This window comes from Zingiber officinale, chromosome 8B (assembly GCF_018446385.1).
Source record: "Zingiber officinale cultivar Zhangliang chromosome 8B, Zo_v1.1, whole genome shotgun sequence".
Taxonomy (NCBI): Eukaryota; Viridiplantae; Streptophyta; class Magnoliopsida; order Zingiberales; family Zingiberaceae; genus Zingiber; species Zingiber officinale.
In genome coordinates this window covers 54049817-54121744 of record NC_056001.1, presented here as the reverse complement: position 1 = coordinate 54121744, position 71928 = coordinate 54049817, and the positions used below count along the sequence as shown (strand labels likewise).

The following is a 71928-nucleotide window of genomic DNA, read 5'->3' as shown; positions in this document are numbered from 1 at the left end:
TCCGTCGAATCTTGGAACCCTTTATATAGGGCTCCGGGGAACCCTCGTGCATGCTCCTCGAGGCGTACACGCTTCTCAAAGCTTCCCCTGAAAAGGAATGTCAGGAAAGTGTCTTTGGCACCATACCTCAATGACCCGAGCATATCTTTGACATGACAGTGGAAGCTTCCGCCGTACGATCCTCTGCCTGTCCATGCTGCCAACCATGCCATCTGTCAGTGGCACGAGTTCCCACGAGCATATTGGTTGATCCTCCTTTTGTCTATTAGTGGGTCGAGCGGGATGGCCGCTCGGCCAGTCCTTAGCCGTTCGGGTGGTCTAGCCCTTTGGCCGAGTGGAGTGGTAGCTCGGCCAACATTCCACTGTCAGAGCTCCATTGTCGTGCTGCGATCCTTTTTCACCGGTTCCAAGGTTCGATGTAAGTCCGAGCGAGCTAGCCGCTCGACGTATGTCTTGTTTTGAGCGTCAGAAGCTCGGTGCCTGACCGAGCTATGGTGATATCTGATCGGTACTTCTTTGTCCCGGTCGAGCAAGTGAGTTATCCGATCGGCCAACGACACAGGGACGTTGATCGCCTAGACTTTGACTTCCACCGTGGCCATGACCCTCTGAGGGGTGGGCCCTTATCACCGGATCACATGCCTCCCCTTCAAGTCTAGTCGAAAGAGACTGTAAGTCCGACTGACTGGACAAAAAGAAGCATAGAGACCAGTTGGCTGATCGACCATCATATTGGTAGAACTCCGATCGGTTCATCAAAGAGACCGACTCGGTCGACCCTGAGACAGACCCTTGTAGCCGATCGGCGCTCCCAGCATTTTCACTTGGGCTTTCTCCTTCAATGTCTTTGGACGCGTGCGGTCAATACTGACATCACCAAAATCTCTTCGGAATTCGTACAGATCACCCCGTTAAGGCCGAGCATGCGCCCATTAAATGTGAACCAGTGAGGGCATGCCATGTGTCGTTACCGCAATCGCCGACTGCCCTAGGTGACAGGCTTTGACGTGATGCTTGGCGGTTTGAATTCTATGGCTGGATCTGCGTCTTGGATTCCATGCCGTAGATCCGACGGCTCTGCTCGGGTGAGCCGAGGGCTTATAACGTTGCAGCGCTACCCTCTCCTTTACCTTTGCATTCTGTGATCAGTGTTCCGACGATCCCTGTGCGCTCCATTGCTTCGGTGATTCATATGCAATCAGTTGCTTCGGCGACTTCCCGACTTCCCTTCTTCTCCCGCGATAACCTTTTCGGCCCTCTGTAAGCTCTCTTCGATCTTCTTGCAGTTCTTTCGAATCCTCGCCTCTTTCCCGTGTTCATCGCGCTTTCAGCCCCATCTTTACTTCTATCGAAATCATGTTTTCCAACGATGGCCAACTCTTCTCAGTCGTTTAACCCCGCTCCTGGTCTCTGGTACAGTACCATGGAGACCAGGTTTGACGTGGGCGATGCTGAGAGCCTTAGGAATGTCTTTGATATCCCCTCTGATCATGATATAATCTTAGCCTCCCTGTCCGATCGACCGAACAACCCGCCGACCGACACTATCTACCTTTTTCAAGACCAATTTGTGGTCAGACTGCGATTCCCGATCCACCCCTTCATCATCGAAGTTTGTAACTATTTCCATGTTCCCCTCCCGCAACTCGTACCAAACTCTTTCCGTTTGCTGTGCGACATCGTAGTTTTGTTTCGGCTGCACGGCATTCCCCTGACCCCGTGAGCCTTTCATTATTTTTACTATCCTAAGCAGTCCAAGCCGAGGACTTTCCTTTTCCAGTCGCGAGTCGGGCTGGTCTTTTTTGGCAAGATGCCTACTTCCAACAAGCATTGGAAGGAGTTTTTTCTTTTTGCGTCTTCCTGAGCGACCCTGTTTCCGAACGCGCTGGCAGGTCGGTTTGCCCCCTTAGCCTGATATGAAGAAGTACAAGAGCCAGGTGGACTATCTTCATGTAGCGACCATGCTGGCCAGTCAGAGATATGACATCCATAAGCTGCTGCTAAAAGGTGTCATGTACATCTTCGGCTTGAGTCCGATCTGATCCCATCTCCTGCGCGGCTTAGGTAAGAAACTTCTTGGGCTCTTTCCTTTGAGTCTAACTGATTTCCTTTTTTCTTTTTACAGCCTGAACTATGATGCGAGCACGAGCGACCGACTATAGCAAGATGATAGATGCCGAAATCGAGGTGGTCGCTGCAAAGGAGCTGGCGACCCGCGGCTTAGCATCGGTCGGCTCCCAAGAGAGCACGGCTAGGTGAGGGCACCGCCGACCAGACGACCAGCATTGAAGTGGCTGGTGATCTGCTCCCAACCCCCGAAGCATAGCCTGTCGATCGAACCGGAGGCTCCAAGTCTTCCGATGGAGTGCCCCTCCTTAGGCGCAAGAGGCGTCGTATGGACAATTCATCCCGCTCTGCCACCTCGGCCATAGGGGTTGCCGAGTGAATCGGCACCTCTTCTCCTGCAACCCTTCCGGCCACGACGGAGGTTACTTCATCTAACTGGACCCCGTCGTTGTCCGAGCTACCACCGGAGGCCCTTGTTGCCCAGCGAGTCGCCTCTCTGCCACCGACCCGAACCCAACGGAGACCACTGCTATCCAGGATTGATCCTGTGTCTGTTGCCACTCCTTCCGGTCCGGTGGTCTCCTCCTCCTCGGACCCAAGTGGCCGACGATCGGTGACAACGACCCTCAACCTTCCAACAGAGGACTACCTTGAGCAGTGTGTCCATCTGAATATCCCCGAGCATAAGATTCTGATCAGCGGGCCACTTACCGGTATTTGGGAGGAAGCGAGGGCCCGTGCGGCGACAATGTCACCAGGGGCGCTCGGCAACAACCACCTGCAGATGTCCATCGGGGTACGTATTTCATCAACAATTCATAATTTTACCTTCGATTGGCGCTTAACATTTGTCATCTGCAGTACTGGGTGGAGAGCGTGGCCATGTGCTAGCGACTCACTTTTGTGGAGGATGAGCTGAGGAAGCTCAAGATCTCGGGTGGCTCCTCTTCCTCCAGGGGCCATCGGTCGCCGAGTTAAAGGCCGATCTGGAGAAGGCCTAGAAGCTTCTTGAGGCCGAACAGAAAAAGTCTGCCGACCAGGAAGTACGGCTGGGCCAGCTCGAGGCGCAGGTGAAGACTTATGACAAGAAGATCGAGCTGGTCATGACAAGGAAGAAACGAGCCATCGCCGATCTGGAGATCAAGAACCAGGAGGCTCGGCGGCTCTCCCAGAAGTTATCAGAGGCCGAGGACTTCCTGATTATCGAGCAGGCCTGCCGCTCGACCGAAGAAGCCTCTCTAAAGGGGAAGCTCAAGGAGGCTGAGGATGCTCTTGAGGCCTCCAGCTCGGCTCTGGTGACCTACCAAGAAGCTGAGCCGACTAGGTTCGAAGTGATGAAGCAGGCGTACCTTCGCTCGGACCAGTTTACTGACAAGGTTGTCCAGCGGATCATCCGTGTCTTCGAGCTGGTGATCGACGGGACACTCCAGCAGCTTAAGATGGACGACCACCTTCCTCCCAAGATGACAGACAACATCGTCAGTCATAGCAAACTAAACTACTCAATGTCTGACGATGTTTATGATTATATAGAGTGAGGCTGAGCGTCTATCTTGTAAAAGTTCTTTTTTGAAGTCTCCTTGTATGTACGTCGATCGACGTTTCTTCAATGAACTATCTACCCGCTCAACGAGCTTTTTCTTTGAAATGTTCCTCATTTGTTTGCATGTCTAGTCCTGATCCTCCTGTTCGGTCGTAACCATTGTCTATACGATTTATGATCTCGGTTTAACGTCATCACTTAACGATTTGATGAAAACTTGGGTTTAAGGTCGTCACTCGACCATCGATTGAGACAAGGGTTTAACGTCGCCGCTTGACCGTCGATGGAGACATGGGTTTAACGTCGCCGCTCGATGATTTGATGGAGACAGGGGTTTAACGTCGCCACTCGACAATTTGACGATGACAGGGGTTTAATGTCGCTGCTCGACGATTTGACAAAGACAGGGGTTTAACGTCGCCGCTCGATGATTTGACGAAGACAGAGGTTTAACATCATCGCTCGATGATTTGTGGTGCCGTTTGGCGCAGAGTTCGGAATTTGACTCCTTTACTTCCGCCCTATGCACCAAGAACACAGGGATATAAAGATACATTTGACTATTACATCGGCGCACCTCTCACCTGGCTTGGTAAGGCTGGAGATGGTTCGCGCTCCACAGCCGCTCCAGTCGTCGTCCGCCCTCATCCTCCAAGTAATAGGCGCCCGACCGGAGCTTCTCCACGACCTTGAAGGGTCCAACCTATGGTGCTTCTAGCTTGGTGACGTTGCCGACCGACTTTACTTTCTTCCATACCAAATCGCCGTCCTGGAATGATCTCGCGATCACCCTCCGATTGTAGTTTTGCTTCATCCTCTGGCGGTAGGCCATCAATCGGACGGTAGTTTTTGCATGCGCTTCATCCACCAAGTCTAGCTGTAGAAGCCTCCGCTCGACGTTATCCTCACTATAGTGTTGTACCCGGTCAGATTCAACTCCGACTTCGACGGGGACGACCGCTTAGTCGCCATACACCAGGTGAAAATGAGTTGCCCCGATCTCTTCCTTAGGAGTCATGCGGAGCGCCCAGAGCACGCTGGGGAGCTCATCGACTCAGCTGCCTCCCATATGATCGAGTCGAGCGCGCAGAACTAGGAGGATTTCCCGATTGATGACCTCTGCTTGCCCGTTACTCTGAGGGTGGGCTACTGAGATGAAGGCTTGCTGAATGTCATATCCTCCGCATCATTCTTTGAGCCCCTGATCGGCAAACTACCTTCCGTTATTCGAGACAAGCTGACACGGGATGCCGAATCGACAGATGATATGCTGCCAGACAAACTTCATGACCATCTGTTCAGTTATTCTTGCCAACGAATTGACTTCAATCCATTTGGAGAAGTAATCTAGTGCGATGAGCAGGAACTTCCGCTGGCCTGTTGCCATGGGGAATAGTCCAACAATGTCCATGCCCCACTGGTCGAACGGGCAAGAGACCGTGAACGTTTTCATCTCCTCGGTTGGTCGGTGTGAGAGGCTATGATACTTTTGGCAGGACAGACAAGTGGCCACCATCCGGGCGGCATCCTCTTGGAGGGTCAGCCAGAAGTATCCAGCTAATAGAATTTTTCTTGCCAGTGTGTGTCCGCCCGGATGTCCCCCGCAGGACCCTTGATGTACCTCCCGCAGTATGTAATCAGCGTCCTCCGATCCAACACATTTAAGCAGAGGCCTAGAGAAGGCCTTCTTGTAGAGCTGATCCACAATTAGGGTGAACCAACTGGCTCTCCTCCTCAATATATGAGCCTCCTATGGATTGGGCGATGCAACTCCTGACCGCAAGAATTCCACTAGAGTCGTTCTCAAGTCATTTGGAAAGGAGAGTCCCTCCATTCGATCAACATGAGCCACTAAAGATACCTGCTTGATCGGCTATGCTATGACGATCGGCGATAGCGAACTGGCTAGTTTGGCCAACTCGTCCGCAGCTTGGTTTTTCGATCGAGGGATTTTATGTATGACGACCTCTCGAAAGTTGGCCTTTAGTTTTTCAAAGGCTTCGGCGTAGAGCTTGAGTCCCGCACTACTTATCTCGAATGTCCCAGTCAGCTACTGAGTGGCCAATTGAGAGTTCGAATGGATGGAGGCCTTGATGGCTCCAACATGTAGAGCAACCTGTAGGTCAGCTATGAGTGCCTCGTACTCGTCTTCATTATTCATGGCTTTGTAATCCAGCCGTATGGATAGTTGCATCCGCTCCTCGTGGGGTGAGATGAGCAATATGCCTACCCCGCTGCCCTACTGAGTGGATGAGTCATCCACATATATCCTCTAAACGACTTCTGACTCAGGATTTTGCACCTCAGTAACGAAATCCGCCAACGATTGTGCTTTGATGGTCGTCCGAGACTGATATTGGATGTTGAACTCGCTGAGTTTCGTCGTCCATTTGATAAGCCAACCGGATGCCTCTGGATTGAGGAGGACTCTACTCAAGGGGTTGTTGGTCATTACGACGATGGAGTGAGCGAGAAAGTACGGGCGAAGCCTCCGAGCAGCTAGTACCAATGCATAAGTCAACTTCTCGAGACCGGTGTAGCAAGACTCAACATCTTTCAATATATGACTCAGGAAATACACTGGTTGTTCCTCGCCGTTCTACCTAACCAGTGCGAACTGACCGCGTGCTCGGTCGAGGACAGATAAATTTGGAGTGGCTCGCCGATAATTGGCTTAGCTAGTACAGACAATGAGTTAAGGTATTCTTTAAGCTCTTCGAACGCTCGGTCGCACTCCCGATCCCATTGAAACTTGGTGGGTCGGCATAATATCCTAAAGAATGGCAAACTTTGATCGAATGATTTGGAGATAAATCGAGACAGTGCTGTTATTCGACCGGTGAGACGCTGGGCTTCCTTCAAATTCCTTGGCGGTGGCATGTCTTGTAATGCTTTCACTTTGCTAGGATTTGCCTTGATGCCCCGCTCGGTGATGATGTAACCTAGGAATCACCCGCTCTTTGCGCTGAATAGACACTTGCTAGGATTCAATTTGATTCCGTATGTCCTAAGTGTCTAGCAGGTCTCCTTGATATCTGTACATAGGTCAGCTGCTCGGAGGGATTTGATTAATATGTCGTCGACATATGCCTTCAAATTGTGGTCGATCTGCCGTCAGAATACTTTGTTCATCAGCCTCTGATAGGTGGCTCCGGCGTTCTTCAATCCAAACGGCATGACATTGTAATAATATGTGTCATCGACCATAATAAAGCTGACCTTTTCTTGATCTTCCCTGGTGAGTGGCACTTGGTGGTTCCCTTGATATGCGTCCAGCATGTATATTAGCTCGCACCCAGTAGTGGAGTCTACCATCTAATCAATCTGAGGCAGCGGGTAGAAGTCCTTTGGGCATGCCTTGTTGAGGTCCCGGAAGTTAATGTAGACCCGTCACTTGTTGCCCAGCTTCAAGACCAGTACTACATTTGCGAGCTAGCTCGGAAATTGAACTTCCCGCACGTGGCCGACCTCTAGCAGCTTCTCTATTTCTGCTCAGATGATCAGATTTTACTCGCCGCTAAAGTCTCTCTTCCTTTGTTTCACCGGCCGAGCGTCCGGTCGGATGTGAAGTTCGTGTTGCGTGGCGCTCGAGGAGATCCCGGGTAGCTCGTGAGTTGACCACGCGAACACATTATGGTTTTGCTGGAGACAGGTGATTAACTCCGCCTTCTATTTAGCTTACAAATCGCACGCTATGAAAGTTGTTGCTTCCGCTCGACGATGATGGATTTGCACTTCCTCTCTCTCCTCGTAAACTAGAGTAGGTGGTTTTTCAGTGATGATGCTTACCTCTAGCCTGGGAGCCTTCCGAGTGGATCTGGCCTCGGTCTTGACCATCTCAACATAACAGCGCCGAGCGGCTAGCTGATCACCTCTGACTTCTCCCATCCGGTCGTCTATCGGGAACTTGATCTTTTGACAGTAGGTTAAAACTACCACCCAGAACTCATTGAGGGTTGGTCGGCCCAAGATAACGTTGTAGACTGAGAGAGTGTCTACCATAATGAAGTATGTGGTTCTGGTCCTCATGAGTGGCTCCTCTCCAAGTGATATGACCAATTTAGTTTGGTCAATCGGCTGCACCTCGTTGCTAGTGAACCCGTATAGTGGGGTCGTCATTGGCAGTAGCTCACCTCGGTCGATTTGGAGCTGATCGAAAGCCTTCTTGAAGATTATATTTACCGAGCTCACTGTGTCAACAAAAACTCGGTGGATAATGTAGTTAGCGATTACCGCTCGAATGATGAGGGCATCATCGTGAGGGACTTCCACTCCCTCGAGGTTGTTGGAGTGTATACTAAAAGCCTAGCTTTTGGTATAAACATTTATCTAGAAATAAGAATCACATTGGTCGAATGTCTACATTTATGATAAATGTAGTTGTTCAATTAATTTATATTGTAGATGACATGGTGTGTGGTGTCACACACAGAAGATCATGTTATCAGTAGCTTATAAATTATAAACAGTAGCTCACGACCATGATGGAAAGGAACAAACCATTGGAAGGTCGTAGTGTAATTAGGTATTAGTTTATCTTGACTATATAATTACACTAGTACACTCAGAGTGTATTGAGTAGGACCATTTGAGGTCGTTTCTTTTATACTGACTTTATAAAGAAACAAAGACCTCGGTTATTATGGAAGTGTGTGCTCTTAATCCTAATGTAATAACAAGCACATATATTTGATATTTATTTCTTTAATTTATCAATGGGTGAGATTTAGTTCGTTGAATCAATAAACCCGATAAGTTGGGAAATGGTATCACTTATAGTGTGTGTTGTTGATTATAGAAGGAAGCGTGTCCTAGAGATACTAGGTTGATAATGTCCTCAAGAGGAGCTCATAAAGATTGTCATGTTAAACCCCGCAGGTGGACTTAGTCCGACATGATAATAAGGTTGAGTGGTACTACTCTTGGACTTAGATATTAATTAAATGAGTTGTCGATAACTCACTTAATTAGTGGACATTTGATATCTTAAACACAGGAGACTAACACACTCATAATAAGAAGGAGCCCAAAATGTAATTTGGGATTGGTGCGGTAGTTCAATGATAATTCTCTAGTGGAATGAATTATCATTGATAAAATTAAGTTGTGTTCGGGGCGAACACGGGATGCTTAATTTTATCGGAGACCAAAACCAATTCCTCCTCTCGGTCCCTATCGTAGCCTCTTATTTGTAGAAGTTTTATACCCACCTATACCCACCTTCTATACCCACTAATAAGGGTCGGCCAAGCTAGCTTGGGAACCAAGCTAGGGCCGGCCTAGGTATATTATTGGGTGGCCAGCTTGAACCCAAGCTAGTGGGGCCAGCCAAATTAAATTAAAAGGGATTTTAATTTTAGTTTTTATTATGTGGAAGAAATAATTTTTAAAGAGAATTAAAATTAAAATATCTCTCTTGTAAAAGATCTACAAAAGATTAAAGAAAGAGATTAGATCTCTTTCCTTATTTGTAGATTGATGAGTTATTTTATTTTCTCTTTAAAAATTATCCACATGTTGATAAAATTAAAATTATAGAAATTTCCTTTATCAACCATGAAGAGATTTTTAAAGAGAAATTTTATTTTTAAAATTTCCAGAAACAAATTAGGAAGTTTTAATTTGTTGATTAAAACTTGTCTAATTTATTTCCTCTAGAAGTGGACGACCATTAGAGATTAAATTGGGAAATTTTATTTAATTTTTCTCAATTAAATCATGTCAAGGAAATTAAGGAAATTTTATTGTAATTAAATTTCCTAATTTGCCTAGGCCAAGGAATATAAAAGAAGGGGTGAGGGTGCCTTCACAAGACACAACATCTATTATTCCTCTCCCTCTTTTGTTCCTTGGTGTGGCCGGCCAACCTCTCCCTCTCTTCCTCTTGTGGTGGCCGAACCCTACCCTTCTATTGGAGCTCTTGTGGTGGCCGGATACTACTCGGAGAAGAAGAAGAAGAAGGAGAGAAAGCTAGCATCTCTTGGAGCTTGGTTAGTATTTTGTTTTCTTCCTTGGTGAAGCTTCCTCTTTGTTGGCCGAACCTAGCTAGGAGGAGAAGAAGGTGATTGGTGGTTTCTCGTCTCGGAAGATCGTTGCCCACACAACGTCCGAGGTTAGAAGAGGAATACGGTAGAAGATCAAGAGGTTTTTCTACAAGGTATAACTAGTAAATTTTATTTCCGCATCATGCTAGTTATTTATGGAAATAATACCAAATACAAGAGGCTTACGTTCTAGAATTTCGAATATATTTTTTCGAAGTTGTGTTCTTTTGTTTCTTTCTTTTCCTTGTGATTTGATTGTTCTCTTTGGTTAACCTAAAGTTATTTTAGGAAATTAAATATTAGCTTTCTATTAAAGGTTTTGTCTAGTCGGTGGTGGTTGCTCCCATATCCAAGAAGGCCATGTGCCTCGCCACGTCAGTACTGGGAACCTTTTATGGAAATTAATATTTAATGGAATTAATAACTTAAGGAGACTTGGGTCGAACGTGTTAAGTTCCGCAGGAGATCCAAGTCAAAACCTAAAAGAACAAATAGATTAAGTTTTGGATCAAACGTGTTAAGTTCCGCAGGCGATCCAAAATTTAATTTAAAAGAACACATGGTAGCTAGGAAAAGGTTCAGACCTTTGTACAAAATTTTTGTACAGTGGAACCTATAGGTTTTCCGAGTAGCAACCAACAGAGGTCTCAGGGCCCGAAGCTGATCTCAGGGCCACTTGCCTTTCTCGGTTGCAACCTACTGCATGTATCTCCAGTTGGTGGGTGTATGACTTCCTGGCTCGGTTGGAGTCACCGCTGGTCGACCCACCGATGATGATGTTTATTTCCCCCCAAGCGGTATTGCTTCTGTTCTCCTCCTCTCGAGTGGATGACATATTCTGCTCATGCGAGGCTAGGGGATGATCAACGCTCTCCCTCCGCTGATGATGGCGTTGTCGCTCGGGTGATCTTCTTGCATCCTTCCACCGTCCGACGGATTGATGCTCATGTTGTCGGTTGGGAGAGGGAGATCGGCGACGATAGCCCCTTGGGGTTGGTCTGGTGATGGGCATCCGACCACAGCAATCGCGCATTTTGTGCGATGCCGACTAGTGGAAGGAGCAAAACACGGGTGTCCATACCTTGCCTTTTGATGTCTTTGGCCGGTCGAAAGCCACATGTTGCATGGCATGCACCCTCGTTTCTTGGTGAGGTCAGCCTTCGGCTCTCGACCCTTTCGGTGGTTGGTGGTCGTTCGGCGTTCGGCCGGCCCCGAGGGGTCGGCTGGTGCTTCCTTCCTTCTTGCCGCCTGTGCCTCCTCCACATTTATATACTCATTAGCCTTCTTGAGCATATGGTCGTAGTCGCAGGGCGGTTTCCAGATGAGTGACCGGAAGAAGTCTCCCTCGACGAGTCCCTGGGTGAAGGCACTCATCATGGTCTCATATGAGACCGAGGTATCCATAGCTACCTGGTTAAATCGCTGAATGTATGCACGAAGAGTTTCTCTTGGTCCTTGCTTCAAAGAAAATAAACTGACGCTTGTTTTTGGTAGCGCATACTGCTCGCGAAGTGGTGTAAGAAGGTCATTCAGAAATCCTTGAAGCTCCGTATTGATCCGCCCGACAGCCTTCTGAACCAGCGCTGCGCTGAGCCGAAGAGTGTGGTGAGGAAGACCCTACACTTCACCCCATCTGTGTACTAGTGCAGTGTAGCTGCGTTGTCGAACTTACCCAAATGATCATCCGGATCGGTCGATCCGTTGAACTCTCTGATTGTCAGCGGAGCATAGTGCCTCAGCAACAGATCTTGCAATATTGCTTCGGAGAACTGGCGATTGATCTGCTCAAGGGACGCATCACCCTACGGTGCTTTGCCTCTCCGGGCATCCCAAGCGGGTGCCTCGTCCGAAGAAGATCCCCGCTCTTGATTCGCCTACGCGATTTTCGAGGGCGTTTAAAATAGAGCCCGGTGGAATGGTATCGGTGCAAGGGGTGCTTCTCCTTGCGTGTCGGTCATCCCTCTATTTTGTCCCCAAATAGAGAGTTGCTCCGGTCGGTCCTCCTGCGTCGCTCGGCCTCTTGACGCTGATGTGGCCTGTTGTGCCAGCCGATCAGCCAACGCTTCTGCTGCTGCTCGACAGTTTTGGCCACTCAAGCTTGCACGAGCATATCAAGTTCTTCTTGAGTGAGCGTCACGGTGTGAAGTCGTCCAGCTTCTTCCATTTTCTTGCGCTCAGATGCAGGTGCACTCCCATAGACGGCGCCAAATTTGATCCTGTCCGAGAGTCGAGGCGATGGATGCTGAGGGATGTGGCGCTCCTGTTGGCCGTTGGTAGACTTTGAGCTAGAGGGTCCTACAATCACAGCAGCATCAGTGTCGAGCCAGGGAGGGGTTCCCGGCGATAGTCCTCCGACGCTCAAGTCAATCTTCGGTGAAGTGTAAGCAGAGAAGCGGAGAAGCAGAGTAACAGTGTAGCTACGGTAGATATTATGCATACCTCCGTCAAAGTTTGGAGCCCTTTATATAGGGCTCCGAGGAACCGCATGCATGCTCCTCGAGGCGTGCACGCTTCTCAAAGCTTCCCCTGAAAAGACATGTCAGGAAAGCGTCTCTAGCACCATACCTCAATGACCCGAGCATATCTTTGACATGACAGTGGAAGCTTCCGTCGTACGATCCTTTGCATATCGATGCCTCCAACCATGCCATCTGTCGGTGGCATGAGTTCCCACGAGGATATCGGTTGATCCTCCTTTTGTCTATTAGTGGGTCGAGCGAGATGGCCACTCGACCAACCCTTAGCCGTTCGAGTGGTCTAGCCCTTTGGCCGAGCGGAGGGGCAGCTCGACCAACATTCCACTATCAGAGCTCCATTGTCGTGCTGCGATCCTTTTTCACTGGTTCCAAGGTTCGATGTAAGTCCGAGCAAGCTAGTCGCTCGACGTATGTCTTGTTTTGAGCGTCGAAAACTCGGTGTCTGGCCGAGCTATGGTGATATCTGATCGGTACTTCTTTGTCCTGGTCGGGCGAGTGAGTTATCCGACCAGCCAGCGACACAGGGACGTTGACCGCCTAGTCTTTGACTTCCACCGTGGCCATGACTCTCTGAGGGGTGGGCCCTTATCGCCGGATCAACCGTGTTCCTCGATTTTAATTAATCTTTTATTTAGGCAAGCAATTACTTTAAATGAATTTATGTTGATGAAGGAATTTACCTTGGGTCGGTCTAACCCAGATAAAGATTCGTGGCTTAACTCATATTCAGACTCATCTTCTTCGTTCAAATCGCCTCCAGTTGCCATTAGTGCGAGGTAGTTTTCTTGCTTCGGTTCGTCTCCTCTCGATCCGTCCAAAGACTTGTCCCAAGTCACTTTTAGTGCTTCATTTTGCTTTATCTTCTTGACTTGGTCTTCGTTCAGGCATTCATGTTTGAAGTGCCCCTTCTTGTTGCAGCCGTAGCACGTGACGTTTGCTTTTGTGTTGTTAGATGCAGACTTGGGCATCTTCTTTGTGTCCCATTTGGTGAAGCTTTTCTTGCGTCTAGTGAACATCTTCTTTACCATGTTTACCAGTTGACCTTCTTCGTCTGATTCTGATTTGGACTACAAGAAAGGTAATTTCTTTCTTAACCTTAGGGCCATTAGTTTGTTCATGAAGTTCAAGTTCACAAAATAGTTTGTCTAATTTTAACTTGGAGAGATTCCTTGAAATCTTATAGGCATTAATAATAGATGCCCACAGTGTGTTTCGAGGAAACAAGTTAAGTGCGTACCTTATTACGTCCTAATTTTCGAGCTGGTGTCCGATTAGGTGAAGGTCGTTGAGGATGTCCTTGATTTAGGTATGTAGTTGATTCGCAGTCTCACCGTCCTGCATTTTAATGTTAAACAATGAATTGAGGAGTAGATTGCATTTCGTTACCTTTGAATCGGGAGTTCCTTCGTGTAGCTCGATGAGTTTGTCCCAAATCTCCTTTGCATTCTCGTGCGGACCGGCTCTGTTGAGTTCTTCTTTTGTAAGTCCACACTAGATGTTGTTCAATGTTTTGGAGTCGATTTGGACTTTCTTTTTGTCTTCAGGACTCCATCTTTCTAGATCAAGTTGTACTTTTGTTGCTTCATCTACTAACGCCCGGTATCCTCGTCGAATGATGAACCATTGCTCAACATCTGTCTTCAGGTAAACTTTCATCATCTTCTTCCAATATAGAAAGTCATTTTAGTTGAAGAGAGGAGGACGAGTGGTGTTGAATCCCTTAAGTTGGGTCATTTGATTACTAAAAAAGGAAAACTAGAAGAAGGTATCAAGACTTGGTCTTGGATTAGTAGTGCTTGAAAGAGAAGAAAAATTTATGACTTCAATGGTATTACACCAATTTTAAGTGAGAACCGAACGAGAAATAGTTATTTGAAATGGTAAATTTTAGCAACTCAAATAAATTGCAAAAAACTAAAAATCCAAAGAAAACAGTTCTCTTGGCTTGATTAGTGGTTGCACCAATTCAGAGCATAACCTACTCTGATACCACTTGTTAGATCGAGACGCATGTGAGAGGGGGGGATGAATCACGTGGTTTTAGAAAACTAACTTTTTTTATTTTAAAAAACAAAGTGCACGGTGAAAAATCAAACACGAAAAATAGAAATAGATAGTCAATTTTACTTAATTCGCAGCCTTCGGCGACTCCTACTCTAAGACCTAGGTCCCACGGACCTATTGATGGGTAACTCAATAATGCCTCTTCCAGAACCGTCGAAAAAGGTGATTGAATACAAGAGATAGGGATAATGTAATAGCCAACACTTCCCCTTTTTAAAGCAGTAACAAAAAGTGCAACACTTAAAAATATTACCAACAATTAAGAGTGCTCGTGTGTTGCTGTCGGTCTGCTGGAGATGATCGGATGACTCAAAGGGGTAGCTTGGTGGCAGATAAACTTCTATGAAGCAATAGGAAGCCGGAGTAGTTGGAAAGTCGATCAGATGCGTAGAAGCATGTGTAGGAGTTGATGTCTAATGGCTTGGGTGAAACACCCTTATAAAGGGTCGGGAAGGCGTCTTCCATAATCTTGAAGGCACCTCCCATATGAGAAATATGATCCCGAACAACTTAGTTCTTATCTGTGATGAAGTCTGAAATTTATCCTACGAAAGGTGACTTCCATAGCACTGAAGGCATCTTCCATGAATAGTGCGAAAGTGCCTTCCAATGCTTGAAGGCGTCTCGGGCACTATTTACCCGAGACTTTTTGTGCTTCTTTTGCCCTGTAAAAAGTGTTAGTCCAATAACTTGCAAGATAAGTGTTAGCATAATAATAATAATGAGTAGTAATTATATCTTGTCTCCCTGAGACCAAAATCTAGTCAAGGTCATAATTTAGGTTTCCAAAATATACCTAAATTGGATCAACGTCTACTGCCCCTTAGAACGAGGACGCTCCCTCACTTGGTTACTTTTCTCCAATGACTTATCTCTACTTACCAAGTGTAGAGATACCTACTAGAATTAAACATCTGGACTTTGGGAATCAAACATTCCGACCTACCATAATTACACATCTGGTCTTCTCCAATCAGGAATCGCACATCCCGACTCTTGCCAGAATCCCACATCCGAACTTCTCCAATCAGGAATCGCACATCCTGATCCTTGCTAGAATCCTACATCTGGACTTTAATCTATCCAGAATCAAATATCCTGACTTGCCGGAATCACACATCTGGTCTTCAACTAATCGGGAATCGAACATCCTGACTGAGTTTAGTCAACCATGCACACTCGATAACAAGGTTAGACTATGATAACACCTAACTTAACTCACTTGTCATTTATTAAAATCTGAGTTAGATTATTAGTACAAATTTCACCCTACTATCACATCTCGACCTTCATATTTTCAACCATAGGGGTAGATATGACCCAGGGTACGTCTACTTCCCTTAGGGCATATGCTGAGATTGGTCAGCGTCAGCTTATATTAGTGTATATAGATGTTACAGCTTAGGGGGTACTAGCTTGGAGAATGAGCCCTCAACCAAACATTCTAGACGAGGCTGAGGAGGATATCCCACTAGTCATTCTAGCCGAGTGGGAGGAGATGCCAACATTTACAGTTGAGGAGCTCTTTGGACCTCTTTCGACCCAAACTCAAACCTCACTTTTTATAGAGGATCGCCTCGCTATACTTGAGGAGTCTTTTACACAGATTCGACAGTCAGTTTCGGAGGAATTCATCTCTCTTCGCGGTGAGATGACCACTCTATTCACCTCTCTTCATGGTGAGATGACCACTAGCTTTGGCCGGCTAGACCTACAGATGCATGCCATTCTTCGAGCTTTACGAGTAACTAATTAGCCTCCACCTGCCGATGATGACCAGACATGATTTTGTTTTGTACAATTATTTATCTTGTTTATTTATCTGACATGATCTATCTATGCAGCTACTTATTGACTACTTTAGATAATCTAGTATATTTCATTTTGAAAATTTAATTAAAGAGTAGGATGTGTTTCTCCTTAAACAACTTTCAATTCTAGGAAAATTCCTTACTTATGTTTTTTAAAAATTTTCATTTCCCTAGTATTTTAAAATAAAGTATTTCAAAATTTATTTTAGCTTTAGTCTAAGACAATCCCCTAGAAAGCATAATCCTATAGATCTAGGTAATGAGCATCTCACAAACATACTAGATCTACCTTGATTGTGTATTCAAAAACTTAGAATAGCGTGAGATGCATAGGCCTTTTGCCGAGACTTCAGATGCTTATATCAGTGCATCAATATAAGTCTGGATGATAAATACAATAGTATATTAATTAAGTTAAGTAATACTTTTTCAGTAAATTTCTAACTGAACATTATTACTTAACTTGACTAACCAAGTGAGCACTATTATCTTCTGATAATTAGTTAGTAATTATCGGTTAGACATTTAAGGATAATTTTTAAATAAATATTTTTTACTAATATCAGGTTTAGAGGGAGGGCATTTGAAAACTACTTTCAAAAGAGTTTTATTTCATTTTTTTTAAAAAAAAGTATAATGTGTTGGTTTAAAAAATTCTTTTGAAACCTTACTGAAACTTACTTTGCAAATAGTTCAACAATTAATTCTGAAATATTATGAAATATTTCCAAACCTATTTTGCAAAGTACTTCCGAAACTTCTTTTCAAAACTTATTTTGAAAAAACTCTTATCATTTTTCATTATCTGTTTTGAAAAATAAAATGCAAGTGTTTTAAAATTTACATTGAAAAACTGCTTAAACATACTTTGAAAAATATTTTGAAAGATATTTTCGAAAACACTTTGGAAAGCTTTTGAAAATTTTTATAAAATTCTTGCAAAGGTTATCTTTTCACTTTGAAAAATATCTTTGACAAACTTTTTTTTTAAAAAATTTGTGCTTGAAAACTATATTGAAATGTCTCTAAAATTATTTTACTTCAACAATTTTTTTGAAAATACTTTGAAATTATTTTTGGAAAGATAATTTGCAAAACTCTTCAAAAGTAGCGTTGAACAATTGAAACTCTAAAAATTACTTTGCAACAAATTATTTTTTTTGAAAAAAATAAGTGTTTTGAAATCTATCTTGCAAAATAATTTATAAAAATCTTACAAAATTATTTTTACAAATGGTTTGTATTTGCAAAATCAATTTTCAAAATGTTGAAAACCTTTTGAAAAGTTTAAAAATTTCTTTTAAAATACTTTAGAAATTTTTTATTAACTCATCTCTCCAATAAACCTGTAGGTTTTTGTGATTACTTTGAAAGTTTTATTACATTTTTCATAATTTGGTATATTTATCTACATATTTTTTGATAAATGGCAAAGGGATAGGCTTAGAATTTAAGTAAGAAAATCAATAAAAATATGAAAAACTTAAACCTAAAATGATAAAGAGAACAAAACTTATCCGTTTCATTTTTTCCTCTTAAAGTCATTTCTTTTTATGTTTGCATATTTTTTTCTAACTTTAATCCAGGTTGTCATTGCATCAAAAAGAGGGAGATTATTGGTACAGTTGGCACCAATAATCAAACCTAAATTTTGATGAATAATAAGTGGATTAAAGTTAGATATGTTAATGATCTAACTCTATTACCAAGTGCACAAGATTGACTAACTTGAAGGGGTCAAGAGGATCAGACGCCAGGTAGAAACTAGGAAATCTAGATATGAGATTCTAGCAGGAGGTCGGGATGTTCGATTCCCGATGAGTGGAAGTTCGGATGTGCAATTTCGACAGGAAATCGGAATGTTTGATTCCTGATTTGCAAAACCCGAATGTGGGATTCCGACAAGACGGCATGGTGGGTCAAAATGGACGCTAAGGAGGTGACTTGACATTTGGTAAGTAGAGATAATTCTATGGAGGAGAGTGACTAAGTGAGAACGCATCCCGATTGAGGGGATAGTAGGCGTCAGCCCAATTTAGGTTCATTTCTAAAACCAAAATTGAGACCCTGACTAGATCTTGGTCTGGAGGATAGGGTCTAAGGCATAAATTAATCATATTATTATTATGCTAACTTTATTTTGTAGGTTAAATATTCTTATGTTGGACTAACATATTTTATAGGACAAAGGGAACACAAAAGACATCGGGTGAACAGTACCCAAGGCGCTTTTCAGGAGACGGAATGTGCCTTAAGTAGAGCTATGGAAGGCGCCTTCGAGTGCTTGAAAGACGCCTTCGGTCGGATAAGGTAGAGACATCGTTGACGATAAAAAGCCGATTTTTAAGGGATAGAAGTTGGCATTGAAGGTGCCTTTAATGATATTGAAGACGCCTTCTATCCCTTATAAAAGAGACATTCGACCAAGACTTTTACAACATCTCTTCTACAAGCTTCTACATGCCCGTTTGATGTTCCGACTGCTCCAATTTCCTGCCGCTACTCTGCTATGACTCTGCTACATCCAACTACTACTGAGGAGCCGTCCAACACCGAGCTCAAGCCAACTATCTACAAAGAGTATTGGGTAATGAAGTTTGATTTCTGTACTTAAATTTGCATAAAGGAAAGTGTAGCTTATTACACTTTTCCTATTCTTTCTTTTGTACTCGATCCCCTCTTCCAGCGGTTCCAGAAGAGCTTATTAGTGGATTACCTATCGATAGATCTGTGGGACTTGGGTCTTAGAGTAGGAATCACTGAAGGCTCCAAACCAAATAAACTGCTTGTGTTCTTGTACTTTACTATTTTTTGCTTCTTCTGGTACGCGTACTTACTTTATTTTTTAAAAAAAGGAAAAGAATTTTTTTTTTAAAACCACGTGACACCCCACTCTCACGTGCATCTCGATCTAACAAGAGAGAGTAGAGATAGAGAATAACCATAAGTGAGTGAAATGTGATAGATTCTAAGATTTCGATTTCATTATGGTATTAATTGGTGTCCCTATGCATTGTTCATCTCCCTGCCTCCATGCCTACACTTTGCAGGATTTCTAACTGAAGTCCGACACAACCTTACGCAGGTCGCATTAGAGAGTTTACCCAAGTTCTAATGCTATTAAGTAAAGAAGCAATACTAGAAAGTCTGGTTAAAGGGTTACCCTAAGGCCCCCAGGTATACAATCACTAGAGTTATCCAATTTATTTTCTAACGATAGTGATGCGACGATGGAGGGAAGCCTATCTGGCACGAGGTCAATTGTCTGTGTGGAGGTCAAAGTCAAGGCAGTCAATGTTCGGATGTCAAAGGGTCGAGAAAAGGACAATTGCAATGACCGTCGGGTGGTCAGGCCCTGATCGGAAGGATACGATTCCGAGTTGACCCCCACTCAGGCTCGAGATGATACGCAAGATAGCCGACACTTGATACGGAGTGGCAGGACGTTGCACGGGACCTGGCCGAGGACGTAGCGGAGTCCCGACCAAGCGGCTACCCTGCTAGATCAAGCAACATGACCTAGCCAGGGAGTCCACGGAGTCCCGACCGAGCGACTACCCCGTTCGGCCAAGCAATGAGACCTAGTCATGGATGGAGCGAAGTCCCGGACTAGTGGCTACCCAACTCAGCCAAGCAGCGAGACCACTGTAGTATCTCTCGACATCCTTTTGGGAGATAGTGCCGCTGACATGAGACATGGTCGACAAGTGGATCGTACGGTCAAAGCTTCAATTGTTGTGTTAGGGATATGCATGTCATATTAAGGTATGGTGTCAGGGGTACTTTCTTGACAAGGCCCTTTCATGAGAAATTCGGGAGAGTGCGCCTATGCCTCAAGAAACGTGCACGTTACCCACCATGGCTCTATATAAGGAGGGTCTTTCACCGACGGAGGTACGCGTTACTATTAGATTCCACTGTTGTTATAGTTGCTTTGCTTCTCTACATCTTCTGGTGACTGACTTGAGAGTCGGAGGGCCAACGTTGGGGATCCCTTCCTTAGCCCAGCACTGACATCATTTGTTTTGCAGAGTGGAGTGAACTCCACATGAAGCTGCCACCTCCTAGCTTTCCAGCTTCACAGTTTCGGACATGATCATTTTGGCGTCATCTATGGGAATGCAACCTGCATCTGAACGGGAAGATAAAAGATGCTTCACAATGGTGACTCTAACTCAGGAGGAGCTCAACATACTGATACAAGCTTAAGCGGCGAAGATAGTAGAGCAACAACAATAATAGGCGCTAGCTGAGCGCCAACAAGCGATGGTCGAATGCCAAGCACAAGATCCAGCAGCATCAGTCGTCAGTCGACTGGTTGAGCAGGGTGATCGAGCGGACCGAGGATCCGCTCAGGGTAATAGTAAGAAACCGACCGACACGTACGGGGGGTGTGCCCAATGCACCTATCCCCTTCCACCGAGTGTTGTTCCAGACCCTATCTGAGGAAAGGGGCTGAGCGGACAAGAACCGGGGGTCTTCCTCAGACGACGTGCCCATTCGGGATGCAAGGAAAGGGAAGACACCCAGAGAGGATGATTCGCCCGAACGAGTCAATCGACAATTTTCAGAGGGGATTTTAAGCGACCCTTTGCAAAAACATTACACTCCGCTGGAGATCGGGGAGTACAACGAAACCACCGACCCAGATGAACACTTGACCAAATTTGACAATATGACCACACTTCATCAATACACCGATGGAGTTAAATGTCGGGTCTTCCTCACCACTCTCTCCGGGTTGGCGCAATGCTGGTTCAAGAGATTGCTGATAAGCTCAATCCACCATTTCAAGGACTTCCGAGCGACATTCCTACACCATTTCACCAGCAGCAGTCGCCACTAGAAGATGAGCGTAAACTTATTTTCATTGAAGCAAGGGCCTATATTTAGCGCTTCAATCAGGTGACCATGGATATCCCAGTAATCTCCTCAGATGTATTGGTGAACACCTTCACTTAAGGGCTCATTGAGGGAGAGTTCTTTCGATCGCTCATTCAAAAGTCGTCGAGGGACTTCGACCACTTGCAAAAGAAGGCAACAGAATACATAAACCTGGAGGAAGCCCAAGCGACCAGAAGAAGGGAGGTGCCTATTGAAGCTGCAGCAACGCCTGAAAGGCGACGCCAAGTAGCCATCATCCATCCAATGGCCCACGATCGAGGGGATCATAGCCAGACCACGAACCTAGAACACATGCCGTGCAGCATGTGGTAGTCGGTCGCCCAAAGGCTGCAAGAGGCAGGTGTGGACGCCAATGTTTTGCTCCATCCACTAGTCACCAACACACAACACCCGGGATTGCTATGACCTGACGCCGGTAGATAGCCGACCGCCACAGAGAGAACGTCGTCATCGATGACCATCTTCTGATCGGCAATACATGCACCAATTAGTTGGGTGAAGGGAGGAAGAAAGGATGATGGCTAAGCTACGCCATCATCAATCTCAAGGAAGGGACGATCAGAGTCCTGCCCAAGCCTTTGTCGAATGGGGCAAACCTTCAAATCGAGAGAATAGGAGTAACTCCGCTAGGGAAGAAATAGCATGATCACCGGTGGCCCGATTGGCAGTGATTCTAAACGAATAAGGTGCACGCCCAGCGACTCGAAATTCACGTCGTTGGTTGCAGCGAGGTGCGCGAATAAATATAAATGTACTTATATAAGTGCACGTATGTCTTCTGGATGTAGGACAAATATAAATAAAAGCACAAGTTTCCGAGACTCTTGAGTCGATCGGCCAAGTTAAAAGTCGAGTGGCGACTAAAAACCCCTGTTTACGCATTGCAACCATCGAGCGGCGATGTTGAATCCCAATCTTCACCGACTATCGAGCGGCGATGTTAAACCCCAGTTTTCACTGATCGTCGAGCGGCGATGTTAAACCCCAGTCTTCACCGACCGTCGAGCGGCGATGTTAAACCCCTATCTTCACCGACTGTCGAGCGGCAATGTTAAACCCCTATCTTCACTGACTGTTGAGCGACGACATTAAACCTTTGTCTTCGTCAACCATAGAGCGGCGACGTTAAACCCCGATCTTCGTCAACCATCGAGCGACGACGTTAAACCCCGATCTTCGTCAACCGTCGAGCGATGATGTGAAACCCTCGTATTTCCCAACTGTCGAGCGATGACCTTAAACTCATATCTTCGCAAACAGTCGAGCGGTGACTTTAAACCCCCGTCTTCGCTAATGGTCGAGCGGTGATCTTAAACCCCCATCTTCACCAACGGTCGAGCGGTGACCTTAAACCCCCATCTTCACCAATAGTTGAGCGGTCATCTTAAACCTTAGTGTTCACCAACGGTCGAGCGACAACCTTAAACCTGAGACTTCAATCGACGTCAAAGGCCAACACAGAAAAGCGGCTCAAAAACAATAGTTTTCACTATAAGGTGGCCATTCAGGAATCCTAAATTGATCGTTTGGCTATGAAAACGGATAGTTCATTGCCGATCGAAAGGTCACGAAGCCACATTGGCAATCACATTATGGTAGGTGGTTCATAAATAGAAAAAATGAGAAGGAATAATCAAACAACATAGAACGAAGGAGTGACGTTAATTAAAAAGTTTCGCCAGACGGGCGGCCCTTCATTAACACTTGAATAATTTTTACAAGCCCAAAAAGGTGGTACAAAAAGAAGACAGGATATGCGGGAGCATGCTCACTCAAGATAATCCAAAACGTCATCGGGCAACGACTCAGTCATCTTGTCCCGATTGATGACTTTATTTCTTAAAGAGGTGGGAATCTAGCCGTCGTCCTTTAGTTGGTCGAGCATCCCGTCGATCACGAAGTTAAAAAGACGGAGCACCCGATCGGTGACCTTGTCGTTGAAAAGTGTTCGAGCAGCGATATGCTCGTTTCATGAGCTCAAATCGCTTGGACTCCCCGCCTTGATAAGCTTTGAGGGCAGTTTAGGATGCCTACAGCTCCTCCTTCAACTGGGTCAGCTCCTCATCTTTGGCGTCGAGCTGGGCCTTTGCTGCAGATCGATCGGCCGACCTGCCCTCTCGCTCAGAGTTCAGCTCAACCTCTGCCTCCTTTAGGTTTTGATCCAATACCTGGAACTTCTTATTTTTTATTTCCAAGTCTTCGATAGCCTAGAGCTTCCTGATGTTGACCGAATGGATCTTGGATTCGAAAGAGCTAGCTTGTTTATTAAGCCGAGCCAATTGTGTTGCCTGCTCGGCGCTCTTGCCCCTCTTCGCCTCAAGCTGCTTGGAGCTCTTATTTATATCAGCTCTTAATTGAGTCATCTCAACATTCATCTACTCCAGTTGCGCCTAAGAAGCAAATGATTGGCCGCTCGGAGCATGAAGTTGTTGGACTTTATGCTCCAAATAAGCAAGCTTGTGGCACATGGTCAGACTTTCCACTTAGTACTACGATGATTATAGCATTATATAAGTCGAGTGGACGGCAAAAAAGGGGAAAACAAAAAGGAAACAAAGGTATACATACCCCAGTGGACATTTGGGTGTGGATATTAGCTAGTTCCCCCGGAGCTATAATCGTCGCACGGGCTCGGGCATCAGCCCATATCTACGCGAGCGACCCTTGGATTCTTATTTGATGCTCGGGGGGTGAGGGATGCTAGGTAATCCGAACTGCGGTACTCGTCAGTCGGCAACTGGATGATTATTGTTATTGATCTCTAGCCGCTTGGACCAGAAGGTTTAGAAGTTGCCTGCCCGCGGGTTGTAAGGAGACTTGTCGGATGCGGGACACTTGCGCCGCCGGCAAAGGCGGGGGCATGAAAGCGATCGATGGCGCACAGATCATCCCTTATGGTAGCCCGGACAATGAAGGTGTCCGGTTGGAGGATAAGGACACAGGGAGTTCCGTGATTCCCTACTCGAGAGGCAGAAGAGAAGTCTCACCCACTCAGAGGAGGGTCGGGAGATGACCGTTGTTGGGGTCTACAAGGTAGAAGTTGTAAATCGGGAGGACCCCTCCATTTGGTGTCTTTTGCGTTGTCGAATGGGCTTGTCGGAGGTGGCCGACTCTGAGGTGACCAATATAGGCACCATTGAAGATCCGTTGTTGCAGCAGTTGCGTCACTCGCGGCTGTCTGGCTTTTTCCGACTCCGCTCCTCAGCACCTGTGTTCCTTCATCGCTGAGTGGATCCTCGTTGGAGCCAACCGGCTGAAAATTGCGGCTCTCCAGCTTGGCTACGGTTACAACGTTGATGTATGCATCCACAAGCTTGCACTTACCAGCTAGCCGCGCTCGCAACTGTTGGATTTTTCGGGCCGCGAAAACCGCTTTTCGCGTCGCGGAAACCCCGAATCGCCCAAGCCACGGATCTCGTGCAAGGTAAAACCGAACGAAAATACGAGTACGAGTTTGAAAACTTTAATCTACAGTAGATCTACATAAGGATAAACCATTTATACCTTTGATGCGATGCCCTTCGCGTTCCCGCTCGTCCAAATGATGCCGGATCTCAAGACCGTCAAGCGCCGGTCCTCTAGAAGTATCCACACGGACACACTAGATGGAGATGACCAAAAACCAAGGTGTGCTAGCACCTATGTGGTTCTGCCAAGGGAGGAGAGGGAGAGGGAGAGCTTGAGAGAGAGAGGGAGGAAGATGCACACAAGTGAATGAAAAATCAATTTTTTCACCCAAAAACCAAGTGGCCGGCCACTTTTCAAAATTCACATTAATTGCATTAATTGCAATTAATATGAAACCATAAAATCACATTAATTGCATTAATTGCAATTAATATGAAACCATTAAGAGAGTGGCTTTGTAACTTCCATGAGGTGGCACCCATGATGATGTGGAACATCATTATTGGTCCACCTAATGCCAACTCACCAATGAGGTGGCAAAAGGTCAAGTCAAAATTGACCTTTGGTCTTCCTTCTCAAGTCAAGTCAAACTTGACTCAATCTCTACCATGGTGGATCTAATCCAACCATTTGATTCGAGCCAACTTAATATAATGAATCTAATTCATTAAATTAAATTGATTCAATGAGTCAAAATCTAAATTAGACTCATTTAACACATGAATCAACTTGAGTCGAACTCAAGTTAGCCCAATTAGGATTACTCTTAATCCAATTTGATTCATCAAATGAATCTAATCCTCTTGGTTCATCATATGAACCTAATCTCCACCTAATTGTCCTAAGTGTGTGACCCTATAGGTTCTTGTAACGTTGGCAATGTCCTAAACCCATTTAGGAGCATAAGTAATGAGCGGTATCTAGCAACACATCATTACTACCCAAGTTACAAGAATGTCGAGATCCGACATCACCTTGTGACTACCAATTGTGACTACTCACAAAATAATGACAAGTGTCCTTCTATCCTAGACATCTAGATTGATCAATATGAGGCATAGACCGTGTCATCCTCTAATCAATCTAAATCTTGAACTCCAAGTTAGACTCACTCGATCAAATGAGCTCAACATCTAATGTTGACTCATTTGGGCATGGCCATGCACTTAGTGGTCTCACTCTATTAAGAATACAGATGTCGCTCCCGTCATATGGGAGGGATAGATTCCATCTACATCACTCACATCCCTCTACATAATTCATTATATACCCAGTAATCGCCTTTATAGTCCACCCAGTTACGGGTGACGTTTGACGAAACTAAAGTACATAACTCCTTATGTAGGGATCCATGGTGACTTCAGGTCTAAGGACTAATAGTCATACTAATAGCCACATGAGAAAGTATATGACACTCATATAACGATCCATGATACTTTCTCATGGCGGGTCATTCAATATACATTCTCTAATGCATACCCATGTGTCAGCTTGATATCTCTATATCCATGACTTGTGAGATCAAGTCATCGAGCTGACCTACATGCTAGTCTTATTGTATTAACATTGTCCCTGAATGCTAATACTCGACTAGGAATGATTTAGAGTAGTGTTCCCTATATCATCTCACTATTGATTCAACTAATCGATTGATATAGGTATGAACCTTCTACTCAAGGACGCTATTATAATTAGTCTATTTGGCACTAATATAAATAAGTATAATAACCAAACAAATGTCTTTATTAATATACAAGAATATGATATACATGAGTCCATACAATCATCAAATGATTGGCTCTAGGGCTCTAACTAACAGCAACATGATTCGAGTTGCACAAAAAGAAAAAAAAATCAGTTAAATTCAAAGGTTGGGAGAAAGAAAGAGTATACCTAGGCTGGACGGAAGCCTTGTGCGGATCGGGCTCAGGCCAAACACGTAGAGGATGTCCTCCAGCAGCAACTTGTGGATATGGTACTTCTAACTGGCCAAGTTTAAAGCTGCGTGGAGGTAGTCCGATTGACTCTTGTATTTCTTGAGCTCCGAAGGGTTTGACACTTCTAATTACCAGTTGGTCAGAAAGTTTGGCTGCTCGGGAAAGCGAATAAAGAAGAAGTAGTCCTTCCAATGCTTGTTGGAGGATGACATCTTATCAAAAAAGACTAGGCTCACTCGGGCTTGAAAGAGAAAAGTCCCCGGCTCAGACAATTTAGGATAATAGAAATAGTGGAAGAGTCGAGGAGTAAGGGTTATGTCATGCAGGCGGAACAGAACGATGACCCTGCACAGTAGCCGAAAGGAGTTCGACACTAATTGATGGAGAGAAATGTGAAAATATTTATAAACCGTAGAAAAGAAAGGATGGATCGAGAACTACAGATCGGTGGTAAATTGATCCCTAAAGAAGCATAAAAAACCTGACAGCGGCTCTTTCGGGCGGTCGAAAGCCGAAGGAAAACTGATTTGATAGTCAGACGAAATTTTGTAAGTGGCTCTCAAACTCTTAACGTCATCGCCGTCAAACCTGGACTCGATGGAGGTGTACTAGAACCTAGGGACGATGACGGGGGGTAGTGAGGAGCTTTCCATCGAAAAATAAGGAGATTGAAGTGCAATGAAAGGAGCCGATTGAAAGGGGGAGGAAACTTACGGAAGATCATCAGAGAGAGAAGAAACGAAACGTAGCCGGAGAATTCGTAGCCGAAGAACTCGAAGACAAGGGTGTGCGAAGTAAGGAAGAAGGCGACGCACACGAGGTTTATAAACCTCACGACCGATCGACCTGAGCCGTTCGATCCAGGGGTGCGAAAACGTAGGGGAAGACACAGCCGAACCGCCTTAACACAGTCGCTCCGAAGGAATTAGGTCGAGTGGCGTTTTATACCCGATCGGGCCTTGCGAGGGCGAATGGCAAAAGAGTATAAGTTATCGAAGACCACTAGTCTAATCAGTCAGACTTGTAGCCTCCTTTGACTAGGCTTGAGGGGGAGGCTTGTGATGCGGTGATGGAGGGAAGCCTATCTGGCATAAGGTCAATTGCTAGAGTGGAGGTCAAAGTCACGGAGGTCAACGCCCGGATGTCAAAGGGCCGAGCGGAGGACAATTGCAATGGTCGGTCGGGTGGTCAGGCCCCGACTGGAAGGATACGGGTCCGAGCTAACCCCCACTCAGGCTCGGGATAATACGCAAGACAACCGATGCTCGATACAAAGTGGCAGGACGTCGTATGAGACCTGGCTGAGGACATAGCGGAGTCCCGATCGAGCGGTTACCCCGCTCGACCAAACCACTGGACCTGGCCAAGGATGCGGTAGAGTCCCGACCGAGCGGCTACCCTGCTCGACCCAGTAACGGGACCTAGTCATGGACGGAGCGAAGTCTCGAACGAGCGGCTACCCTGCTCAGCCAAGCAGTGGGACCACTGTAGTATCTCTCGATATCTTTTTGCTAGATAGTGCCGCTAACACGAGGCATGGTCGACAGACGGATCGTACGACTGAAGCTTCTACTGTCATGTCAGAGATATGCATGCCCTGTTAAGGTATGGTATCAGGGGTACTTTCCTGACAAGACTCTTCCATGGGACATATGGGAGAGCGTGCCCATGCCTCAAGAAGTGTATATGCCACCCACCAGAGTTCTATATAAGTGGGGGCCTTCACAGGTGGAAGTACGCGTTGCTATTGTATTCCACTGTTGTTACTGTTGCTCTACTTCTCCACATCTTTCGGTGACTAACTTGAGCGTCAGAGGGCCAACGTCGGGGATCCCTTCCCTGGCCTAGCACTGACGCCGTTTGTTTTGTAGAGTGGAGTGAAGTCCACATCCGGTCAATGAGGCCTCCACCTCCCAACTTTCCAGCTTCACGGTTTCGGACAGGATCAGGTAGATTAATGCAACTAAGTTGAAGAGAAAGACCCGTTAAAGGGATACCCTTTGTCTTAGGCCCCCCGGGTATACAATCGCTAGATTACACAAATCACTTCTTAACATTAATTTGGGAGAAACCCTTTAAACACCAATTAGTTTTCCTTATAGGGAATTACCCTCCGTTTCAAGGGTGATACTCTAGAAAATAATGGATACCCTTTGTCAAAAGGTCCCGATTAAACAAACTAGAGTATCTCCTCTACACAGTGAACAAAACTCTACATCTACATTAATTGACCTTGCACATATTTCCTCAAATACATACACGGCACAACACATATAGAATATGACATAGACACTTCATTGAACAAGGAAATGACATATACATAGTTCATACATCAACATCACAAATACTTATTACATTCTAAGAATCAGAGAATTTATTCCATTGTAAGAGAATACAACTAAAAGATAATGAAAGTAGAAAACTACAACTCAATATATGGAAATAGATAAAGGTGAGTGCTTATCCTTGAAGCCCAAAGTCTTTGGAGGTGTTCCCTTGTTCTGAAGGTGGATAGATCGTGAAGAACGACGAAGAATGAAGCTCTAGGGTTCTCTCGAGGGGGGAGAACCCTTCTCCAAGGAAAGGGACGGAGGCCCAAGCCAAAGATGCTTCAAAAAGGAGAAAAAAATCTCCTTTTATAAGTAGGGGGTCATGCCCCCCTCGTGTTCTCTGCCACACGGTCCTGCTTGGGGGCACGACTGTGGCGTGAATGCCCTTGGGTGGAGAGGCATAGTTGTGCCAATTAGCACGACTATCCTCTGAAGTCACTCTAGAAATATGATACGATCGGAACACAGTTTAGCTCTAGAAGGGGGCACGATCGTGTGGATTCACACGACTGCTCCTTGTTGGTTGCTGGTGGGAGGCACAACCAGGTTGCTGGTCTTCTTTATGTTCGCTTCAATGTGCATCTTTGCCCCATTTTCACTCCAATTTGTGTCCTATCAATCAAAACATGCAAATAGCATATCTCCAAACAAAATAGGATAGAAATATGATATAATAATGAAATAGAGTGTAATAAATATAGATTATATTCATAAAATATAAGTAGGTGCCTAATAATATATATAATTTACGCACATCAAAGGGGGAGACACTTAAGAAAAAAACAGCGATAAAGGAGAGCGTTGAAGTACGAAATCGACACGGTAAGTGAAATACGTTCTCTATCTTCCGATAAATTGTATGATTTTATAAAAATACTTTCTAGAAGTTCATGTAAATTAAAATTAAAATATGCACAATTAAAAGAAGAAAATGCTGCATTAAATGTTACCTTAGCAAATGAAAAAAGAGTATGCATGTTCAAATGTTTTGTATGTTTGAAACCTTATAAACAATGTAGGATTAAATTGGTATTTTAGATATCACAAGGGTCAAATTATAAAAGTATCACGAAAATATATTCCTAAAATATATCTTGTTAATTCTATAAGTAGGAATCTATATTGAGTTCTAAAATCATGTCTAGATTAAATTTTCTCTAATTTAATTGATTTACTAGGTTAGAATCTCTTTTCTCTGAAAAATATTTTTTGTGCAAACTTTTGTTAGAGCTTTCTATCCAAAATTTTTATAATAATAAAATAGTAAATTTTGTGTTAAAATAAAATTTTTAACCGTTAATAAATTTTCTATAAATTTTTAACCAAAATTTTAATTTTAATATTAAAAAATCCAAAAAATGGAATTTTGAGAAACTTAATAGTGTAGTTGTTACAACACTATTGTATTAACTATTATATGGTGTAACACAATAACTCTTATACGTTAGTCATAATTATTATAATAACATTAAAAATAAAAAATAATATTGTAACACTTACAACTTAATTAAAATTATTTAAATTTCATAAAAAAAAATACTTTAAAATAATTCTAGTAGATTTTAGATACTATATTAGCTATTATAACAACTAATCATAGCTAGTTTATATTATTATAGGAATAAAATATCCATTGGACACCCTTTTAATTTTATTTAAATGGACGCCTTTTGATTATGTACGTCTTTTTTATTTTTGTCCATTTAAGTTTGATTTAACTCTTTTGAGTTTGAGCTTAGTTCTAAGAATCTGGTTCATTTTAAATTTTTATAATTGTAAATATGTTTGATTTGTTAATGAATTTATATTATAAGTTTATATTTTAAATTTTTTATTTATTTATAAATTTAATACAATTTTATGGATCGACATTATTCATATAAATTTTATAAATATTGTTCGTAAACATTTAAAATGACCCCTTTAGCCCTATTTGTTATTCTTTTTGCCGTACCAATCTAATATAAACCTTCCGCTAAGGATATCAAACCGGTCTATCGGTCGGATTTTCCGGTCCGAATATCGCTGCGTAGTGGTGTTGGAGCTATGCCCTCCGGCGACCAGGAGGGCATCCCCGCCGACGGCGCAGCCCGCTGCTGCATTTCCCACGGCTTCTTCGAATCCGCCTCCAAGAACCCCTCCCGAATCGCCTTCGTCCATGCTTCTGGCAGTCATCAACGGCAAGAAGAGGCGGTGAGAGCTTTAACTTCTAAGGAGACTTCGTACCCTCCGATCTATCCCGGCGACGTGTGCTTCACCAGCGGAGACGTCCTATACGCTGTAGAATCATACAGCCGTCGCATACGCCGGGTTCTCGATGGCGGTGACGATGCTGATCTCGTCAGGCCGCAAGGTTTGGGGGGTTTTAGTCTCTCGTTCGCTTTTCTTCTATTATACTATGGAAATCTTCCTGCACTATCGATACTCATTACTGACTGTTGGTAATATTCTAGTTTCGATTAGCTTATTACTTCCCTGCCTTTTTTAGAAGGGCAGGAGCAATCGAGTTGAGTTTGAACATTCTACTGTTGTCATGCACAATGATGAGGCATCTAAAATTGCTCGCTTGATAATCTTCCAAACTTGCAGGTTGTGATAGAGAAAATCAGATTGATAAGTCAGTGACATTGGATAATGATATGCCACATGTGGTTGGTGTCTGTATTCCTCCTTCAGTGGAATATATAGTCGCAGTCCTTGCAATTCTCAGGTGTGGGGAGGCTTTCTTGCCTCTAGATCCATCATGGCCTGAATCAAGGTTGCTTTCAGTCATTTCTTCCTCAAATACTAGCCTCATTCTCCAATGTGTTCCATCTCATGAAACTTTGCAATACAAGGCAGCTGAGTGGATAGTGAAAAGGAGTAGTCGTTTGGTTCTGTATATAAATCTTTTTTTGGACCATAAAAAGGAGATTGTCAGATCCGAACTTATATGGCCTTGTGAAAGAAGTCCAAGAAGGTTCTGTTATGTGATGTATACATCTGGTTCAACCGGAAAACCAAAAGGTGTTTGTGGTACAGAAGAAGGTAAATTACCATGCCCTTCACTCATTATATTACAGTTTTTTTCCTTTGGTATCTGCTATGGTGTATGGCTAGGATTTCTAGTATTAGATTTTAGAATTTTGCTTTAGTGTACAGTGTGCTCATATTGGAACATTCAACTTGTAACTCATTTATCAAATCTGTAGTCCTGTCCTTTATTGTGGTTTCTTTATTACTAGTCTTTGGGACATACTTGGATTTTTCTAACTGAATGATCCAACTGCTTTTAGGTCTTCTAAATCGCTTTCAGTGGATGCAAGGATTGATTCCATTGTGCAACATGGATATATTGTTGTTCAAGACCTCCATTAGCTTCATCGACCATTTGCAGGAGTTCTTTGGAGCCACCTTAACTTCCACACCACTCATCATACTTCCAGTTAATGATATAAAAGCTAATCCATTATGTTTGGTTGATTTCGTTAAGGTATATAACTATCACGAATAATTTTATATATCATTATGTGTATTATAGAAGGGGAGCCTTGGCGCACGGTAAAGTTGTTGCTTTGTGACCAAAAGGTCACGGGTTCGAATCCTGGAAACATCCTCTTGCAAAAAAGCAAGGTAAGGCTGCGACAATAGATCCTTCCCCGGAACCCCGCATAGCGGGAGCTTCGTGCACCGAGCTGTCCTTTTTTTTTATTATGTGTATTATATATATTGTTAATCTATTGAATAATTAAGAGAATTCAAATATTTGAAATTGCTACCAAATAATGGGCTAGTAAAGTGGATAGAAGTGTCTGTGATTCACAAGCATAGAGACAACATACTATATTAGGCTCACTAGTGTTTCTTTTTTTTAGAGGAAAATAAGGTTGATTTATTCTGGAATATATTTAGTTGGTAAAACATCTGTGTTCAATTAATCTCGTTTAGATTTCTAGTCGTCATGATTAAACTAAAATGGTCCGTATTTGTATACACTGCTGAATGTTGACAAATGTGCAATTATAACATTCAGTGAAGGAGAAAAAAGGATCACGAATGTGCAGTTTGTGGTGCTCCTGCTCCTGCTCCATGATCTTATCTAATTCTTCTTGAACGTTTCTTTATTTTCATTTGATAAGATAAACAATTCATTTGGATAGGTCCATTTCTACTTCTTTGGTCCAACTAATATTTTGATGTTTTAAATCATTAAATTTCTCACACTTTATGGAGGTAACAATTTCTTTCCTTCCCTTTCCTTTTCTTTCTTCTTCCTCCTCTATTTTCCTTTTTCTCCTTCCCTTTCTTTTCTTCTCCTTTCTATTCACTGCTGATTGCTTCCTCCCAAGCTGGAGCTTTTCTCTAAGTTTCAGAGTCCTATCTTCTTCTCCTCTAAATGGGTTACAGGTCAGATACTTAACAGGTCTGGTCCAAATACTCCATTTGAACCAGCCCTCACACATGTCACACTATCTGGCTACTTTTATAAATATTCCCAGTGTTTTGATGCCCCTTTGAAAAATTGGCTTTTGCTAAGGCATATTATCAGTTCAATATGAGGCAATATGTACTAGTAATTTCTAACCTTCTATTTGTTTTCCAACTTTTCCTGTCTGCTATTTTAGATAATTGATACATAAATAGAAATATGGTTTCCTGTATTGTTTATTTTTTTTATTTTTTTTACGTCTCATCATCATTACATTATTATGCTAAAAGTTTTCCCATATCTGATGCTTAATGTTCTGTTTTCTCAGGCATACAAAATTTCACGAATGACTTGTGTTCCTTCCTTGATGAGATTAGTTCTTCCTAAGTTGGAGGACTCTTACTTCAGAAGTTCTAACCCCCTGAAAGTCTTGATCCTTAGTGGCGAGATTCTATCTGTTCCTTTGTGTAGCAGTTTGCAGGAATATCTGCCTTGGACAACAATCCTCAATCTCTATGGAAGTACAGAGGTCAGCAATTAAGCATTCAGGTTTGTTCACCAATTTGCAAAGAAGAGTGAAATACTTCATTATGTCTTCTTTAAACATTTATAATCAGATCCATCATCCGTCTCCTGCTAATGTGGGCTACTGATGGGTCTGCATAGGCACTTTCCAAAATCTTGCTTGCTTTTCACAATATATGATGTGTATATGATACTTCTCATTTTTATCTATTTCGTATTTAGATTTTAGTACCAGATTACATACTCTTTATGAATATACTGAAAATCAGATATTGTCAGACGAGTCCTTCTTGATGATGCAAATGCAGGTGATTTACAGTGCAATTATGTAGCTGGTAGCCCATTACCCATGTGCTAGGGTCCTTTCTGTTCGAAGAGCTCTCTCTCTCTCTCTCCTCGTCTAATATTGTAACTCCTTGTCTTTTCTTTTTTTTGATCAGGCATCTAGACAATCTAATTGAAAATCACAATGTGTGGGCTCTACTGAGGTTCATTGTGGGAGTTTAATCTATTTGTAATTATCTATTTCTCTCATATTATATGAAAGTGTCTGCTATCAAAAAGCTGGTAGGTTAGCTTGTTTCCTCCACTTAGGCTTGCTTAGTTTCTGCTTACAAGATAATATGCTGCATGCATTTTGCAGATTTACCATTGATTGAGCTTTGTGCATATGAATGAAAGCATTTGGATCTCTGATGCCCTTTTTCCTCTAGAATTATTTGTAGCTGTCTTTTAGACGTTTGCGAGTTGCATTAACTGCCTATTAAGGTTCAAAGTAATGTTTGTGGTCATTTCTTTAAAAGATTTGGATCATTGGGCCTCAACAGCCATACGAGAGAGCAATTCAGTTGGATGAACTGGTATGGTACTTTATTGGGCCATACTAGAGAACAACTTGGTCAGATGAACTGATGAGGTACTTCACTTGGGTAGAGACTGCATTCTGTGAGACTAGCCTTTACACTTCATCCCTACAAAAGCCAATGCTACGTGTTGCAGCATAGACCCTCAGACGCCCAAGTTAGTTAGAGTCCCAATGGAGAGGGAACAAATTAAACATAGTAAAGAGCAAATTGTTGAGAAGAATGGATGTTACCTTTGGCAATCAATTTACCCTGCCTTTTATAGGTCTTGAAAGGTGGGGTTGGAGTGTCCTTTTACAAGAGTCAGCATGGTCAGGCCATGTCTGGATGTATGGTGGCGAATGTCTCTGTCCTTGCCTAGCCAAGCATTGAATACAACATGATTGATTGAGAGGCAACCATTAACAATTAATTTGTTTCATGTGCATGCCCAATGTCGATGATATTTTTGGCTTTAGCGAAACTTCCTTGAGTCTTGGCACTTTTTGCACTCGATCTATTTAGGACTTGGTTTACAATTGTTTAAGTGGCTCTCCTTATCAGTTAGTGACCACAGAAACACTAACAAGCATGTAAATTTATCTACTGCTTATTGTAATTAGACATGCCAAGTATGGTTGTAAGAGCATTATTATTGCTGCATTGGTTAAAGGTAAACTTGTTGGTTCTAGGTTTTGCATCTAGGTCCACACCAAATGCCTGTTGGTAATAGGCCATTACGCTACTGAACAGTAGAATTGATCCTTGTCCTATTAACTTGTCATACCTAGAATTACCAGATATCCAGTTTAGTATCTTGTGAACCATTTCTGCTATCTTGAATTAGTTGTTCCTCAAGAGATATGCTTAAACATGTAAAGTTATGGTTTAAAAAAGAAATCTTAGTTTAAATATCAAAAAGACATTTACATGATGTCTTGGAATATTTTCTTCACGTGTTATTTGCAAAGAATGCATGATATGGTTCCTTTTTCAAAGAAAATTTCCTGCCTCATTAAGTTAGCATTCTATTGAGCATTGTACAATCTGTTTTTTTTTATAGCAAACTTTGTTTTCCATGCTGCAAGAGTATCACATCATATAAAGATGAGTGCTTATTGTTAGAGCTGTATCTTTTTGTTTTCATAATGAAAGTCTACTTAAAATTTCAGGTATCTGGTGACTGCACATATTTTGATTGCAAAAAATTAGCAGATGTTTTGGATGTTGAGCCACTAAGCTCTGTCCCTATTGGATTTCCTATTTCAAATTGTGAGACTGTGCTTGTGGGTCAACCTGACTGTCCTGATGAGGGTGAGATCTATGTTTCCGGGGTTTGCTTGTTTGCAGGATACCATGACAACATGAATAATGATCCAATGGGCAAAAGTAGTGTGTCACAATTCCAAACTGGTGACTTTGCAAGACGACTACGAAGTGGGGATCTTGTTTTTCTAGGTAGACATGATCGCACTGTAAAAATCAATGGACAACGAGTTGCATTGGAGGAAATAGAAAGTGCCATGAAGGACCATCCCGAAATCAATGATGCTGCTGTAACTTATCATGGAAGCAATGGAGTAGCAACTCAACTAGAGGCATACTTTGTGATGAAATCATCAGAGGGCTTTAAGAAAAATCATAGACCTTTAGACAAGCTGCAAATGGTTGAATCTTTAATACCATCTATCCGGAGTTGGTTACAAAAGAAACTTCCTTCTGTGATGATCCCTAGCTATTATTTCTGTATGGAATCACTGCCAATCTTGGACTCTGGAAAAATTAATCATCTAGAGCTTTCAAGTTCTGTATCTACGCCTAAGCAGCATGTCAGCCCTTTTGGAAGAAATAGTTCTTCTGTTAATCAGTTACAGACTATCAAAGATGTGTGTATTATCAACTTTTAACTTTTTTCAATCATTCTCTGCGTCCATTTCAGATTCTATTTGTTTATTCTCTCACTTTTATGAGTAACAGCCTTGTTTTTCCATGTAAATGCAAGAGTTTTGCAAATTACTTTTACTAGACTATTTCTGATACATTTTGTTGCTGTTATTGTATATTTTTTCTGTTGTATCTTTTCTTATTCTTTGAAAAGTTCATTAAGCTAACAGATACACTTTTATTTTGGCTTTAGTCAATCTAAATGCTCCATGTAATTTTTTTCTTCAATTAGGTAGTTATACTTGTACAACTTGTGCTCAACTTTTTCATCAGTATTAATATAATTGCAAAGTGCCACTTTTGATTATTTGGCAAAGCTCTAGTTAATTGTGAGAAATTGTTATTCAATATCATAAGTGGAATCTTGCATTTCCATTGTCATTTTTCCTTTCAAATTTAGCTTCTCTTGTGAATTGAATATGATATTTGATGGTAGGCTAAATGTTTCGATGTGGTAGTTAAAGTTAGTTCATTGATTCTTATTGACACTACATTGACTATGCTGTCTGCAACTGTTTAAGAATCATTATGATAAGGGGTATCGCCTCTGTATATTTTTAGTGTGCATGTCAAATGTAAATATTAAAAATTCCTTAGGTGTATAGGTGCACTTTCTTCGTCTTAATAATGTAGAAAGAATGAACATATTTCAAACAATGAGGAGCTTGATGCTAATAATGGTAGAATAAGAACAAGATGCAAGGCCCAACAAATGCAAATAAAGAATGTCACGATTATAAAATTTGATAAAGCAAGTTTATATGAATTTAAGGAAGCTGGAAACATGTTTCTATTTTCATTTATTGACTTTTCATTTGCCAACACCTTTGATAATAGTTGCTTCCTTTCTCTTTGGGAAAATTAACCATCTTCTCCATAAAAAATAACTTTTATTATATGTAATAAAAAAATTGGTGAAAATGTTTCTTTTCCTTTCAATTTTCAAATACTTGAAACAGATATTGAGAAAAATGTTTAATGTAACCAAACAAAAAGAGACATTTTCTTTAGTGTGCTAGTTGATGAACATCATTTATAATTGACTACTTTGATAACTCCAAGAATAAAATATATACTTGATAACTAATGGGTTTGGATTCAATGGGTTGATTTGTCTAGGTGACATTAGCCATCACTAGAGTTAATCTGATGTAAAATTCTAAGTTTCTCTAATTGAGAAATTGCTGCAATGAATTTTGTTCATTGCGTTTCCTGATGCGGCCTGTTGAATTTTCGAAATCCATTTATATATGGAGAACCTTTTTTTTCCCTTGTCACACAAGAATTAATGTTTTCACTTGCTTTTCTCATATTTTGGTTTACTTCACCAGGTATTTTGTGATGCTTTGTTGGTTAAAGAAGTTGCAGATGATGATGATTTCTTCACAATGGGAGGGACTTCAATTTCTGCTGCCCTAGCTTCATACAAGTTACAGATTGATATGAGATTAATATACATGTTCCCTACTCCAGTTAAGCTTCTAAATAGGTTAATAGAGGATAAGGAATTGCATGAGAATTTGATAAGTCCTGATCCTATCCCTAGGAAAAGATTGAAAGCACATGCTAATGTGCTTGACTCTTCTGATTTTATAACTGGAAATGCAGAAAGTGATTTTCTGCTTCCAGAGCCATCTCCCTCACTTGTAGGTACAAGGGTCCATGATCTCTCTGCTGAGCATAATGTACAACTGGTTTATAATTATTTTGAGGGAAGTAATAATGCTTCTGGTATGTGCTCAGAGCTAGTAGTACAAGATCCATCCTTATTTCCAGATTCACATCATGCAGCTTCAGGTGATCATGGCCCATGGAATTCAAATTGTAATATCCATAAGATGTGTTCATTTAGCCGCTGCAATAAAATTATGCACGAAGTTGATTCCTACATGGTTTGTATGGATAAGTCATGGTTGACTATCAGGACCCCCAGGAGTATAAAGGGCTCCTTGCAGGAGCTCTGGAAAATCCCACTTAAGTCATGTGTTGATGCTTCACCGTTGATAGTCATAGCAGATGGAAAATGGTACCTTTTTATTGGATCTCACTCACACATGTTTCTATGCATTGAGCCACTCAGGTAAGGGTCATTTATTCTTCTTGCAGTTTTGGTAAAATGTTTTTAAAATATAAAAGTAGAATATAGCATTTCAAATCGAATATATGGGCTGCAAAGATTATAGACAAACAAAGTTTGTATCTTGAATGGAAGTAAAGATGTAATTGCTGCCTTAGCTGGATTAGGTTGGTACTGAAAGCTCAAAAATATTTCATCTGATCTTAAGTACCCTTAAGTGAAAACATATGTATTGAATGGGTGTGTGAAAAAGTGACCCCTGAGCATTGTGGCTAAACCAAATCTAAGAACTCATTGGATCTCCTGGATCTCATAGCTGGCTGGGGTTTCAGAATATCCACAGTATGAGTATGCTAGTCTAGAAGGCATGCTGCTAGATAAATTTGCTGGCAGCTATTCATTTTGTAGTTTTTTCCCTCCGAGATATGGTATGTTTAGTGAACTATCATACTGTTCCCATGGTTTACTATTACATTGTTTGACTTCAGGGTCTTCATGAGTGAATTTCCTAAGTACCTATTTATTTGGGCATCATTCTGCTTAATTATTTATGAGTGATCTTAGTGTTTTTTTAGTACTTTGCAATTTGGGGGTACTCTGCTTTTGTTTGAATACTTACGAATTTACTTGCCAAAGATATAGATGGTGTTCTAGATTAATGCATGTAAAGGTATCACCGCTCTGCTACAGAGTTGACAAGCCTATTGCTTGCCTGCTGGTACATGCTAGTAATTTCTGCTCTGTCCTTGCAATAAGTTTCTGACCCTGTATGATAAGTATCTTTTGACACATTCAGTGGCCTCAAGCCAGTGATATCCTGCCATGGTTTGCAGGTTTTGTGCTGGTTGCACAAAACAAATGTGCTGTGGCTCATGCCAGTGATATTTTGAAATGGTTCAGAGGGCTTGTGCTAGCTATATCAAAGCCAACATGAATTCAAATATTGTTGCTAGCCATGTTGACATGTAGTGATAAATGTCTAAATCTCACATATTAGGATAGTTATGTAAATATTTGACCATGCAGTTTGATTACAGGGTAATACATATTGGTCTCTACTGATTGGTTAACTCCTTGCATTTGCGACACATTGTCTCTTTAATTATATATTGTATATTTTGGTTCTTGCATTTTTTACCCAAGTATCACTGATTGGCAAGTTGATTAAATAATTTTCTGATGGTAAAAATTAAGTGCATTTGACTTTTAAATCGCTTTGAATCTATAGCCCTTACTTAGCAAATGTCAACATTATTTAACCCAGTGTTTTTCCCTTTGAAAAAAATCTTGTTCTGATTAAAAGGCATAACAACTGGTATCCGGTCTGTGTTTTCATGGTATGTTGGTCATGTAAATTGCATATAATAAACAATTTCCATTCCTTTTCTGATGTCATAGTGGTTCTGTGCGATGGCAAGTTCTGCTAGATAGTCGCATTGAATGTTCAGCTGCAATCACTGGTGATTTTTCTCAGGTATTCTTGTCTGCATCCTACATACTGCGTTCATGTATTTTTGCAGTTGAAGCTACATTTTAATCTCTTGCTTATCAAATGAACTTTTATGGTAATGCAAAATCTTGTAGGTTGTCGTAGGATGTTATAAAGGAAAAATATACTTTCTCGATTTTGCAAATGGCACTATATCTTGGTATTTTCAAACAGATGGAGAGGTAATTTAAGTTGTGACATCTGTAACTACAACCTCTGTAATCCAAATACCATGTTTTGATTGACTAAAATTTGATGCTTTTCTGTTGTAGGTTAAGATGCAGCCAGTTGTGGAGAGGAGCAGAAACTTGATATGGTATTTTTAGGTTTCTTGTGAAAATTGAAAATTAAATTGTACATTGAACAGTTGAAAACTTTGAATACTCAGTTACATGTTCTGTACATCTCAGAAAAGAATAGTGTGAAAGCTGAGAATGAAGCGAAAAACTTGATCCTTATTTTCTTTTTTTTTTTCTAATTACTTAATTCTAACAATGTCATTTACATGATACTATGAGACACCAAAAACTTGCATACTCTAATTTGCTGATAAATAACAAAACTTCATAGATCTTTGTTTTGTTGTTCATTTTAATATATAATCATAAAAATAGTTGAATCTCTAACAACTATTACCTGCCACTAGTATGTATTAAGTTCATAACAAATAACTTTAGATCTGTTTAGTTTAATTTCACATGATTATGTTGTTCTTGATGAACGTGTAGGTGTGGTTCTCATGATCATTCTCTATACGCATTGGACTACAAGGAGCATTGTTGTGTTTATAAAGTATCTTGTGGTGGGAGCCTTTTTGGGTCGCCTTTCTTCGATGTGGTAAATTAATCCCTCATGTTGATCTCATCTCATCTCATCAAGAAAACCAGAACATGTTCATCCTTTTGACAACTATTCCATTTTCTTGAATATGATTCTCATCACTTTTCCTATATTTTGAGCTTACTTGTTGAAACAGATAAATGTTTTGCCTGTACTTTTGATGTTGAACTTATTTGATTTTCTTTTGACAAGGCTATAATTGCATGATGGATGGCTCAGAGCCTGAGAACTTTTATTTTTGAAACATACCGTGGTATCTGTTTTTGGCATGAACACCCTTGTTTGGCATATATATCTCTAAGGTTTTTAGCATATTAGGAATACTAGCTTTGATTACATGTAATTTTAACTATATCTCTTCTCTCTCTAGGTACACAACATGCTGTATGTTGCATCAACAAGTGGTCGTGTGACAGCCATATCCTCAGTGGTATTGCATTAACCAATTATTTTCCCTTGTAATTAAAATCTCAAAAGAATTAGAATTGCTAAAGAAATCAGCGTGTTAATATTTTATCTTTGTTTCTTAGCATAAAAGTTCATGTTCATGTATTATTGTGTTTTAACTCCGAAGGTTAACAGAGATACAATAAGGCCTGATTTATCAGCTTCCTTATCAAGAAGCTTCATGTATTTACCTTTGATTTATCACAATTGCTACATTGAATGTCCTTTGTCAGAGAACCTTGCAGATGTATTAGCAATCATCAATTCTGATCACTTCACAGTGGTTTGCAGGAAAAAGATTGATTAGAAGAATTATTGTTTTGATAGGAAAAAAACTGTCTAGGAACATGGTTATTTGTACAAAGCTTCATACAGCTTATATCAAGAAGTGGAACTGTGACATATCATTTTTCGGGATAATTTATGTGTACTCCCTGTACCCCCTCCAATTCCATAATTACCAATTCACCACTTCAATCCATTTGTTATCCCATTTGGAAATGTAAATGTTATAAAACATATATTTATTATCATTGGAAAATTAGGGGATAGATGATAATATGGATTTTAATTTTTTGGTTTATGTTTTTGTTAGCTTAAGTGATAAATCATCAATATTATGAACTAATAAGGCAATTTTGGAACTAGAGCAGATACATGGAATACCTACAAACTGTGGTGGTAGGCATAATTTACCTTACTATTTTTCTTCTTTTTCGATTGAGGTACTTGTAAAATATTAGTTACAAGGGTGGGTATCTTTAAGTTTAATAATCTACATAAACAACACCTTGTAATTTTTATTACCATTATCTCATATGTCACAAGACAATTCGTAGCTCTGAGTCCAACTTCCTGTTTCATTTGTCAGAAACATTTCATGCATCCTTTTTGTAGTTTTGGTTTAGTAGCTTAGCAAGCTACTGCAGATGCAGCTTGTTTTGTGTGGTTAACCATGATTATAATTAGATTTTATATTTCATACAATAAATGAACCAGGTCTTACCCCATTAGACATGCAGCTTGTTTTGGGTGATTGGCCATATTTATAATTAGATTTGTGTTTCACACTATAAATGAACCAGGCCTTACCATTCGACATTGTATGGACTTTTGAGGCAGGAGCACCTATCTTTGGATCTCTGACCATGGATTCCAAATGCAGAATTGGTACCTGTCTCTCTTTTAGAATTCTTTTAGTGGTCTGAAGTTTACTATTCTTTTGGCTTTTACTCATCTAATCAGATTAGTCATATTCTATTTAACATTCTTTTTTTCCTTTACTCTTTTACTCAACTGAGGTTTCTGTAACAGTGATTTGTTGTCTGGTGGATGGCTATGTGCTTGCGCTAAGCTTTTCAGGAGCTGTAGTTTGGAAGGTATCCCTTCATTGTTTTACCTAAAACTTGTGGTATCCATTTCCTTATCCAGTGCTTAATTTCATGCCAGTTTCATTTGAAAAATGGAATAATTTTTCAAGTCTACACTATGCACATTATTTAGCCGAGACTACTGACATGAATGTTAATGCTAATAACATTTCTTAATGTCCAAAGGGACAGATTTATTAAATTAATTATTGGCAGCATGTGCAAAGGTTTCACGATTATTTTAAGAGAAACATGTTTGTCCATCTGGATTCACAGGTGATGAGTGGTTTTAGCCTTTAGATGCTCTCAGTTACTCAAATAGAAAATATTATTGGTTGAAGTCAATGGTTTTCTGCTATACTCAAGTTTTGACTAAGTATTTGAATTATTGCCAGGCACATGTTGGTGGCCCAATATTTGCTGGAGCTTGCATATCATCTGTTCTTGCTGACAAGGTACTTTTTCCTTTTCATTTACTTTGCATTTTAAAAGAGTTAATTAATGCTAAATGGATTATGCCTTAAATGATTGTTTTTAAGGTACACAATTGGTCGATTTCTCTTATATTGTATGGCTCTATTGAATCAATGAATCTAGAATAGATGCCCAACAATGAGTTTTCCTACTGTTCTGCTTTGATCAAACATTTATGCTTGCATCATTTGCGAATGTAGGAAACTAACCAGCCTCTTCTGTAGTTTTTCCCTGATGGCTGCAAATTTCACATAAGTTATTAAAGTTTGCAACCACCACCAGCAGCTAGGGAGCCTTGGGAGTTTCTAATAATGTCACTACTTCCTGCAAGCTCAATATCAGATTTAATAGAACCATCGCAGTTTAGTACTTAACCATCACTATATTTTTAAATTTTTGTTTCATCCCATCTGATATTGGGCTAAGACACCCTTTGGCCCGTGCACCCACATGGAAACGAAGTAGAAATTTTAGAATCACATCTGATGGTGTTCTTTGGCAGTGGTCTCAGTGAGGAAGGCCTGTTAACTATGATAGAGAGAGCTCCTATGTGTTGATTCGACAGGCAGCAAGGATTTGCTAGCAGTCCCAGTAGTTTGTTGTACTCATATTTTAGGTTATTTCTACATTGGCCACCATTCTCATCCTATACATATAGACAGGTCATCTAGATCCCTAACTCTTAAATAAATGATCTTCTGCAGAATTTCTCATTTCATTATACTGATAGAAGTTAGAAATTACCACCCCTTAAATAGTGAGTACAATCTATTTGAAATACGATGTATTTTGAACGGTCTACTTGCAAAATATGTTTTATGTTCTCTTTTGATATCTTGAGATTATCTGAATTCATTCATGAGGGCTCACAAATGTGTCTGTAAATATTGCATCTAGGTGCATACACCTCTGGCATTCTGGGTCTGGTTTACTGTCTAAGATAATTGCGTAGGAACAGATGCCTAATACCACTAATCTGTCAAAACACATCCTAACCTATGGGCCAAGATCAAAAGTGTCTAGCCAACTCTAATTGCACGACAAAATCTTTTTTTTTCAGTTTCACCAATTAATAGCCAGCATCAGCCGATATTATCTGTACACGTTGCTGAAGGATGTATTCCAAGTGACTGGATTGCCAACAAAGAAATATAGTAGCACATAATTAAAAAATGCTTCAAAAGGCAATTTACTTGATAAGGGCACAGCAAACTTGGTAGACATCAAGACAATATATGCCAAGCAGTAACAAGTCTGGATGCTGGTTAAAGATGCATGTATGCTTGAAAAGAAAACCCTTTTCTATTCTTTATGGTGATTTCATTGTTCATAACTTGTTTTCATCATCGATACCTGGTTATATGGTTTATGTTTGGCATTTGGATGCAAACTATTATGGACATGTAATGTAAGGATGTCAAGAAGCAAATTTGCCATGCTGGTTCTTGCTTGGTCTTAGCACCATGCTGGTAAGCATTCACAATTCTTGCATGTCACCGGGAAAACCCTAGAACTCTGATGCTTTTGTTACTCTTGTTCCTACTGTTACCACATTTGAACTTTTCCATGAGTTATAGTGTAAAATGATGAGCGAATGGTTTAGTTCCTGCATTGTTTAACAAAAACTGAGTAATGCTTTTTCTCCATTTGCAGATCTTAATATGTTCCCGAAATGGAAAGTTATACTCCTTTGACATGGTAAGCATTGATGCTCAACTCATTTGGTTCATTCCCTTTATGATTTCACTTAATCTTATTGAGACAACCTTCCGAGTGTATCAATTAATAGTGTATTTACAAAGGAATTTATTCCTATTCTATATCTTTGTCTCCTACAGATTGCCCTGCTTTTCTTGCTGATCGATGATTTTTTTTTTTGTTCACATCAAGACCATCACAGGCACATGTTTCTCTTGCTTGGGTTCAAGTTGTCGGATTAATTTATTAGCTAGCTACCAATTCATCTTGAAGCCCATGAAGTTAGTTAATGTTCTACTTCTAGGGAAATTGTCAAAATACACCTTCAAGATTTAATAACTTTTCCAAACTGCCCCTCAAGGTCTTTTAAAGACCTTTCCAATTTTCATTTTGCTATCAAAATGCCGCCTCTGAGAGTAAAATATTTATTTTACCCTTCTGAGATACCCCACCTAAGTCACTCGGAGGCAAGCATTTTGACAATAAATTAGAAATGTTAGTGGGGGTTGCATTTTTAATGACAAATGTGGAGATTAGTCGGTTGATCTGAATTATTAGCTAGGATTAAGTGTCATTAGGAATCTATTTCAGGAGTACCCAACTAAACATTAATAGATGTGTTCCATTATTTTTCCTCACTTGGCACAAAGAAGTCGTTTAGATTCTCTTGTTCGAATATAATACAGCAAAAAGAAGTTCAATGACATTGCGCGATCTGACAAATTCCTTGTGCTGCGTTGTAGGAAGGAACTATTCACTGGGAGTACGACACGAGGGATCCAATCACATCTTCCGCTTACGTCGACGAGCACACTGAATTGGTTTCTGACCCATCATGTCCGAATGATAGGTATGTGATACTCTTGTGGTTCCCTGCGGCCAGATCTTTATTCCTAGAATAACCGCAACTTGCTCTTCCATTTCAGGCTGGCTTGCATTTGCAGCAGTTCTGGGAGTATCCATTTGATAAGAATCAGTGCAGAAGCGAAGCGAGAGGCTGGACGGAGCGCCGATGCAGCGACCCCAATGGTCGAACAGTTTGCCGTCGCGAAACTCCCAGGTGACATATTCTCATCTCCTGTAATGGTAGGAGGTCGCATCTTTGTTGGATGCAGAGATGATTATGTGCATTGCCTCACAGTTGTTCCCTGACCGTGTCCATCTAACAAGATTTATATTCTTGTTATAGTTTTTTTTTTTAATTTTCAAGAAAAAATATTTTATTTAAGATTAAGTAAATTTTTATTCAAATAAATAAGTAGGTAATTGAATGCATTTATTTATTAATTAATTTTTGAAAAGTATTTTATCAAATTCATTTTCTATGAAAACTTCTCTTTCCTTTGAAAATGTGTTTGAAAAGTTCAAAACGTTTTGCTGAAATTTCAGTATGTTGAACAACTATTTAGTTTGAATAATTAACTGCTGAATTGATTATGGATTACAACATATAACCATTCATTGGTCAATTGATGCCTACAGGTAGTTTCATAATTAAGGTTTTTTTTTGTTTTAAAAAATAAAATATAGAGAAATGATTCAAAATGAAAGAGAAGGAAACCCTCCCAACTCGTTTTAAGAGAAAAGGTAAAAGGTTTCATTCTCATCCTTGTAAGTGTCTCAATAAGGCATTGCCTGTGCCCCACAAATATTGATTGAAGTATGCAATTATACTATAAAATTACCTTATAAATTTGTACTGAGTAAACATATTTGCTTTAGGTTCTGTTTATTCGGATTAGTGAAGGAATGAAATTATTTCCAGGGGGGAGGGAAGAGAGAGAGGGAAAAAAAAAAGAATCTCTCCAAAAGGAAGAGGGAATGACAGAGAAATACAGGGAAAAGGGATGCCAGCGGCCACGCTAGGCTGGGCGGCCTTGTAGGGCTGCTCTTGCGAGGTTACATGGTCATGCAAGATTTTGCTCGTGTGGTCGGGCGGGGGTGGTCGTGCAAAGCTGCCCGTGTAAGGCAATGCTAAGTGGGTCATATAGGGCTGACGGCCACACACCTAGCCTCCGCAGGGTAGGGCTAGGCCGGTTGTGCAAGGCCACTCATGCCTTGCACTGCATGGTTGATGGTAGAGGTGTGATCGAGAAGGAAAATCGTTGTATTCAATTTTGAATAGATAAAAACATGCTCACAAATTAATTCATCAGTCTGTTATTTTATAATATGTAAACTATTAGGATTCATGCAGTCGGTAAAAAGATGTGAATTATCTGTAAATTTAAAATGAATATTTCTTGATCTTTCAAATAAGATTACTAGTACAATTAATTTAAAGTAATTTAACAACTAATAAAATAAAGAGATAAAGAAAGTTATTTGGTTAGTGGTGGTTAATCCAAGATAAAAGAAAGCACTAAAGATCTCCTTCGGCGAAATTGGAGAAGTCTCTTACACTCGTTAAATGTTCAGAAAATTACTAGGAAATGAATACTTGAGTTGTTGAATATTTCCTAACTCCAGGGCCTTTGGAAAATTCTATCCGAGACTAGAAGGCGTCTTCAATAGCTTGAAAGCGCCTCCAGCGTGGCAAGTTTTATCCGTGTGAAGATAAACTCTATCTTCACTAATGATTACTGTTTACCTAGTCGAAGGCACCTTCAAAAGGTTGAAAGTGTCTTCCATAAAGGCACGAAAGCGCCTTCCACCAAAAAGGCGCGAGGGCGCCTTTAACGTTGTTGAGGGCACCTCTAGCAGCTCCACAGTACTTCGTTTGCTTTTTCGCTGCTCCGATCGCCTAGGTGATTTCGTTCATCCAGAATTGGGCGCACTCGGACCCATCTTCCGGCCTTCTCCTCGAGCAAGCTTCCACTCCGACTTCTCGTCCCTCGAAAACGCCGCGCGTTTCCTTCTCGTCTGCCAGTGTACTCTTCCACAGCACCTCGTCCCTTGGGCGCACCGAGCTCGTCGACTCTTTCCCGTGTCATCCTTCTCACTAGTTGCGTCTTTCGCTCGACTTTCTGTAATTCTAAGTTCCTACACACTTAGAAGATATCAAATACACACAGAACCTAACATAACTAGGTTGACCATATCAAAACTATCTCGGGGTGCTAATAATCTCTTCCTTTTTTATGTGCATAAACCCGAGTTAGAGTTAAGGAAAAGTCATAGTTACAAAAGTACAAATATAATTTCCCCCTAGACTTAAGCTATCAACTCTCATTCTCCCCCTTTGATTACATCAAAAATAAAGTTGGGAAAAGTAAAGTTAGATAAAGAATTTGAAACTTTTCTAAGAGTAAGGAAACTTCATTCAATTTTTATAAAAAAAAATTGAATTTCCATGATTTAATAACTACATTTGCAAAAAAAAAAATGAGTTTGAATTTTTAAAATTTGTCTTAATGTTCAACAGAAAAATTTTCATGGAAAATTTGTAAGTATTTTAGTATAAATAAATTATTTTGCACAGAAATATAGGTTTTGCAAGTTAAATTTTAAAAATTCATTAAAATAAATTATCAAATATTTTGCAAGTATTGATAAAAGAATGTATAGTTAAAGAAAAATTAAAATGTTCAAAAATAAAACTTCAAGATTTTTTAATTTAAAAATAAAATTTTCGGTAAATAATTTATAAAAAATTCATTATTTATAAAAAAATTATAAAAATATATTTTCAAATAGAAATTCAATGATTTCATCAGTTGAAAAAATTTGGATAAGAATTTCTAATAGAAAAATTATACAAAAAAATATTTTTATCATAAATAATTATTTTACAAATAGTTTTATTAGTTCAAAAATCAGGTTGATTTTTCTATGTATTCAAAATATAATCGTAATTTTCTAAAAACTTAGGTTTTTCAAAATACTTATCCGAAGAAAAAAATATTTTATTTGCAGAAAAATTCTAAAAAAATTAATACTAAGAGATTTCTATTCTAGTAACAAAAAATTCAGAAATAATTATTAACAGTAAGCATACGAACTTGGTTTTGCAAATTAATATTTCTAAACATGCATGATCCTTACTTATTCTAAAAAAGATTTTGGAATTCAAAATAATTTTTTATCAGGTTAATAAAAAAATTCTTTGAATATATTTTTGTGATATTTTTCTAATTTGTCCCTTATGATATTTAAGATACCAATTTAGACTTCTATAATTTTTCGAGATATTTTGATTAAGACAGGCTAGATTTTTAAATTTGATCCTTTAATTTTTCATTTTCTTCCTTTAACTTATCATACATTTTTAAAGAGCAAGTTTTTCCTAAGATTGTTTTTAATCGAAGAACCTCTCTTTTTAAGTTATTATTTTTCAATTTTAGCTTACATAATGATCTAGTCATAGACTTAATACCTGAATATAACTGGTTATGGGGTAGTAAACATACCTCACTTACTAGATCCACTCTGAAGTCTGTTTTTTCTTTCTCGCTGCAGCTTTCTTCTTAGGAGCCTCCCCTTTCATCTATGCTCTCCTCCTCTTGTTGACTTGCCATCAGTGCAAGTCCAGCGTACTCCTTCAGATCAGATTCTGATGACGACTCATCCCAAGTCACCTTCAGGGTTTTGTGCTTTGTTGTACTTGGTTCCTTCTTGTTATCCTTCTTCTTCATCTTTGGGCAGTCCTCCTTGATATGCTCCTCTTCATTGCAGTTATAACATCTTATCTTCTTTGTTTTTCTTTTCTTTGCCTGCACTTGATTGAACTTATCAGTTCTAAAAAATTTCTTAAATTTTCTTACCATATAAGCTGTTTCACCATCGTCCAGGGAGGTGTCGGCATCTGATTCGTTCTTCTTGGCATTTAGAGCAATGTTGTTAGATTTTTCTAATTCTTGAGAATTTACACAACGAGTCTTGTGAAGTTCAAGAGTTGAAAATAGACTTTTAGGATGTTTCGCTTTGCCAGTTTGACTTCTGAAGTACCTTCATGAAGCTCCAAAAATTTCTCCCAGAGATCTTTGGTGGAGTCGTAGCTTCTGATCCGACTGACCTCCTAGGGTAGAAGAACGTTAAGCAAATGGAACACTACTTTCGATTAGCCACGAAGTCGGCTTGCTCCTTCGTCCATGCGTATTCTTCTTTCTTGACTCCGTGTTGATCCGTAAGTGTTACAAAATCGTATTTTATAATTAATATAATTTCGAAGTCAGTTTTGAATAATACCTCCATGCGCTTCTTCCACGTTGCGAAGTTTCCCTCAAATTTCGACGGGAAGATGTTAGATTCGACCATTTCTTTTTCTTCGGATGACGGTTAGTCCTTTTGAAGCAAAACTGACTCTGATACCACTTGTTAGGATCCATGCGGTCGGCAAAAGGGGGGTGGGTGAATTGCCTCTAAATTTAAAATGGACTTTTCTCGATTTTTCAAACAAGATTAGTAACACAATTAACTTAAAGCAATTTAATAACTAATAAAATAAAGAGGCAAAGAAAGTTACTTGGTTATAATTTAGGTGGTTGTTAATCTAAGACAAAAGAAAGCACTAAAGATCTCCTTCGGTGAAGGCGGAGAAACCTCTTACACTTGTTAAATGGTCAGAAAGTTACTAGAAAATGAATACTTAAGTTGTTGAATATTTCCTTGCTCTAGGGATCTTTTTATAGCCTTGAAGGTGTCTTCAATAGGCTTGAAGGCGCCTCCAGCGTGGCAAGTTTTATCTGTGTGAAAATAAACTCTATCTTCAAGGGATTAAAGGCGCCTTCTACCAAAAAGGCGCAAGGGCACCTTTAACTGCGGTTGAGGGTGTCTCCAGCACTTCCACAACACTCTATTTGCTTTTTCGCTGTTCCGATCGCTTGGGTGTTTTCGTCCATCTGGAATTGGGCTCACCTGGACTCATCTTCCGGCCTTCTCCTTGAGCAAGCTTCTTCTCCAGCTTCTCGTCCCTCGGAAACGTTGCACGCTTCCTTCTCGTTTGTTAGAGTACTCTTCCATAGCACCTCGTCCCTCTGACGCATCGAGCCTGTCGATTCTCTACCGTGCCGTCCTTCTAGCTAGCTGCGTCTTTCGCTCGACTTCCTGTACTTTTAAATTCCTGCACACTTAGACACAAGACATCAAATACACATAGAATTTAGCTTAACTCAGTTGATCAAGTCAAAACTATCTCGGAGTATTAACATAAATAACGAAAAAATAAATAATTCATCCTTTTTCATTAATAAGTAGTGAAATTTTTTATGCGTGAAAAACCTTTTGAAAATTTTGAATCTGTCCTTCCGAGCATACAAGCCGTTAGTTTCCTCTTCTTTCAACGGAAGGAAACATGAACTTTTCATTTGTGCTTCTTTAATTTTTTTCTCCCCTTCTTTCCACGGAAGTAAACATAATCTTTATTTGGGGGGTATGCCGTCCACGACTAATTCCCAACTGTGACAACTACCGCTTGTAATTCCCTATGGGCCCCACCATTTCTTTATGGCCAAGAGAGCGCGACGTAGATTTGGGTGGACGCCGAAGTCTCACCGTCATTTTGTGCGCGGATCTCGGCGAACGCGGTATGAACCTGGTCGGCATCCCGGCCAAGTGCAGCTCCACGTGATTTGATACTTTATTTTTTTCTGAATTTCAATGAAACAAATTATTAAAAAAACCTGGGTCAAAGCACGAGAACGGACGCGGCCGAACCGTCCAGGTTCATTGTATCGTATCAGGAAACTGAAAGTGCATAAATGCCCCTGTAATATTCCATGGAAAGAGGTCCGATTGAGGACTATATTGTAATTTCAGTTTGCAACATGCGGTTTTAAAAAGGTGCTAATCTCCGTCTCTAGTTTCCCACGCAAACCCTCCGTCAAAGCTCTCGATCCATCCATCCATCTCCATTCTGCCCTGCATTGGCTGAGGCTGCTCTTTGGTTCGCCGATTGGTGGTGGTGGAGGTGGAGGAGGAGGAATCTCTGCTCCGCCAGCCCCCTTCTCGATTCGCTTTAATCCCTCCTCGAATCAGATCCCCCTTTTCGGTGAGTTCATTTTCGCCCCTTTTGATGTTTTCGATCGAGTTTTGTAATCGAGAAGTCAGTTGCTCGAGGAAGATCTACCATCAGATGATGCTCGGAGAGTTGGAGTTAGATAGGAGATCAAAATTACAAATGCGGGAGAAAAGTGGGGAAGATCTCGGAAAGTAAGTAACTTCGATTTTCGTGGAAATGAATGCAGGGATTCGAAGATGGTACTCTGGGTTTTCGGCTACGGGTCTCTGATTTGGAACCCGGGATTCGAGTTTGATGAGAAGATAATAGGTTTCATCAAAGATTACAAGCGTGTTTTTAACCTAGGTATGGTTCTAGCCGATTTTTCCCCCTTCCAATTCCCATCGCCATGATCTGGAGACGAGGTTTTGACTTATGCCTATCTTGTTCCAGCTTGCATCGACCACAGAGGCACACCAGAGAATCCTGCGAGAACCTGCACTTTGGAACCCACGGAAGGAGCCATTTGCGTAAGTGGACTCTTTGCAGTTCTTGTTTGGCAAATTAGGTCTCCAGTTCATCTCCTCTCATCTAATGATTGATTCTTTTTCAGTGGGGTGCTGCTTATTGTGTCAGAGGAGGCCTGGAAAAGGAAATAGCAGCAATGAAGGTAGATTTACACTTTCATTTCTTTTGAAGTTTCATCACCTTGTTTTGTTGGATCTTCTGAGCTTTTGCCTTGCTTTTCAGTATTTGGAGAGAAGAGAATGCGAATATGATATCCAAACTCACTTGGACTTTTACAGAGTAAGCTTAGTCTTCTATTTCTCTAGCTTATTTTCTTTTGAAAACTCCTTTTTTTTTCTTCTAATCCTGCCTTTTGTTTTTTAATCTTCAGGAAGGAGAGACTTCCGAACCAGCTTTAACAGGAGTCTTAGTGTAAGATTCTTAAGCTAACTAACTCGTGGTCATATAAAGCTCTGAAATTGACAAATTATGGTGCAATTTTTCAGATTTATATCGACAATGGACAAGGAAGCCAATAAATATTATTTGGGTCCAGCTCCATTGGATGAAATGGCAAGGTGAGACAGGATTCCCTACATTGTTGTTACCTTGGCGATTATTTGTATGACCCTTTTTGACACCATTTCAACTTGTTTTCTTCAGCCAAATAGCTACGGCCAATGGACCTTGTGGAAACAACAGGGATTATCTCTTTTTGCTAGAGAAAGCAATGTCGAACATAGGTAATAAATCATCGCGAAGTTAGTTGTTTGCTTAATTTTATTCATCCTCATTTCACCATAAACATGTACTTGTCAATTTCTTTAATCATTTTTACACGATAGAAACCCGATCTGATAAAAAATACAATTGGTAATCACTTTTCATAACTCATTTGTGACTGCTATTAATAAGAACAGGGAAATGTTTTAGACTCACTTAAATCAACATCTAACATCATGAAATCTTATTTCTCCATTAAGCCCTATGCAAGACAATGTGGGAAAACAAGATACTTATACATATATTCTTCGATATGTCAGGTCATGAAGACGACTATGTAATCGAGCTAGCCAATGAAGTGAGAGATGTGCTTGACAGTTTGAAAGTTCAGACGCCCGTTGACGTTCAGTCTCCTACTAAAGTTCTGCCTCTTAGAAGTTCAGTCGCCTACTAAAGTTCCGCCTCTACGCACACGCACTGGATTCACGAATCGATTTACAAGGAGAAAAAACACAAAGAGCTCGGTATTTGCTGATTAATTTCCCACTTCCTTTAACCAGTTGCATCTAACATCACTAGCTCTAAAGCTTCACACCAATTGCTAGAGAGATTATTGTTGTCCACGGGAATCAGAAATTGTTTCAATTATCATCAGTAGTAGGGAAAAGGGCTTAATGCGCCTATACTTCATACTCTCATTTTTGACTTTATACAAAGGGAAAAAAAACTGCATCATCTCATCTGCCTGCCAAGTTTCTGGATTTTGGATCTCGAGTTTTTTTTTAGTACATGGTTTGTTTACTTCTGGTGTGTACTTTTCTTCAGTCTTTTGATAGTCCAAAATAATGCCTCTGACATCTCTAACACCACCTTAAATTGATTCATTGGATTGCAACTCAGTCCCCTCAGGACGGATACTATCATAAGGTCTGGGATCAAATCCCAAATAATAGTTGAGTATTTGTCCTTCTATATGCTTTTCAATTATCTAAGGCCTTTTCAACTATTCAAGGTTAATAATTGTTCATGATTTATCTTTTCCATATTTGCCTGAAAATAAGTTGATGGAGGTATTGGGATGAGAGAATTGTTCTTGCCACTATTGGATTGCAACTCAACTCTAGCCAAGTGTGGAACCGCTTGTCCAAATTGAGTCGCTTACCCCCAATCTTTGAGGCCAATTGATCCACCAATATCAACTGGTTCAAATCACTCTCTAAGAGCAAAATAAAAAATCTATCATTTAATTAATGCAATGAATTTTTTAGTTCCAAATCATTGTAGACGAAAAATGCAATTGTTTTAGGCAAATGAAGTTCATCAGGATCATTAACAGTCTTATTCATATTTGAGTAAATTTATTAAACCCCTCTTCTACACATACATCAACAAAACAAGTCATTAAATCTAATTTGCTCACTATTTGTATCATTTATAATTTTTTTCTAAAGAAATGAAGCAAATTTGTTCAGGAGATTGGTGGTAAAATTATTATTACGTGACTTTGAAATGGTAAAATTATTACCATGGACTTTGAAATCACAAATTCAAATTGCTAAAGCAGCTTCTTGCAAAATGCAACATAAAGTTGCATACAATAAACTCAATAGTCCAACCCTCCCCAAAATCTCACACTGGAGGACTACCCTCCCCAAATTCTCACACCAGCGGAAAGTTCATGCATCAGGCTGTCCTTTAAATGAAGCAAATTTATCCAACCTAAAATTTAAAAGTAAACCGATTCTATAAAGCCAAAATCCAATTTTCAGAATACTGTTATAAGATGCAGCACTCAAATATTACAAGTACCGCCTTCAGATTTTCTGAAACTAGAGTTGCTATCTGATCTGGTGAACCTGCTTTGACAATTTTAAGAACAAAGCCAAAATCCAATTTTCAGAATACTGTTATAAGATGCAGCACTCAAATATTACAAGTACCGCCTTCAGATTTTCTGAAACTAGAGTTGCTATCTGATCTGGTGAACCTGCTTTGACAATTTTAAGAACAAAAAGACAATAAACAACACTCTAAACATTACATAACCTAATCTTAACCCAAATTAAATTGAGATTAGAAGGTTAAAAATAAATAAATAAATAAAATAGACTTAACCTAATCTCATATTTTCCAACTAAAAGTCAAACAGATTGCATTAAGAACAGTAGCAGCAATTGCAATGATCTTACTGCCATTTACATCTATTAAATGTTTGGCCCATGACAAAAAAAAAGAGGCTTACCCTAGAGACCAACATTTGTGCATTGCAATATTAACAAGCATCCTGTGCTCATAGGCACATATAGACCAAAAATCAAAATTAACAGAAGATTCATACCAAAACATCTAGTTCGCCGAGCATCAGAAACAAGGGCTTCAAAGTAACTCGAACCGTCTTCTTGCTGGAATCTTTTTTCTGTTTTTGCTGTTTATAGAGTCACAGGTTGAAGGATCTGCAGGATTTTAGTTTTGTTTTGGCCGGTCTGCGTGAGAACACCTTTGTTATAATTAAGCTTTTGCAAAAGAGGCTTTTCAGCATCTAGAAATGTATGAAATCACTTGCCTTCATAAGGCTCAAGAGGTGTGGGTTTATTCATATTTCGAGTAGCAGAGGGCTTCCTAACATAGTTGTCCTGCAGAGGTCGAGGGATCAAAAACGAGAATTGAGAAATATTCACGCCATCTCTGGCATGCTCTGGTTGTGCCTGTAGGTACCTACAAAAAATGGCACGCCGTATAAGTTTCGTGGATGAACACCAAAGCATGTGGATAACTTTCGTGCATATTCATTTTCGAAAGAAAAAAATAACGAAACCTTTTTGAGTTCATGGAGAAATTTCAGTTTATCGTCCATGGTTTACTTGTTTTTCAAAATGCTCTATCAGAGTTTTATTATTATCAAAAAGTCCCCAAAAGTCTGAAAATTCTTGTCATTTTGCCCCTAAAACACTAATACCATTAGGCTACTTAGCGAAAAGATGATGTAGTAAACATGTGTATTCATTTCACCTATCATGCCATTATTTTTTTGTCATCATTCAAAAACAGTGTTAGTGGCTAGGAGGTAAAATCAAAGATAGCCCGATGCACAAAACTCCCACCAATGCGGGATCATGTGAAAGAGTCAGACTACATTGAATCTATTGTACACAGCGTTATCCTGCATTGCAAGAGGTTATTTCCGCGACTCAAACCCGTGATCTCGGGGTCATACGGCAACAACTTTACCATTGAGCCAAGACTTCTTTTCTAGCTAGGAGGTAAAATAAAATTAAAAAGAAAAAAAACACTCTTGGGAGTGTATTTTGAAAAAGCAAGTAAACTCTAGAGCATACTATGAAAATTGAAATGTTCCCAAGTCCAAATTGGAAGCCAAAGAGTATAGTATTGTGCTGTAGGGTAAAAAGAAACATACCGTTCCACCTCAACCATTGAGCGAAGCTTCTTTCCTGATGGTGTAACATAATATCTAAAAAAAACAGCCAAGAGAATTCAGAAGTTAATTCTTAAACAAAAAAAAAAGAATGAAATATCAAGCCTATAATGTTTGCTTTGCTTGTGTCAAATCATAAATTTTTCCCTTGAATCAGGGTTTCCCACGTACAGAAGCAGACTTGAGTGGTTTATCTTATTAAATCAACTTTTCAGGTTCAGCTATTACAGAACAGAGAAAAATCAGAACTATAGGATTAAAGAAAAAAAGTAGTGTCCTCAAATTTAGATGGCTAAGTTGTGTTTGTAATACTCAAACTAACTCGATGAGACAATGAGAAGACTCACGAATGTGGCCATGAAAGTTGAAGAACATTCCAACAGTATTATGTGGAAAACAAGTACCATAACAATAAATTTTGACAAGTTTCTAAACAAATCAGCTCAACTGACTTCAGTGAGTTAATGCTTTTAGCTTCAGGTACACATATTCATCTTTAAGAAGGTACCTGCTACAGGGTTGGTAAAGATCAAGGTTTTAAATTTTGTCGTGTGGTAGTAGGCACAGGCAACTTATCATTTCACTCACTGATTGACACGTGGAACACTTCGACTCGCGAGCGGTGGTGCACAGGCCATTATTATTGGGTCCTCAGCTAGTCACAACCTCCTCCTTCGTTTCACAGTCCTCATGAGTGCCATCGGCACCATGGCCAGCATGCTGACATGGCATCAGTACTGTTTCTTTCTAACTGAAGACTGAAACTCTAGCTCGTGAACAAAATTTTAAACCTTGGAAACTGCTTCCAATCCTTTACGTTTATCTATAAGTCTTTCCTCCAATGATCATCTTTAAATCAACTAGGAATTGAAACTCAACCTGCTTTTGCAATTCTAGAATATCTCTTCATACATAATTAGATATAGGTCCCAGCCTTCCCGATTAAATGCACATTCAAATTTGGTGTCGGTACATCACATCACAGGCTACCATCTAGAAGATATATATATATATATATATATAATTTCATAATGCTAAGCCAATAACTGTGAAATTATGACGGAATGTGAAAAAGAAAACATACATGTCAGCGAACCTAGAGCCTCCTTCACCCCGGATCCTAAGCAACCTTTCCCATCCAGGAGGAGCTTGAGAGATGTCAGGCTTATCTATTGCCCAAAGCTTACTCCCGTCTTGGTAAATATCAGCTGGATCATCACAGGAGATATCAGGGCGCCATTCACGAGCTCGGGTGCATAAGAAAGGGAATTCTGAGATTTTTTCTCGTATTTCTTCATACTTCTCCTTTGTTGGAATAAGTCTCCACTTGAGGCATTCAGAACACTGGACTGTGAAGTGTCCTACATACGGCACAACTCTAGAAGAATGATTTGATGCTGATGAGGCGACAGAACTCTGAGAGGATCTAGGATAACTTTCAATAAGATCAGTAGCACCTTGTCCAGGATTACTAGAAGCCTCATTATGAAGCACCAATTGCTTTGAAGCATTATCTACAGGTAGATCATCCTCCGAATCATTTGTGTTGGGGTCTTCCAAAGAATTGTGGAGTTTGGTAGTTAACTTCTGTGATGATCTAGCTTGTTTCTTTTTAAATTTCGGAGAAACAGCACCAAGATGAGACTGCATCCAAAATGATAAATTCACAATCAGAATAACTAGCAATTGTGATACAAACAATAGCAAATAGTGTCAGACTAGAGAAGCAGAAAATCCAAATTATTTATAGAATAACTAAATGCGGTAAGTACAATTCCAGAGAAACTAAAAAAACGAGTATGAAAAACAAGAAAAGGATGAGTTATATATACAATTTTTTGCTTACTTAACTGTAACTACAATAGAGTAAATAAGGGCCACCTACTTGTTATCTCAAACAGTTAGGCATCCCTATGTCAAGAGACCATAAAAAAGAGGGCTATTAGAAATGTCCTCTAAGGATGATCTGATACCAAGGATGATAGGCACACAAATACCAAACACAAGAAAAATAAGTACAGACTTTCAATGCAATATCAACAATTACTTTGTACCATAAAATGATCATCAAATGCATGAGATATGTCACAAAAACATAAAATCAGATGTTTGAATGAACTGGTGCCTAGTTACAAACCGGTTGTAAGTAAATTTGAGTAATTAGCAGATATCGGCAAACAACTGATCTAACCATATTAAACTAAGTAGTTTGGTTACGGAAAGACCTAGACAGAAGCATTACACACACAAACGACATATTTGGAACATTAGAAGTCAATTGACTGTCCCGATCAATACATTTCCAATGATCCAATAAATTTCCTAAGCTGTCATCTCAACCCTTTTTTTTCTATTCGCTAATAATCTAATTTATGGTAAAAATCGCAGGAAAAAAAAAAACAGGAAACAAAAGAATCAACAGAGGACACAAAACCTCGTCGAATTAACCGTAAACCCTACCATTTCTGCATAGGAAACCACCGGCGAGTAGATCTAGTGCGGAGGCGTCGATGCAAGAGCGGAGTGAACTCGAAACGAAAAGCGTGAGAGGGATCTGGAAGGAGGTAGGTGGAGGAAGGGAAACGATCTACTCGCGCCCCGATGCGCCAAATGTTGTTTCAGGCGATCAGAGTCGCGGTATTTATGTGTCCAGTTGTGTCCAGTTGTGTCTAGGGCTAAAAGTATTCGGTTAAATAAATCAGAAACCGAACCCATTGAAATTTTTTCATACGGACCCTATTTTTATTTTACAAATTAAATAAATCAAACCGATTAAAGATTAAATATTAGTTAATTCAATTTTTATTAAAATAACTGAATAATCAAAATTTTAAAATAAAAATAATTTAATTTTAATTTAATTTAATTTAATTATATATTTTATTTAATTAATTATATTTTTAAATAAAAAATCCAACTAATATCCTTAGTGGTCTATTCCGTTTAATAAACGGAATAGAATTAATTAAAATCAAATTGATTTTAAAAAAAATTAAATTAATCTAACCAAATTTTTAAATTCGGTCCATTCAGTTTAGTTAATTCATGATCTGAAATATAAGTGAAAATACTGCATATATATATATATATATATATATATATATATATATATATATATATCATGATTTTTAATAACACAATGAATTTATATTTGTATTTTTTTTCCTCTTATAAATGTTAGACAATCTCTCGGAGATTTTAGAAAATTAAAAAAAAAGGACAGTCCGATCTACGAAACTCCGACTATGCGGAATCCTGAGAAAGGATCCATTGTACACAGTATTACCCTGTTTTTTGCAAGAGGATGTTTCCAGGATTCGAATCCGTATCGATTTTATGAATAATTTTTAGAAAATTAGCCGAATTAAAATTACACCAAATCAAATTCAACTTATCTATCGAGATAATCTGAGCAGATAATCTCAGGCTACCAATGGGGGCTGATTTTTGCTAAATGCTCAATGTAGACCATAGAGCGGCCGGGTGCAGAGCAGCCGGGTGCAAAGCGGCCAAGCGGTAGTGCGACCGAGTGCAGAGCGACCGAGCGGCTGAGTGCAGACCGGCCGAGCGGTTGATGATTCCAAGGCTTGCGATAGACACAGTTTTCTTAAAACAGATTTGCCCCATCTCCGACTATGCTTCGAAGTTTTCTCAGGTTGTCTATTTCCCAGGATACAATGACAAAACCACGGACGCAACCAAAGCATTGGTTGTTCGTGGTGAACTGAGAAAGTATCCGATTGCTATTACGGGCAAACCACTGAGTGAAAATGCATAGCGGAGAAAAAAATTTGGGGGAATAAAGGTGGATGGAGATTCTTTTGCTTCTACATTTTGTGCATTATCTGCTATCGACCATGGTCTCTTTTTTATATAGGAGCACCATCCCTCATCAACATTAAACACCGAGTAATGACCATTCAATGCCTAAAGATTAATGATAGTCGTCGGCCATCAATGGTCGACCATTACTATCTAAGAGGTTACGAAAATCGCTATTAATAATAGTTAATGCTTTAATTACCTTCTTGAGCAGCAAGTAAAAATAATCCATGTGATAAAATATTGGTTGTTCCACTTGGGCAAATTTTGCCCCAACCAGTCCAGCATTCGGCAGCACAAGTCGTGCTCACATACGAGTCAACTTTGTTTAGAGTAATTCAAACCCTGGATTTGCACACACACCCTGCACACCCACATGTGAGAAAGAGTCTCTCCACATGTATTTGTTCACATCATACATGCATGTGAACTAATATAAATCAAGCAATATGCCTTGACACTCCTAATATTGGACTAAAGCCTCACTCACAATGGAGTCTCTTTCCTCTCCACCCTATTCCATTCACATATATCCAACAATCCCTCACATGAATGGAGGCAGAGTATGTGATAACATTCAATAGTTGAGTTCAGTATAGGATAAGTAGATATTATCCTTTGAAATTTCCCTTGTGAAGATCTATTTGCTTACTAGCTAACAGTAGACACGATGTCATTGAATTGTTCTACCATCCATGTAAGCATTGACATATCTCACCATGGACTCTCCCTGATACAACTGAGTTCTCATGAGTGTGTTCGTTCTTAGCCATGAACAAGCCTGGTTCTATGAGAAACTCTAAGAATTGTGCTTCCAATTCTCTTCAAAGCGGCCCTACTTCTTTCTCACATAGGTTATCTCTTAAAAGTATTCCATATTACTCTATCATTAAAAGTCGTGCGCTCAACCTCCATCCTTCACTGATCCATTGGATTGTTCCCCATAGTGAGCAACTTTATCGGTACAATTAGGTTGTGTTGGTGCAGCGAGATCGGCAAGAGAGGGGTGAATTGTCTATAAAATAAAAATTAACCTTTCTTGGTCTCTTAACTCAGATTAGTAGCACAATTATAACAAAAGAAATTGAACAACTAAAAATAGAAGAAGCCAAGAAATTAACTTAGTTACAACCTAGATGGTTGTTAATTCAAGGCAGTGAAGAGCACTAGTAGATCTCCTTCGTTGCAGGCGGAGAAGCCTCTTATTGACGTTGACAACACAGAAAATAGACTAGGAAAGATTACAATAGTTGTAGTTACAGTTGTGTTTTATTTCCTATCTCTAGGGGTCTTTTAATAGCTCATGGAAAATCTTATCCGAGGGTCAAATGCGCCTTCAAGAGGGTTCAAGACACCTTCAATAGGTTAAGTTTTATTTGTGCGAGGATAAAACTTTATCTTCGCTAACGGCTGTCGGAAGGCGCCTTCAAGGGCTGAAAGACGTCTTTGTACTGTTCATCGAAGGTGCCTTCCAAGCCTTTGAAGGTGCCTTCAGTATTGTTCACAGAATACGCCTTCAAAGCCTTTCAGCATTGTTCATTTAGAAATGGTTAACTTCCCTTGTTAATCATTTTTTGCTCCGTTCTCTTGGGTAATGCTCCGGTCATCCAAAATTGAGCTCACTCAAACCCAACTCCGGTCTTCTCTTTGAGCAGACTTCCTCCCTGGCTTCTCGTCCTTCGGACGTCGCGCACGTCCTTCTTGTCCATTGGTATTCTCTTTCGCAGCACCTCGTCCTTCGGATGTATCGAGCCCGTCGACTCCCTTCCCGTACCATCATTTTCACTAACTGCATCTTCCGCTCGACTTCTTGTGTTTCTAAACTCCTACACACTTAGACACAAGGATCAAATATAACAGGACCTAACTAAACTTGGTTGACCACATCAAAACTGCCCCTGGGTACTTATAGGTTGTCCCTTTGAACCTAGTTCTTGGGATCTCTAGTCTGCATAAATTGGTTTCCTTTGCACTAACATTTCTCATCGGCATCAAGTGCATCCCTCACGATGGGCTTTCAACTAACTCGCTGTTTAATCCTTTGGTTAATGGATCTGTCAGGTTATCCTTTAACTTCACATGGTCAACAGTAATAACTCCCATTGAGAATAGTTGTCTAGTAGTATTGTTTACGACATATATGTCTAGACTTACTATTATTCAAATAGCTCTGTGTCCGGTCAATTACTGATTGACTATTACAATGTATGCAAATTGCCAACACCGATTTTGGTCATCTTAGAATATCTTCTAAGAGTTGTCATAACCATTCAACCTTTTCACCACATTTGTTAAGAGTTACAAACTCAGATTCCATTATCATAACCACTCACATTTTGGCCGCACCTCCTATAGTGAATACATATTCACTCGTAGACTTGGAGTCTTTTATGTCAAATATCTAACTTGCATGGTTGTATCTTTCAATCACAGCAGGATATCTCGTATAGTACAGTCCATATTCATGATCTTAAGTACCTCAGTACTCTTGTTATCCCTTTCTAGTGCTCAACACCAGGATTACTTGTGTATCCACTTAATTTACTTACTACATAGGCTAAGTCTAGTCGTGTACAGCTTATCAGGTACATCAGACTTCCAATCACTTGATAGTACTCTATCTAAGAGATACTTTCTCCTCGATTCTTTGATAAATGTTGACTCATATCTATCGATATTCGTGCCAATGAAGTATCACCTTTGGTGAATTTCTTAAGAATCTTGTCCTTTAAAGTGTGGTTCTTTCGCTCAGCAACACCATTTTACTGAGGAGTATAAGGAGCTATTGTTTCATGTCTGATCTCATATTTAGCACACAATTCAGTAAATGATTATACATATTCATTAACCTGGTCACTTTGAACTATCTTAATTTTTTTTTTAAGTAGGTTTTCAACCTCATTCTTATAGAGAGTGAATTTCTATATGGTTTCATCCTTACTTTTGAGAAGATACATAAAATAATAATTTGTGTTATTATCAACAAAAGTGATGAAGTACTTATTATCATCCCGTGTTGGCATACCTTTTAGGTCGCACACGTCAATGTGGATTAGGTCAAATTATTCATTACTTCTTTTAACATATTGAAAGGATGACCTTATCATTTTCGATTCAACATAAATTTCACATTTATGTTTCGAGTCAAGGAGAAATGTAGGGATGTTTAGCATGTTGATTAATCTATACAACACATCGTAGTTAATTAACATATCCTAGTCTTCCATGTCATAAACACGAATACTCAAATATATAAGTGGAAGAGTTTGTAATTTTATTAATCTTAGGCGTAATTGCCATTATATTGATCTTAAACAACCCATCGGTTACATAACCCTTTTCTAAAAATATTCTATTTTTGGACAAACAACTCTGTCCGACTCAAAAATAATGCGAAAATCATATTTGTTTAGAAGTGATCCAGATACTATATTCTTCTGAATATCCGGAACATATAACACATTGTTGAGAGTCAACTCCTTGCTCGAGGTCAGCTTCAACACCACTTTCCTTGGCCTATGATGTTCGAGGTTGCTGAGTTCCTCATAAACAATTTGTCTTCATTGACTTCTTTGAAGTTGTGGAGCAGCTCCTTATTGCAGCACACATGTTTGGTGGCACTGGTATCGATCCACCATTGTCACGAATTTGAATCCACCAGATTCAGTTCATAGACCACGACACAGAAGTCATCCATTTTTGGTCCCTCATTTAGGTTGGCCTCTTATTTTTTTCGGCTTTTTGCACTCTGAAGACTTGTGACCTACTTGGCCACAGTTGAAACACTTCCCAAAGAATTTCTTGCTTATGTCTCCTCTGGGTCTCATCTTGAAAGTCTTGGGGTTCTTCCGTTTCGAGCTTTGACAATGCTCGACCACATTGGCTTTCACAGTAGCCTAAGAGAACAATTTCCTCTCCAAACTTTTGTTATCTTTTTTAATTCGAAGTCTAACCACAAGTTCTTCCATGTTCATCTCCTTCTGTTTGTGCTTCAGGTAGTTCTTGAAGTCCTTCCAGTCGAGAGGCAGTTTCTCAATGATAGCAGCCACTTGGAAGGTTTCACTCAAAATCATACCTTCTAAGTGGATGTCGTGCAAGATCACTTGAAACTCCTAAACTTGGTTGATTGTCGTTTTGGAGTCAACTATCTTATAGTGCAGGAATCGACCTATAATTAATTTCTTGGCCTCCACATCCTTCATCTTATACTTCTTGTCCAAGGACTCCCACAGCTCTTTAGTCAATTCTCTTTGTACTATACACAGCGTACAATGAGTTGGCAAGGCAGTTGCAGATGTAGTTTTGGCAAAAGAACTCAGAATGAGTCCATGCCTCCACTGCGCTGATGGTATGAACATCAGCATGCTTAGCATACTTGGGAGGGTCTTTGGTAAAAAATCGGACCAGATTGAGCGTGGTCAAGTAGAAGAACATCTTCTATTGCCACCTCTTGAAGTTCAATCTATTGAACTTCTATGGCCTTTCCCCGTGGTTGATTGCCATAATTCCAATCGGAGCGGAGGGACCTTCATGTGTTGAGTCTGTTGCACCTCAACACTTTGTTATGTGGCCATCTCAATAGAACAGAATTTGTTTTAAGATTATTGAATAATCTTCCAGAGATTTTAGGGAATTAGCTGAATTGAAATGACACCAAATCAAATTCAAGTTATTTGTCAAGATGACCTGAACAGATAATTTTAGGCTGCCAATGGGGGATGATTTTTGTCAAGTGCTCAGTGTAGACTATAAATTGGCCGAGTGCAAAGCGACTGAGTGCAGAGTGGTCAAGTGCAGACTGGCCGTGAGGCAAAGTATAGAGCAACCGAGTGCAAAGCGATAAAGTGGTTGAGTGTAGAACGACTGAGCAGATGAGTAGCCAAGCGGTAGAGCAACCGAGAGGCAGTGCAGTAGAGCGGCAGTGCGACCGAGTGTAGAGCGGCGAGTGACCAAGTGGCCGAGTGCAGAGCGACAGAGTGCAAAGTGGCTAACGATTCTGAGGCTTGCGATAGACGTAGTTTCCTTGAAACAGATTCGCCCCACCTCCAATTGTAATTCGAGGTTTTTTCGAGTCGTTTGTTTCTCAGGATACAACGAAAAAAGCACATACACAACCAAGCACTGGTTGTTCGTGGCGAACTGAGAAAGTACCCAATTGCTATCATGGGCAAACCACTAAGTGAAAATGTACGACAGAGAGAAAGTTTTGGGGAACGAAGGTGGATGGAGATTCTTTTGTTTCTGTGTTCTGTGTGTTATCTGCTCAAGATCATGGTAAAAAGAATCCATATGGTGAAATGTTGGTTGTTTCACTTTGGCAAATTTTGTCCTGACCGGTCGTACTCGCACATAAATCAACTTGGTTCAATGCAATCTGAGTCTTAATTTGCATTCCCCTACATACCTACATATGAGAGAGAGTCTCTCCCCATATATTTGTTCACATCATATATACATGTGAACTAAAGTTTTTTTCACAATAAAATCTATTTCATCTCTACTTATTTTCTATTCACATATATCGAACAATAAATATGTTCAAATTTAAATATTAAAAAATTTATCAAACTAAAACAAGAAAATATTTGTTATTCATCTTTTTCGTCGTTGGATTGTGGGGCACAATTTTTATAAGAATTATTATCTTCAGCAATGGATCAAAAACTCATTTAAGAATTCTCAAAACACATCTAAATTTCAAAATTTTCAAATGACAACTTTATTTATCATTCCCATAAAAAAATATATAATACTGTCATGCTAGTAGCCCCTTTATGAGTGTTTCATACCATATCATTAAGAGAAAGTATATTAGAAATCTAAATTAGTAAGTGCATAAATAGAGGTCCTTGAAGGTAATGAAATTTCCTATCAAATTTTAACCCCTGACTATTAACACATGTACTTACCACTGAGCTAGCCCTGAGACTATATGATAATGCATTTAAAAGATAACATATACTATATTTTAAAAATCATTGAGCCAGACTATGGTAATGCATGGAATAACATCATTGTGATACTATATTTTAAAAAAATCAATACCAATATGATATTGATTTTCAAAAATCAGAATTCAGTGGTATTAATTTTAAGATTTATATAGCATTAAAGTGATTAAAGTGATGTTGATTTTTAAAATAAAATGCTGTTCTTTGAGATCATCACCGATCTTTAAATGAAGCATTCTTAATGGTATTATTCTTTGAATTAGCAATTGGCAGGAAGGATAAAATGAAAAATAAATATAATTTTGGAAAAATCTGAAAATTAAGTGCCTCTATTTTAATTTTTTTTTTTACAAATTTAAGTGCATTTTTTAATAAATTATAGCATTGCCTCGAACGGGATATTGCTTAGGGTTGTCCTGTTTATAAGAATATCAGAGAATTATCTTCAATATGGATGGATCTTGTTTAGGAATATGATTGATTTAGTCCCGTCCAAAAAAACTTTGACTCTCCCAACTCATTAAGTTGAGTCTCCCTTCAACAAGGTATTCTCTCAATACTACTGTGAGATCAATAGGTTCTCTGTGTGTCATTTTACTCATCTAGATTCAACCTGTCTAAAAGCCAGAAAAGGTGATTGACTGGAAACGTGACTTTGATACTGATCAGATGAAAACTTCTCGCTATTTTGCATGTTACAAAGAACGTTAATTGCTCGGTCAGGGAAGGGATCCCTAGCGCCGACGCTCAAGTCAATGATTAGTTTTTAGAGAGGAATAGTAAAAGAAACTATAGTAGCGGGTTTGTAAAATTACGTAGTATTGCATACCTCTGCATGTGGATGAAGACTCCCTTTTATAATATCACTGTTGTGTATATGCATGAATTTCAAAGTATTTTAAAAAAAGGACAGACTATAAAGTAACTCTAACACCTTTCCTAAAATGAGCCCACAAATCTCTATAATTTAACAGGTTAGAAGATTCGAAAGTGTGATTTATCTATACAATATTCTCTGTCCTCTGTGGCTCAAAATGAAAAAAAAAATATTAATTTGTTGGCCTACAGAGCCCGCAATAGACTACTTTAACCAACCAATCGAATTATTGATATAGTCCGACTGACCCTTACTCCTGAGAGGTACCCGGTCGATGTTTATGAATGCAATCGGTGACTCAGCTTTTTATTTGAGTGGCAAGAAATTAAGTGTCTAGCATGTCCGATTGGACCATATGTCCGATGGGCTAGAGCACTTGGTTGGGGTAATGATAGTTGGCTCCATTCTTTAACATTATTTATGAAATCGGGCTTCGCGGCCCGACTGACCGGAGAGCCTGATCGAGCGAGCCCCTGGTTTAACACTTCGTCCACGCATAAGATGTAGGTACCGTGAGAGAGTTTTGATGGGGTCAACCAACTTAAGTTAGGTCTTGTGTGCGTTTAATGTCTTGTGTCTAAGTGTGCAGGAACTTAAGAGCACAGGAAGTCGAGCGAAAGACACAATAAGCGAGAAAAATGACATGAGAGAGAGTCGTCGGGCTCGGTGCGTCTGAGGCATGAGATGTTGTGGAAGAGTACGCTAGTGGACAAGAAGGAAGCGCGTGACGTTTCTGAGGGACGAGAAACTAGAATGGAAGCTTGTTTGAGGAGAAGGCTAGAAAATGAGTTCGGGTGAGCCATATTCTGGATGGTCGAAATCACCCAAGCGAAAGAAACCAGAATGGAGGAGAATTTGGACAGTCAACTTGCTGTTGATTGTCCGAGCGTCTGGACCAAGTCCAGACGCCCAAACAGTCTGGGCGTCCGGACCCCCTTGGGCACCCCAAGGGTGCCTCCTCGAATGCGAGGCTGAGCAAGGGCATCCAGGCGCCCGGACTAGAAAAAGTCTATAGTTTGCGAACTGTTACAATGTGGATAAAGTTTTATCCATGCACAGACGCTTGGAGTCATTCCAGGCGCCTGGATCCATTCTAGGCGCTTGGAGTTGCCACATTAGCAAACGGTCAGATTTGACCAGTAGACTATAAATAAATCCCTGGTCTTAGTAGTAGAGAACATCACTTATACATAAATTCATTTTGTCTTTTGTTCTACAACAATGATTGTGAGCTATCAACACTGTAAGAGGCTACTCCACTTAAAGGAGAATTCTAGTAAGCTTTTCATAGTCTTGGATTAGCAATCCTCTGATTGCAAACCAAGTAAAGTCTGTGTTGGTCCCTTGCGGCCGGTAATAGGGAGGTGAATTGCCCTACATAATCTAAAACAAACAAAGCACCTTTCTCGACTTTTCAAACTAAATTAAGACACACTTATTTAATAGTAAACTAATTAAAAGAAAGTATAGGCAGATCTTTTGACTTGGTTTGCAATCAGAAGATTGCTAGTCCAAGACGTTGAAAGCTCACTATCAAATCTCCTTTTGGCGGAGAAACCTCTTATAGCAGTTAAAGCACTAGATCACAAAGTAGAATAGAAAACAAGATTGTTTACAAGTGTTGTTCTGACTACTAAGATTAGAGTTGTATTTATAGCCTTGCTTCGGGCGCCTGGAAGAGTTCCGAGCGCTTAGGTGTGGGAAAAACTTTATCCACGGTGCAACGGATCCAACAGCTCAGCGAAGATAGTATTTTCTAGTTTGAGAGCTTGGACCAGGTCCGGGTGCCCGAACCATGTCGATACGGTCCCCCTAGACGAGGCGGCCCTGGGGGCGCCCAAAGGATCTGAGTGTCAGGACTAAGTTCGAGCACCCAAACCGTCCAGGTGTCCGGACCAGGTCCAGACGCCCCGGATAGTCAACATCTTGTTGACTATTCAGTTTCTCCCCGTTTCGACTCCGTTCGCTTAAGTGATTTCGACCATTGAAATCGATATTTGGATACATTATTTTATTATTATAACTCGGTGTTTCTATCCTCTTTTGTATCCAATTATATATTTTTAGTGTGTTTCATATGGTTGGATCGTTGTTAGTATCCATTTTAATTCTTATACATTTTATGGATATTTTAAATATTATTTGATTATACTGTATTTTGTAGGAATTAAGGGAGACAACAATTAAGAGGAGAAATGCGAGTTGATCAAATCATGGTGTGGGTCAATTGCCGAATGGGTAGAATGGATCCAGAGAAGAAGAAGCCAATTTAGAAGCTCAATTGTAAAAGTCCAAAGAGAAACCCTTACTCTATTGCAAATAAACTGGACCGGTTCGGTTCAGTGACTGGTCCGATTCAGTGGAGCTCAAAAGGGGAATTAGCATAGCACAGAACTCGGCTCGGGTTTTCTTCTCTCGGTACTGTGTGCATCAAGGGCGATTTCTCTCCCCGATGCCCCCTTCCGATTTCTCCCGAGCAAAGCGATGAAGAAGACGGTGGCGCTTTCGGCAGATTTACAATGACGACGACCCTAGGCAGTGCCGGAGGCGGTCTTCCAGCACAGTTCTTCATTCCCCTCGCATCCAAGTCGGGTTCCCTACTGGACACGATGAAGAAGGCAACAACATTCTGATGGAGCGAGATTCTTTTCTTCTTCGGCACCATTTCATCTTCCTGCACCAGCAGTAGGGTTTTAGTTCTTGGTGTTCTTCTTCCTCTAGAGCTCAAAGGTTCCCTGTCAGACGCAGTGAAAAAGACAACAACTCAGATTACCAGTAACCCTTTTCTGCCACTAATCCGAGGTAGTCCTTCGATCCAGTGAATCCATCAGTGATTAGTGGAGGCGGTCCTTCGGTGTCACCAGATTTTCGTCCGAGCAGATACCCTTTTAGAGGCAATCCTCTGGGGGATATCGCACTTCCACCATCGTTGATTGCATCTCTGACTAGTAGCATCAGCCATCCATCGGATTCAGGAGATTTCTGAGTGGCAGCGGTCTTCTTCCTCGGTGGTTATGTTAGTGACAAGCAGAGCACTTCTTATATTTGATTGTGGAGAATTAGATTGATTAATTAGGTTTTATTTGTTGTTTATGTTTGATGTCATAGTTATGTTCTTATGTATGTTTGATTGTTTGTCATTGCACTTGAACTGCACGTATTATGCTTAAATAGTTTTATGCACATAACGTGTTCAATGAATTGTTTCAACCATAGGTTAAGTTTAATTTGATGCATTTTATTTTGTTTAATTCTTGCTTTGTCTTGTTCTTCCAATTTCATTAAGTTCTAGTTTTGATTGAATACAATTAGGATAGATTAGTTTAGGCTTTATTATATGGTTTAGGTTCGTTACATGCTTAGTTTCGTTAACGCTTTACTTTATGTTGCCCTTTTATTTTCTGTAATTGTAGTTAGGTTAGACTTAGCTTTCATTACTTGCATTGTCTTTCATTTATTATATTAGGTTTCATTTAATACTTTGATATTTCCTTCCTTAGTTTAATTGTGTTGATGGTGAAACTCTTAGCGTAGAGTGACAATGCATTGTGGATTAATTATTGACACTTAGTTAGATTTCATTCCAATATTATATTAGATTCCTACTTGCTTTGCTTTTCATTTGTTAGATTTAAAATCAAAACCCAAACTCCTATTTCTATATCAAAAACTCTAAAAATATAAATAACATATAACCCTAGATTATCATCATATCATTGTATTAGTTGGGAGATGACCTCAGTCATTTCTATATTGCATTAATGTAGTTAGAGGGGTTCAGAACTTAAATTCTTTTGATATCATTTCACGGTAAAAATGAAACTTTATCAAAAATTAGTGGCGTTGCTGGGGATCGAACCCAGGTCACCTGCGTGATAGGCGGAAATACTCACCACTATACTACAATGATGGCTGGTGGTGGAAGAATGAATCCTCTTCTTCTCATGCGGACGGACAGAGGAGGGGGGATCGCACACAGCTTCTTCGCACACCATTACCCGTCGCCACCACTTCTTCTTCCTCCTTCACCAACGGTCGACGCCCACCTCTGCTTATCCATCGCTGTCAGCCGAAGCTTGTCCCTCCTCCATCATCCACGATTTCCTTCCCTCTCCGCCACAGCCGAAGTTGTTGCTCCTTCCTCCTCACACCATCGCCAACCGAAGTTGCTTCTCATCAACTGATCCACACCTCATCAGCACATCTACATCTCTCCTTCAGGTTAGAAGGAGAGGGTTCATCCTTCCACCGTCGACCATCATCCCGCAAGCCACCATCCTCAACCAGGTTAGGAATGTTGGTTCCTACTCAGAATATTGTACCGGTTCCCCTGTATAAAAATTTTGTACAAGTCCTGAACCTTTCCTAACAACCTATTGTGTTCTTTAGAAATTAAATTTGGAATCGCAAACAGAACTTAACATTATTGATTCCAAATTCAACTTATCCGTTCTTAGTGGTTTAGACTTGGATCGCAAACGATGCTTAACATTATTGATCCAAATCCACCTATGTTACAAATTCGATTAAATATTTATTTCAGAGATCGACTTCCAGGTTAAACATGGCGAGACACTAGGCCTTCTTAGGTATGGGGCTATCCACCACTTCCTAGACAAAGCCTTTCAACGAAATTTAATATTTAATCTCCTTATAATAACCCTAGGTTTAACTATTAAGAACAATCGAATCACAAGATCGAAAAACAAAAGAAACACAAATTCGAATCACAAATCCGAAACCTAGAATCACTAGCCTCTTGTGTTTGGTATTTCAAGATCTAAACAAAAGGATGAACTAGTTATGATGCGGAAACTAATAACTAGTTATACCTTTTGTAGCTTATAGACCTCACGATCTTCTGTCGTATTCCTCTTCTTATCTCGGACGTCGTGTGGCCGACGCTCTACTGAGACGAGAATCCACCCAAGCCTCCTTCTTCTCCAAGCAAGTTTCGACCATCAACTATCTCCAAGAGATGAAGAACTTTCGACCACCAACCAAGCTCCAAGGGATGCTAAGAAACAACGCCTCCTAT

The 71928-nt window shown here is 40.3% G+C and overlaps 3 protein-coding genes across 4 annotated transcripts; 2 read left to right on the top strand and 1 right to left on the bottom strand.

Moving 5' to 3' along the window:
- The first annotated feature begins 30594 nt into the window (after positions 1 to 30594).
- On the top strand, positions 30595 to 45979 carry LOC122015002 (putative acyl-activating enzyme 19). 2 transcript variants are annotated; one of them, XM_042571597.1, is made up of 17 exons: positions 30595 to 30939; positions 31176 to 31613; positions 31862 to 32058; positions 33323 to 33523; positions 35534 to 36247; positions 37637 to 38385; positions 39781 to 39856; positions 39967 to 40053; positions 40144 to 40187; positions 40600 to 40708; positions 41082 to 41141; positions 42244 to 42328; positions 42473 to 42537; positions 42924 to 42983; positions 44656 to 44700; positions 45444 to 45550; positions 45627 to 45979. In XM_042571597.1, the coding sequence occupies exons 1-17, from the start codon at positions 30633 to 30635 to the stop codon at positions 45850 to 45852; spliced, it is 3570 nt and encodes a 1189-aa protein (XP_042427531.1). In that variant the 5' UTR covers positions 30595 to 30632; the 3' UTR covers positions 45853 to 45979. The 2 variants fall into 2 exon arrangements, 1 of the variants encoding a protein (XP_042427531.1); XR_006120803.1 differs by lacking the exons at positions 44656 to 44700; positions 45444 to 45550; positions 45627 to 45979 and having other exon boundaries at positions 42281 to 42328.
- A 5471-nt stretch (positions 45980 to 51450) lies between these two features.
- On the top strand, positions 51451 to 53559 carry LOC122017718 (gamma-glutamylcyclotransferase 2-2-like). Its single transcript, XM_042575396.1, has 9 exons — positions 51451 to 51628; positions 51825 to 51943; positions 52031 to 52107; positions 52191 to 52247; positions 52328 to 52384; positions 52476 to 52516; positions 52591 to 52662; positions 52748 to 52827; positions 53128 to 53559. The coding sequence occupies exons 2-9, from the start codon at positions 51835 to 51837 to the stop codon at positions 53259 to 53261; spliced, it is 627 nt and encodes a 208-aa protein (XP_042431330.1). The 5' UTR covers positions 51451 to 51628; positions 51825 to 51834; the 3' UTR covers positions 53262 to 53559.
- Positions 53560 to 54912: 1353 nt separating this feature from the next.
- On the bottom strand, positions 54913 to 58914 carry LOC122017049 (methyl-CpG-binding domain-containing protein 2-like). Its single transcript, XM_042574519.1, has 5 exons — positions 58701 to 58914; positions 57325 to 57884; positions 56223 to 56276; positions 55371 to 55522; positions 54913 to 55290 (listed from the first exon to the last, which is right to left on the bottom strand). The coding sequence occupies exons 1-5, from the start codon at positions 58701 to 58703 to the stop codon at positions 55271 to 55273; spliced, it is 789 nt and encodes a 262-aa protein (XP_042430453.1). The 5' UTR covers positions 58704 to 58914; the 3' UTR covers positions 54913 to 55270.
- Between the last annotated feature and the right edge of the window lie 13014 nt (positions 58915 to 71928).

Excerpts from the sequence above, each read along its gene's own strand:
- LOC122015002 (XM_042571597.1), top strand. The coding sequence starts at position 30,633 with ATGCCCTCCGGCGACCAGGAGGGCATCCCCGCCGACGGCGCAGCCCGC. Across the intron at positions 32,059-33,322 it reads GTTTGGTTGATTTCGTTAAG|GCATACAAAATTTCACGAAT; the intron begins GTATATAACTAT and ends CTGTTTTCTCAG. Across the intron at positions 36,248-37,636 it reads AGTTACAGACTATCAAAGAT|GTATTTTGTGATGCTTTGTT; the intron begins GTGTGTATTATC and ends TTACTTCACCAG.
- LOC122017718 (XM_042575396.1), top strand. The coding sequence starts at position 51,835 with ATGGTACTCTGGGTTTTCGGCTACGGGTCTCTGATTTGGAACCCGGGA. Across the intron at positions 52,108-52,190 it reads CCACGGAAGGAGCCATTTGC|TGGGGTGCTGCTTATTGTGT; the intron begins GTAAGTGGACTC and ends ATTCTTTTTCAG. Across the intron at positions 52,385-52,475 it reads CTCACTTGGACTTTTACAGA|GAAGGAGAGACTTCCGAACC; the intron begins GTAAGCTTAGTC and ends TTTAATCTTCAG.
- LOC122017049 (XM_042574519.1), bottom strand. Across the intron at positions 56,277-57,324 it reads GGCTCTAGGTTCGCTGACAT|ATATTATGTTACACCATCAG; the intron begins GTATGTTTTCTT and ends TGTTTTTTTTAG. Across the intron at positions 55,523-56,222 it reads TCAATGGTTGAGGTGGAACG|GTACCTACAGGCACAACCAG; the intron begins GTATGTTTCTTT and ends CATTTTTTGTAG.